Consider the following 72,089-nt stretch of genomic DNA (forward strand, 5'->3'; position numbering starts at 1 on the left):
ATTACCTAAGGCTGTTTGTGTTATTTATGGTCAGCACAATGAGGTATATTGACACTGAAAATGTGACATGAATCTGGTAGCTCAAGAATTTTGAGTCAATTTGACTCGAGCTTCACTCCTGCTTGTGACAATTTTGTAATTTATGAATGTCAAACATACATACATACATACATGTAGATTTATGTACTTTCAATTCAATTGAATACATTAAAATGTAGATTTGATAGAACTCAATAGGCTCCAGAATCAGAATCCAGGCTCCATACATACATGCATACATTACATTACATTACATTACATTACATTACATACACAAATTTCATGAAAGTACTTGCTTCATACAACCTACACCAAAACATCAGTATCACATGACTGATTTACAGCTCAATTGGTCAGAATTGATACAAAAATGTATTTAAAATATAGTATGTATCAATTTTTTTCAGTTCATTGAAGGCTAATTGGAGTTTAAAATATGTGCTGTACCATACTTAAGTCAGTTGGCTAAATGCTATTACAGTATAGTATATGCAGGTTGTTATTATTCTTAACCATTGTGCTAAGTTTGTATGCAAAATATTTTTATATTTGGTTATTTAATGAAAATAATTGTTCAGTCAATTTCAACAAAGATTTATTTAAATTATTTTTCAGTCATAAGTACCAAAGATATACAGTAATTGTTATTAATTCATGAAGATATAGAAATACAGTTCAATCAAACTAATTATATATACTTATAACAAGAAAGTGATTGTCTTTAATCCCTTGTTTAACCACATTTTATACTTTTTTATTCATATTGTGTATAAAATTAATATAAACTATTGTAAATTACTTAATTCTTAGACATGGAAGCAGTACTTTGCCACAAAATGAACTCGAAGTGCTCTGATACCCTTTGTGGAAATACTGTATAGACAATTGTGATCTAATTGCATCATCTCTTTACTTTGAGCACAACACAACAGCAAGTGTCTTTCAAGTATTCTTTTATGAAATTCTGTACTACTAAATTTGCTCTTGATTCCAGTATCTGACATTGATATTAGTCCAGTATCTGACATTGATATTAGTCCAGTATCTGACATTGATACTAGAAATTTGGAGAATAAAATAATCATTGAGAACTGTACTGTATCACTGTTCATTTGAGATGCAGATTTCATTTAAGAATATTTTTTTGTTGTATATATGGAAAGAAAGTTGTATACATTTCCCTGACTTGTATGACAGTGCCTGTAGAAGCCATGTGTTCAGTTGTTGCTCAATTATAGAAATATTTCCAAAAACTTTAGTTTTAACGCCATGTCTGATGAGTAGTCATATATTAGAATGATTTAACAAGGTTCCACTGTTACAGTATCAAATACTGAATGTGTTAGATGTTTTGCAAGATTGTTTATAACATTAAAGCTTCTGCTTTAAAATTGTTTAACTCTCCTAATGTTTTTTTATCATCAAATACTTAAAAATGTTCTTATAAAATTTTGTATACCAACAGTACCATAGCACCAATGCCATATACTGTACCATTACCAACTCCACATACTGTTTGCCACAAAACAATACCACCATCACAAATCTATATACAAATATATTTGTATACTTCACATAAATGAGACATTTCACAATGGTAAGACATACTGTACTAACAAAGATATATACAGTACTTAGGCACACCAATAACTTTCCCTCAGTATACAGGCAATGTGTCATACAGTATGTTTACTAGATTTAGTAACCTGCTAAATTTGTCATTCATTTTTCCTTATCTTATATGTTCTACATTTCTTATATCCGTTTTGAAAACATGTCGAAGCAGTACAATAGGATTGAACATGGAGTTGGTAATGTGTGTGTACCTGGGGAGTTGCAGGTTCAACTGCATCATATGGCCTCAATATACATCATATTTTTGTGATTTCATTGTAGTGTACTTGCTTAATTTATCATTGCTTGGTAATCTGTCTCATTCAATTAGTGTAAATCCAAAAGTCTTTGTGCATAAACGTCTTTAAAGTCTTTATGTGCTTTTTGAAAACTACTGCAATGTTTTCCTGAAATTATCTTGTTAAAATCGCCTTTATTTTATAGCAGATGTGCACAGACTACTAGAATAAGCTCAAACTAAACAATTAGCTTAGCTCCATACATACGCAGCTGCATTAGAAATAGCCACTAATACACTAAAATATATGAGTAATTATATGTGATTCAAAGTCAGCTCTTTACTCTTACATCACATCAGGTTTGGATACCCATGTGCATGGAAAATATGCTTACAGGTTCCAGAAGATGAGAGGAAATGTCAGCACTGGAGAAATGCCCGACAGACCACTGGAATATTATCTAACACAGTGCACAGTTACAAACCCATTAAGATTTCAACTTAGATTCATCAGAGCAGAAGAAGTTGTTAAACACACATGACAAAATCTTATTGAAGCGACCATACGAGTCATAAATACTCATACTCCACCTAAGTAAAACAGAAACAAGTAACACTTAGTGCGCCTGTGCAGGAATATCCCTGAAAAAAAGTAAGGTATTAAAAAGTAATACATCCAGGTGCAAATGGGAGAAGTACTAGGTGAAAGGGAAAGTGCCTAACCATTTCTGTCTCACCTGGGTATCAAACCCAGGATCTCTGAGTTGATAATGAAGCAGACTGTACTACAGTAGGAGACAAGGCAGCTAAAGGTGCATGTAACAAACCTGAAATTAAGCTAGACCTCGGTATCCTTAATGTTATTAACACTACTTAAAAAAAAAACAGGATTAATCCAACAATTACTGGCCTTTAAAGGGCATAAAGCTCTGGTTTAAAATACCAGGTAGGCCAAGGTGCATAGTGCTCCTGGCTGTCTAGGTTCGAATCCTTGATTGATTGATGAAGATTAAGCCACCCAAAAGGTGGCACGGGCATGAATAGCCCAACTTGTTCTCGCAAATTTAATAAGTCAATATTGACTTATTAGTTGCGTGCATAGGTGACATACTAAACATAATAGTTTCCCTTGAAAAGCTTCATAGAAAACACCGACCTTACCTAACCTACTTAGTATGTTAAAATAAGCATCTTATAGCTTCGTAATTACAATTGTTACTTAACCTATTATAGGTATAGGTTAGGTAATAATTGTAATTATGAAGCAATAAGATGCTTATCTTAACATACTAAGTAGGTTAGGTAAGGTCGGTGTTTTCTATGAAGCTTTTCAAGGGAAACTATTATGTTAAGTATGTCACCTATGCACATATTTAATAAGTTAATATTGACTTATTAAATTTGCGAGAACGGGTTGGAATAGCCCGTAAGTGGTGGCCCCTTTGAGCCATTACCAGTATCATTAGCTGATACTGGAGATATTTTTTTCTCTGTATCTATCTATACATACATACATTCATGTACAGCCACTAGTACGCGTAGCGTTTCGGGCAGGTCCCTGGAATACGATCCCCTGCCGCGAAGAATCGTTTTTTCATCCAAGTACACATTTTACTGTTGCGTTAAACAGAGGCTACAGTTAAGGAATTGCGCCCAGTAAATCCTCCCCGGCCAGGATACGAACCCATGACATAGCGCTCGCGGAACGCCAGGCGAGTGTCTTACCACTACACCACGGAGACTATCTATCTATCTATATCTATCTCTCTCTCAGTCTCTCTCTCTCTCTGTGTCTCTCTCTCTCTGTCTCTCTGTGTCTCTCTCTCTCTCTCTCTCTCTCTCTCTCTCTCTCTCTCTCTCTCTCTCTCTCTCTCTCTCTCTGTCTCTCTCTCTGTCTCTCTGTCTCTCTGTCTCTGTCTGTCTCTCTCTCTCTCTCTCTCTCTCTCTCTCTCTCTCTCTCTCTCTCTCTCTCTCTCTCTCTCTCTCTCTCTCTCTCTCTCTCTCTCTGTCTCTCTCTCTCTCTCTCTCTCTGTCTCTCTCTCTCTCTCTCTCTCTGTCTCTCTCTCTGTCTCTCTCTCTGTCTCTCTGTCTCTCTCTGTCTCTCTCTGTCTCTCTCTCTGTCTCTCTCTCTCTCTCTCTCTCTCTCTCTCTCTCTCTCTCTCTCTCTCTCTCTCTCTCTCTCTCTCTCTCTCTCTCTCTCTCTCTCTCTCTCTCTCTCTCATATATATATATATATATATATATATATATATATATATATATATATATATATATATATATATATATATATACTGTATATATATATTATATATATATATATATATATATATATATATATATATATATATATACTGTATATATATATTATATATATATATATATATATATATATATATATATATATATATATATATATATATATATATATATGTATATATATATATGTATATACATATATATAATATAATATAAAATTATAGTGGAGTTCATATATTTGAATGTTCATTACTTAGCGGCCCATACCCGTGTCGTGGGAGGTGGAGGAAAGGGCGACACAATGGACTCTCACAACCCAACAATTAAAAATATTAATAGAACATTCTACTAGTTAATATTACCTATTAAATTTGCGACGATTGGATCAGTATATAGAGAGGGCTAATATACCAGCCAATTAAATTATGAATAATTTGTTATTGGTATTGTGGTGGGTGTGTAAGGGGAGGTGTGGAGGAGTGCGCATGTGTTGGACAGCAGGTGTGGTGAGCCTCTATGGCAGTATGGCTGAGAGGCGGCCCTCGGCCTCCCCCACCACCACTACTACACACCTCGTGAGTTATAACACGTGTCTACCACATGTGTAACACAGTGTACCACACCTGGTGCCCACACCTGTGTGTGGTGGGGGTCAGGGGGTCCACTGCCCCGCCACACTAGTGACCCTTATAACTCACCATCTCCTCTCATAGTCCCTTAACTTTCTCATTATGTTTAATTCTCTGCAGGATAGATTCAGCTACTCGGAACAAGTTCCAAGTAACACGGGCTATGGTGAGCCCCTGACTTACCTGGCACAGGAGCGGGGCAAGAAGCACGGGCTATGGTTAGCCTCTAGATTTACACTAGAGTAATATCTTTATGGTACAGGTGTGTGGTGGGCACCTTGGCACAGACACAGACTTGAAGGAGTTGCACCTCGCTCTAGGCCTTGTAGTTCATGCCTTTCTACATTTTGTGTGTGTTTTACACTCAGCTTGGCCATGTTTGCTAATGTGTAAGTCATGTTAGGTTAGGGCACAGTCTAGGTTGTATCTGGATAAATTAAGTTAAATTAATTACTAAAAACTAAATTACTTTCCTGCCCGAAACGCTTTGCGTAATAGTGGCTTTAGGCATTGTATGTACTAGCTCTTATCTATAAATCCATCAAATTTTGGAAAATCTCTTGTATGTATGTACCTTACCTGAATAATCATTTTAAGTTATTAATTTTTTAATAAAATTTTCTTATTAAAGTAACAGTACATACATAGAAGATTGAGTTACAAACATAATGATGGATTTATATATAGAGCTAGTACATATAATACCTAAAACCGCTAATACGCATAGCGTTTCGGGCAAGGATAGGTTAGCTTAGGTTTTAAAATCCATTGGCAAACATTGTATCTAATATTGTAGATTAGGTTAGAATGTAGTGTGTCATTATTGGCGACAAGACCTCGGGTAGGGTTTATTGAGAGGACCTAACTCCTAGGTGCCAGATTTTATTTTTTAGGTGAAAAGTTGCATTAGGTGTAAGGAAACTTGACCAATTATCTTGTCTAGCTTGGGAATAGGAGTCCGGGCACAATTGATTCTGAGCCAAGTGTGCTGACCAATATACAAGTAGCACAACGTCCCACAAGACCTGTACTGTATATATATAACAATAGTGTTATATATATATAGTTTATGTTTAAAAGTTTAAGTTTTCAATAGTTTAAGATAAAAACAAAGCTGTACGTAATAAATTCCCTGTAACCTATCTTACCCTTCTATTGTCAACCAATGTCTGTTTTTTTTTAAAGAGCGCTGTTTGTCGACATAATTGTATTTGTGCTGCTTTTTCAGCTATGTTTTCATTTCTTGTTTTCATTCCACTCTTTATGCTCAATTAGTATTAAGCTTGTCATTTAAGTTTTTCATGCCCGAAACGCTTTGCGTAATAGTGGCTTTAGGCATTGTATGTACTAGCTCTACCTATAAGTCAACCAATCTTTTCAAAAATTTCTTGTATGTACCTTACCTAAATAAACATTTATTTATTTATTTATTTAGTGGGGTATATGCCATTTTCCTCTATGTCTGTTATGAACAGTAGGGTAAGGTCAAGTTGTACACAACAGTCAAGAAACGTCGTTTTCTGATTGTCAAAACCATATATAGTTATGAATTGTTTTGTCAAATTGTTATTGAGTGGCATTGGGGGGTTATAGATAGGAGCTGCCTCGTATGGGCCAATAGGCCTTCTGCAGTTGCCTTTGTTCTTATGGTCTTATGCTCTAAACCATATATAGTTAGGTTATGATGTTTTAGTTTAGGTTAGGCTATGTTAGGCTCGGTTGGGTTATCTTCTCCTATCTTGAGGTTATCTTGAGATGATTTCGGGGGTTTTAACGTCCCCGCGGCCCGCTCCTCGACCAGACCTCTTTTTGTGTTACACATCCCCAGGAAGCAGCCTGTAGCAGCTGTCTAACTCCCAGAACTTATTTACCGCTAGGTGAACAGGAGCATCAGGGTGAAAGAAACTGCCCATTTGTTTCTGCCGGGCCCCGGGAATCGACCCCGGTCCACATGACTACGTGTCAAGCATGCTGGCCACTCGGCCACCGGCGCTCTATATGTATGTTGATACACATGTAAGAATAGAAGGCAGCTCTTCAATAGGTTCAGATATTAAATACTAGTAGTACCATTACTATACAGTAATTAGTACCATTACTGTATAGATCTGTGCTTTGTTCATTGATAATTTTTGAAGAAAGATATTTCATGTAGTACAGTAAAGTAATCTGTTCCTTCCTGTTGCTTGAAGAATATAAATACTATATTACAGAGAAATCTGTATACTGTAGATGTAAAGGAAGAAGGATTTCATTCAGTACTGAAGTGCTTCATGTATGTAAATTTGAAAGGATTATTGTATATTTACAGTATTTCACGAAGGAAGTACAAGAGAAATCCTTGCGGGAGACTCACAGGGTACGAAATGCTTTAATACTATACTTTGTTGAGTGTAAAAGTACGTGCTTTGCAATTGTTGTCATATCAAGGTACATATTGCGTCACTCTTGATGGCAGTACATATGATTCATATACTGCACTGCATTTGTTTTATGTACGCAAAATATTATGTTTCGGATTTAATTTGTTTTATTTTAAAGTTCGATGAAGTTATTTACATATGGTGTAAACCCTGTTAAGTAGGAAAGCTGGAAACTGTTTAAGTAATAAAGACATTTTTATATTTGTATCTTCAGCAGATGTATAAAGGACCAGGGATCATCCTACGGAGGATCCTGTTGGGCGTGTGTCTTATCCAAGTTGTTATTACTGGCTACCTGGCCCTCTGCATATTCAATTCTGCATATTCCACAGTTAAAAATATTAAAAGTTTTCCACAACTGGAAAATAAAAGAAAAATTGGAGACAACCTTGAAGGTGAAGACAAAAAGACCCTCGGTAAGAACCATGTTCTAAGGAAAATAGAAAACCGTATTGCACAGTAATATTAATGTAATATTATGAGCTTCATGTGAGGCCCTGGTAATAAATATTTTGTTTGGTGCTGTACAGTAATTGGGGTTACCTTGAGGTGCTTCCGGGGCTTAGCGGCCCGGTCGTCGACCAGGCCTCCTGGTCTGGCTTAGGCTTAGTATTTTTTCTTTTAGTAAAACTGTTAACAAATTGTTCAATTTCAGATTTTGATATTGGAGAAAATCAAGCTGCCATTGTTTTGGCACAACAGGAAATGAAACCTCATGTAGTCCAAGGGATGGATGTGAAATGGGATGACGCACATGTCAGAAAAGCTGTAAGTTGAAAATCATGTACTAAAAATTAAATTTGCTATTATATCTTAACAATATTTTATGCAGTCATTTATTCTTGGGAACGCTTTTATATTTTGGGATACTATTATACAGTACTTTATATGCAGTACAGTACCTAATTATATGTATATGTATATGTATATGTATATGTATGTATGTATGTATGTAGAAGTATTATTAATGAAAACAGTATTTTATTAGCTTAAAAAAAAACATGAAGGTTCTACCTCAATCAGAAGGAAAGTTATGAATTTTTGTTGTTGTGCTTGTAAGTAAAAAGTTGTAATTTTTCACAATGGCAACCCTGCTATATGAATATCATGTATTACTGAGTATAAAGTAAGTTAAAGTATAAAGTGTTTTGAGTATCACTTTAAAAGTTTTTTATGGTACTGTATATGACATTAGAGCGCTTGGTCTATAATTTTTTCATCGGCTTAACACTTTCGCGCTTTAGATTAGAGATAACTCGTCGCCGTTTTCTCTTACGATTCCGCATAACAGCCGACTTTTCTCGTCCATCGAAAAAATATTTCTATAAATTCCATTTTTTAACCGAAATGGATGGGGATACTTTTGTTTTGTAGGGAATTTATTTGCGAATGTTTTGGTACCAGAATGAATATTATATCACATAAACCTCTATGAGTAAAAAAAAAAATACACAAAGTATGTTTGGGGGTGTGGCGAGCGTGTGGCAGTGGGTTCCCTTTAGCCGTTGATATATCCAACACGTGGGAAATATTTGTATGTGTTATGTATATGTCTGTGTAGGGAATTTTACTGCGATCACTGTCATACAAATTATGAAATGTTTCAACAAGTATAAAGATGACAAACATCAAACGAACGAAAACAATGCGTTCGTTTCTGCCGCGAACACATACTGAGCGACGTGGTTCTATATTTGGCGCTTCTCTTACACATGCTTTGTACAAATGTTATACAGTTCATCTTATAGAAAATTTTATTGCGAACACATTGGTATAAAAAAGAAATACGTACATAGAAAAGTAGGGTCAGGAAATGTATAAACTTTCCAAGCATGATTTCCCCGCTGTGTTTTCGCCAGTGCGCTCGCGGCTAACTACTCTCCACTTCACACACTCTTGCGGGTGGGCAATTACCTATATTAAACATTCATATGCATATGTCCGTGTAGAGAATTTTATTGCGATTCCAATGATATCAAAATTAGCGATGTAGGACAACTGTAGGCTTCGCAACCATTAAGAGAGTGGAAACATTTTGTTGCTGTTTGGCGCTCTCGGCGAGTGATCTGCATAGTTTTTTATTTGGTGTTGATACTCCTTATGCTTGGGCGGCATTTTATAGGTATGCACTTATAGACAATTTCATTGCGAACACAGTGATACCAAATTTAAATATGTGCGCCTTCAATTATTGTCAGAACAGTCAAAAGAGTGTACACTTTTCGGTCTTACCGCGTAGGCGCGCGAAGTGCCGAAAGCATCTGGGGTATTGTTTTTTTTTGAGCGCCGAGAGCGCGAAAGTGTTAACTGCCTCATTTGTGAAGTGGCATGATTTTTGCTGTTTTAAGTATGTCAGGGATAACACCTGTATCTAGGCTCTGTCTGCAATTTTTTTGCAGGGCCTGTGATAGTGGTTCTTTGCAATTCTTGATGAATGCAAAATTCCAGGCGTCTGGGCCTGGTGCAGAGTGCATGGGCATGCTGTCTATGGCTACTTCAAAGTCAGGGGTTCTTCACACTGAAGTTCAAACTTGTGAGTTCAGGGGCTCACTAAACTTCACTGAACAGGGGTTCAACGTACTGTAACATCCTGCCAAATTTCATGTAGATCCGAGATGGTCGTGTTGGCAGCTGTGATGATTTGGCATTAAATGACCCAATGGTCATCAGTGAGCTTGTATAAAAATACATGCCAAGGAGGAGAGGGGAAATTTAAATTTAAAAATACAAGCTCAACTTTAAGAAGAAATATCAATCCTCCAAGACTCACATAGAGTATGAGATATACAAAAAAGGCACTAAATGCAGAAATTCAGGAAATCAGGTCAGCCAAAAGGAACTTTGAACAAACAATTTGCTTGAAACATTGTGATTGAGTTTTGAAGACCTTGAATATCTTCCCTGTCGAATAATTTTATCCTTTATCGTTGAATGTTGACCATTAGATGCATAATTAGTTTATATAACAGTACAATTATCTATTATATAAATTCTAAACATAAGACAGTTGAGACATCTATATAGACACTCACATTTAGACCTTTGTCCCACATGTTGAAAATAATGCATTTCATGATCATCTCTGCTGGGAGACATTCATCTTGTCATTTTTCCAGCTGTTTCTCCTTTTTGAAGTTAATGGATGGATTGTTTTTAATGTAATTTTATTTGCAAAATTTTAACCTAATTTTATCAATGTCATTCATTCCCAAAAATAAATAGTGATTTTATGAGAATACTATATGTACGTAAATTCTAGATGAAATCCTGTGGTTAAACTAGTTAGGAATTTGGCATCCCTAAATTCAGCAAGATTCAATCAATGCGTAATATACAGCATTTATTTTTTTTCTTTTTACAGTCTGCCCTTATAAACTTGCCGGTGGTGGAGGTGTGGAGCAAAGCGGCTGTGGGTACATACCTGTGGCAGCACATTTTGGAGGGTCGAGAGAGCTTGGATGAGACTGTGCCAGGAGCTACCATTGGGGAGTTAAGGATGCCTGCATTTGTTCTCAGATATAGATCAGGTAAAATGAATGTACTAGTGGTGTATGGATTTCTCTCTCATTTTCAACAGCTTTTTTACAATTAGATATATCAGTATAATATTTATGCTAAAGTTACAGGGCACATTATATGATGCATTCAGTGCAAGTTACACAATTTCTTGGGTACACAAACGATGGTATGGTTTTCTAGGCTGGTTCCTAGAAAAGCACATTCACCAGGCACCGGTGCATGGGCTCTGATATCACAACAATACACTCAGTGTTATCAGGCCTCTGGACTTGTGCAGCATTGCAAAACACCACAACCAGAATCTGACGTGCTCATAGAGGACAGGGCAGCTTGGGGATTTAAAATTGACATAAAACTGGTCATAAAGTACAGAAGTAAAACAAACTGTATCTTGATTAGAGAAAAGATTAAAATCAGGCAAGCAGTTGGTTGGCCGAAATCAACAATCAATGTGTTAGTACCCAAGTGTATCACCAGGGAACAGCTTAGGCCACCTGAGACTTGAGCCAGCTTGCACCCTCACTTAGTGCCACCCTCAGAGATGTACTAAACTGCCACATTAAAGGAAAAGCAGGCATGTGGAGCGTCTGAGATTGGCCAGAGATGGGTGTTGTATTACACTCAACACATGGTGTCTGGGCTGGCTCCTCAGTAGCTCCCCTGTACATACTCCCACTTTAGCTTGGGAGATGAAACTGGCTTTTCTGAAAGAAATGGACAAACATGGTAACAAAAACAGAGGGCTGACTCGCAGGAAAAAGTGTTCGAGGCCAGGGATGATCTTATTGACCATTTAGCCACCCACACAGGTCCAGGGAGGATGATTGTGTAAAACTAAACCTTGCAATGTCAGTCTCGTCTTATTTGCTTCTTTAAATGTTAAAAATGATCATGCATACAACAACAATTTCATCACTCCAGTCTGTAAAAAATGTTCTTTTACAATTTGTAGAATGGAAATAAAATTGTATTCTGCAAGAACAGTTGATTGTAAATTAGTTATACTATATTGCATTCTTATTTATATTTCTAGTGCTGTTTATGGGTTGTCATCCTTTGCAGCTTTTGGAAAATTATACTTTACTTTTCAGGACCTGGAGTCATTCCAGACACTGTGCCTCATGATGTGAAGAATGTGGTTTTGGTCATAAATGGCCGCACTAATGACAAAGTGAAAGATGCACGTCAGTGGTTGGATCACATCCAGGCCTGGGAAACTCCTCCTGTGACTATATTGGTGATGCTGGGCAATGAGGTAAGACTCCTCTGATGGGGAAAGAAATGGGAGCCACTTGGAATGTTACTTGCATTACAGTGCAATCTGAATTTGGCAAATTTTTTTAGACCAATCCTGATTCGTTGCAACCAGAAATGCCTTCTGGAGGCATTTGTGAGATACAACATTGTTTTTTATACATTGCTTGACATGTTTCTTTCTTCTAATGTTGTGGCCATCAACAAAAATCGTTAAGAACATGATGGAGCCATATTATGAGATTGGAGCCGCATTAAGAGTGTTACCATTCATATCCTAACATTTCCAACAATATGAAATAATTTAATTATAGAGAAATTTTAGTTTCAACCTATTATATGATGGCCAGATACCAGGAGAACTTGTCTGTAAAGAGATTTCACCACGTCTTGTATGTACCCATGCCCCAGCCTCGAAATCTCATTTTTTAAAGAAAGAAGGATCTTTATTTAATTGAGCAAAGTCTGGCAACTGAAAATGAAAGCAAACCATAGAATTTGGTTTTTAAAATGCCAGTGGCTTTTTTGAAGCCCCAACTCTTTCTTCTGATATTGTGTCCGTCTGCTAAAATCATTAAAAATGTGATTGGAGCCATATGAAGAGTTGCCATTTCCCCACAATCTGTGAGAAATGTGGAAATCTGGGATTAATGATGTTGGAAGAGCATAAAAAACAGCAAATTGTGCATCAGCCAACAAATTATGAGGTGGATTATAAAAACCTTCAAACAAAGTGATACGTCTACAGTAACCATGCTTTTAAAATTACGAGTTGTGTTGAGCTGTTTTTGTTTTTTATATTTACTAGCCTGTGGTACATTTTATTTATCAGTGCCTTGATAAATCCATTTGCATTTATCAAGGCACACTGTTCTTGAGTCTGGGTTCTTCTCTATTGTATTTGTGCTTTACATTGTCTTTTCCAAGCTTCAGGGACTTCTCATTCAGTTCATGTTTTTCCATTTCTTTGTGTTTCAGTGTTCTAGGGGTACTCTCTTGCTCTAGGTTTGCAGTTTGGTTTCCTTGGGTAGTCTTTATTCATTTATTTATTCTACCTTATCCTTATTCAGATTCAAAGTATCAAACACAGTCATCTTATTTTGTACACTGAGTTTTTAGAATTACTAGGGATGCTGCCCTTAATCTTCTTAATAAGCTTTCAGGTATTATTAAATTGTATTACCATACTCACTGTACAGTAATACAATACATACAATAGTATAATATAATACATACTGTATTCTACTCACTTTGACACTTATAGATGGTTTTTATTGGGAGATTACTTGCATTTTGAACTGACATTGATACAAGGTTTTATGATTGTTTAAGATAAATGTAGAGACGTTAAGAAAGAGTGGCTAAGTTGAGGCACCACATAAAAGTAACACTGCATGGCCCTCCCTCCCTCTGTGGTAGAATTGGGCTCAGGTGTGCCAGAGTCACCAATGTTGTGTGCTACACTTGACAGGCAAGCTGGGTAAGCACTGTCTGCTTCTCACACTATCCTCTCTTGAACCAGCATAGAGAAACTGAGCCAGTGCATGGAAGCTTTCCTGAGCATTTGGCCAACAGGGAGGTGGTACATTAGCTAAAATGTATTGCTTGAATTAAAGGTCGATGATTAATTAAAATGATATTTTAAATTGATTGTTTCAAGGTATAAAAAATTTTATGTAAAGTTTGTTTTTAAAGATTTTTAATTCAGTTCTGTATTTTTTATCCTCTTTAGAAATGTGAAAATATGTGGATAGACAATTACTTAGTTCCTAAAGGTCCTGTGGTAGCTGTGGTGTTGACCTACGACGACCCTCGGGTAGATCAAGTCACCTTCCATCAGTGGCCTCTTGGTGTAGCCACGTAAGTCTCTCTCTTATGTACCGTCTTAACACAATATAGCCTTTTATTTGTTATTCTCTTCAATTCTTATTGTATTGTGAATTGTCTACACTGTGATAAAAAGCTTAAGAGAGACACCTGGGTGTAACTATTTTGATAGATGGATGTCGTAAGTAACCATTTTGTGACATCCATCCATCCATCCAAGTAACCAATTTGTGACCAATTCAGTTAGGTAACTGTTGTGATAGACAACTAGTAAGGTGACTGTCAAGACCCCTCTTAGTTTGTCTTAGTCATGCAGATAAAAGATGAATACAATTTGACAATATTGTTCAGTAATAATAATAAGAATATTGTCTTATATATGTCTATAAAAAAACTAGCATTTACCTGTTCTCACCAATGTCTTGTGGCAACTTGATTACGGTACTTTGCATTACAAGACGAAAAAAGGACCACAATCCGTCCTGGACCATTCTCAAGTCGATTGTCGACTTGACAATGGTCCAGGACGGACCGAAACGTCGTCGTCCCGTCACCTTCTAGTGTGTGGTCTGGTCAACATACTTCAGCCACGTTATTGTGACTCATCGCCTGCAAAAGCATCTCATTCCTAATTGTTTTCTTTTGCTTGCAGATATAGGCAGTTTCCAGTTATTGGTGATGATCAAATTTCTCCAGAGAGTCCTAGGAAGTTTGTCTGCAACCTTAGAGTAACCCTGCATGCAAATTCAAGCAGAATTGAGCTACATAATTTTATGAAAAATGATCCCTTTACATCTAGTCATTGTCTTATCAGCATAAGGGATAGGTAAGTCAAATGATACATAAATACATTAATGATTTGGAAGTGAAAATAAAAGTATCTTGTAATGAATTTTTATTAATGTAATTAAAAGTTATTTTCTAAAGTGTCATAATGTGAGCTTGAAGAATGAAAGGAATTGTATAAGATGGTATTTGTGTATATATAGGTTGGTTGAAATATTATGAACAGTTATGGATGGAATAGAGAAACAGTTCTGGTAAAGAGAGTTTTGTTGGTTTTTGAGGTAATGAAAATTATTTCTGTGAAATCCTTTTTTTGTATCTCCCTGAACTATAACATTGACTCCACCAAGCCTTAGGGATTTGCACTAGCCTTGGCAACCCCCCTCCCCAAAAGCCTACTGAGAATTGGGACCAGAATGTGGCACACTGTGAGAGGTGAGGGGTAGCTTGGTGATCAGAGATGTACCTAAATGTGAAAAAAATGCATATAAACTGTATAAGTGCATCTAGACAAGCAATTGCTTGAAATAAATTAGTAACCTGGAAGAAAACAATATGAACAATCATTGCCTCAAGGTAAACAACCCGGCTGTGATGTGCCTGATGTTACCAGATGGCAGCCCAGGTCAGCTGGGGTTCCTGCCAGCCACCCACCTCATTCATTGACAACTGGGACCACTTCTATGGACAATGACAAATATGCAAAGGATGGAGTGAATTTATGTAGGGCAGGAGTTGTTGCTTTTCACTCCTTGTTTGTGACTACTGTTGATGGGGTTTAGTGAGGTGTAAACTGTTGGATGATAGAGGCACAGCAGTGCATTTGGCAAGATAAGATACAAAGGAGGCATACTAGCAGGGGGAGGGGGGTATTGTAATTACTGTATATTAATCTTGCTGGCAACAATTACTGTATTTGCTTTGTTTTCCTCAGGACTGCTATTGTAGTAATTTCCTTGAAGCATTTGCTTTTTTGATGTGGCTATACTGTATATATTTTTCTTCTTGGTTTTGGGTTGATCTCTGATCCCCCCTGTCTCTGTTGGCTTTGTAGAGAGGGGCAAATTGTAGTTGTGGCTGCCGTTAGACATGGGTGGGTGTGAGAACCCTACTAGGATTCCTTAAGGCTTGACAGCCTCGGTGCTATAATTCGGTCACCTGTTGAGTCACAGTAGAAAAGGACCTCAGTTATTTCAGTATTGATACAAGATATGCTGATTTGTGTTTGGATTTAATGAAACCTATTTGCTTTGATGCTAAAAATAAATGACTTTTTAAATACATGTATAGAATAGCAAAGTGTTAAGAGTTGCAGAAAATTGTATTTGATTACCTTTGCAGTGTAATCGCTAGGTGAGCTGAATATGCTAACATCCTACATTTGTTGTGTCTATTGTGTTCTAATAATATAGGCTTTTGTTATGGATTGAGTTTGCTTTTAAAATATGAGATATTTTCAGTAATCCATTATATCCCCAATATTCATTATACTCCATATACCTATTACTGCTCCCTGTAACCATTACACCCTCTTTATCAGTTTACTTTCCTGTTCCAACCTGAGATATGTATCTAGCTGTATTTCTATTATTTGCTCACATCCCCTCTCCATAGCATCAGTTTCATGAGGTTTGGCTTATAAAGTGTGCATCCTGCGACCTTGCAGTATTATATGTAGCTGGGTAGTAATTTAATCCCATTGTGACAGTTGTGGTCAATTTTGAATAGATTATAAAAGTAAATAGTTTATAGCATGATTAGTATCAGGTTTTATGGGGGACTTTTGCTTGATTTTGGGTGCAATAGTTTTATGTAAATGATTAAAAGAATAATTATATATTAAACTACCTCCTTCATATTCAGATGGGTGCCCAATGAGACGATCGATTCTATGGATGATTACGTCAAGTCGCTTCTACAGTCAGATCTTACCCTGTGTCCTTCTGGAATGAACGCAGAAACATACAGGTATAAATATATGTTAAGGTTTTCTAATATATTTAATATTTCTTAATTTGTCTCATTGAGTTCTGAATTGGTTTTCTACATTTACAGTAACACTGATCTTACAACATAGTTCCCAGTCACAATGTATTTGGGACTACTTATTTGCCTTCATAGGTTTTTTATTTACTGTATATCCTTTTAGAGGGTACGTTATCACATTGTGAGTATGCACTACCTACGTGCAGAACTAGCCACTTCACTGTCAGCAGTTTCGAATAATCACTTCACAAGACTTGGTTTTTAATGTTCTATTAAACATGGTGAATATACACTATGTTTATTAATATATATGTCTATTAACACCCTACTATTAAGATATAACTTAATTTTACTGAAAAGATAATTTACACACGTTTTTTTTGTAAAACACTCCTACCTGTGAGGTTTGCTAGCATGGAGCTCTAAAAATCAGACATGCAGTACTTCTCAAGAAATTTAATTATACTATAACACAAATCAAACATGTCAGCTGGCAATGCCTGATTTTGCATAAATATTTACCAAAAGTTGTCCAAAACTTAACTGGTGTTTCCTTTCTGTATAAGTACTGTGCAATTTTTTGTTTTCAGAGTATATGAAGCACTGTCAGCAGGCAGCACTCCAATTATTGAAGATGTTTCAACTGAGGGACACTGTGACAGCAACCCTTGGAGGCTTCTTAAACGACATGGGCCTCCTGTTATCTGGATCAAGAGCTGGGACCAGCTACCCAAAATTCTGTCAAAAGAGCGCAGGTATAGTTTTCTGTAAATTATACAGTATTTCATAAGTAATTACTGTTCATCCACATTTGGTGTGCATTTTACCAAAACAAAATTCAATTCCTCACATAATCAAGATCCTGCTTTCCTATGTTTATGATCTAGTGCAGTCGGGGCAGACCAACATTCAATACCTGAGCAACAGTAATACACAGTCAATCTCATATTGCTGCCAGAAAGTCAATTTACATTAAAACTTAGATAACCCAACCCACTTTTTTTCTCTCTCCTTCTAATTTTATTTCTTCTTCTACACACATTAGTGTAACCCTTGACAGGATATTGTAAGTTTAATTAAGACTACAGTAATATTGGGTATCATGGACCACTACAAACATTTGACTGATTTGTTATTTACCAAGATGATGCACAGGGTTTTGTACAAATGTTATTAGGCGAGAGAGTTGGTAGGCACGTGTGGGTGGTGCGTAGTGGGCGAGACCAGGTTGGAGGAGTTAGTGTGTGTGTGTGAGAGTTGGTGGGTGTGATAAGAGTTATCACACCTAGTCATGGTTAACTTTCCTGAGACAGAAGGTGCGAGCACACCATAAGTGCAAGTATCATAATAACAATGTGCATAATTTTAATGATTGGTCACCAAATGAACAATCTATCATACAAATACTGTTGCATTTCGATCGTATGCATTAGATAAGGCCAAAAATTGTCATACTAGAAAATGGAAGACGCTCGCGAAAGTGACGTACTGTCTCGTTCTCTGTTTTGGGTCCTCTGGTAGGTTAGGAGAGGAGAATTTAATTTGAGCATTTTCTTACAGTTGGGGAAACCTTAGGAGGACGGGCTGAATTGAAAACATGCATTATAAAAATCATGTGCTGTATAAATGCTCTTTACTCAAGAGTTTTGTGTACTGTGCAAGTAATAAAAATCTTGAGTCTGTCTAGTGTGACAGTCTCATGAAGTGAATTGTATTGTAAAAGAGAGTGGCTACAATAGGCTGAGTAAATTGATAGAATAAGGTACATAATTCTTAGTTTAAGTAACATTTAACATAGTGCAGTTCATATTGCATTATAGATTTACTGCTGCTTTTTCTTTCAGATATAGTAAACAGTATAAAGCACTGCGTCGCTTGCGTGTGTCTCAGTGGTATGAATGGTTCAAGCTTAAGATGAGGGACAGGTTCATCTCTATTGTCACATCTTCATTACTTCAGCCAGACTGAAGAATATGAGAAGTGATGCTAGAGTTCAGCTCAGGATTTTGTAAAGTCATGAATTTCCAGTTACACTAGTCATGTTTTTCTGTAACAATAGACTACATAAGTTAGCTAATGGATGATATTTTCTGAAATGCAGTTGATGTTCAAGTCAAATGTCAAAGAATTAATGTGAATTTAAATGATAATGAAACTGATTGAAAAGGCACCTGAAAAGCATAACTGTTGTCAAGTCATCTCTTGCAAGGATTGATATAATATACCAAGTGTTTTATATGCAGTGTTGTTCTTTCTAAATGTTTATAATTTAAAATAAAGTACAGAACACATGCTGTGATAACATTACATGTATACATATACATATATATCAAATAACTCTAACAATAAATATAAAATGATATTACTGTATGTACATATATATGGTATTGTATCTTGTCATGATATATATTTCTCACAGTGAGAAGAGTTGACTTATAAATAAACATTTACTGTTTAAAATATATATTATAGGGTCTAATAGTACTATTGGCTTCGTTCTTGACTCTCGATCAGGGATCCTAAGTTCAATTTCAGGGCGGGACAGAAATAGTTGGGCACATTTCCTTTCACCTAATATATTCCTGTAGCAGTAAATAGGTACCTGGGGGGATAAGCCAACTGTTGTGGGGTTGCATCCTGGGAAGGGTCGGTCGTTGAACCTTGGGGAAACTTCGATACAAGCCTAAAGTGTATACTGTAAAGTGATACCTCGGGTACTCGAACTTGATTTGTTCGAGAAGGCTGTTCGAATGCTGATCTGTTAAAGTACCGAATAATTTTTTCCCATAAGGAATAATTAAATTGGATTAATGCATTCCAGACCTAAAAAAAAATACACTTATAAAAGCATTTGTACTTGAATTTAACTTGAAGTTTACAGTTCCCAAAACACAATAAATAGATGAAATACATGCAAGTTTATTCTCACTTTACCTGTACAGTGGTACCTCGGAATGCGATTGTCCCTGTATGCGAGATTTTCGGAAGGCGAGGTGTATTTACTCCAAAAATTTGTCTCAGAAGGCGAGGGTTACTTCGGGAGGCGAGTTTGGACGCGAGTTTGTTGATACGCGTACAGCCGACCTAGCGCGTTCGTCGCCCCTCCGCCCCGCCGCCCCTCAGTTTATTATTGTCTGGCGCTCAGTGACTACCCCCACATCAATTCTTCTCGCGGATTTTCAGTGTTTTGTTGGATTTTTGGTGATTTGTCTATACAATTTGTTATTATATATCTCACCATGGGTCCCAAGAAAGCCAGTGGTAAGGATAAAGGCCAGAAAGCTCCTGTGAGGATGACAATAGAGGAGAAACAAGAGATCATTCGGAAGCATGAGAACGGTACACGTGTTGTTGAACTTTGTAGGCAGTACAACAAAGCCACATCAACAATATGCACTATACTTAAGAAGAAAAATAAGATTATGGGTGCTAAAGTGGCAAAAGGAGTAAGAACATTAACGGCACAAATACTTGAAGAAGTGGAAAAGTTGTTATTAATTTGGATACACGACAAGGAGTTGAGGGGTGATAGTGTTTCGGAGGCCATTATTTGTGAGAAAGCCAGGGTGTTGCACGAAGACCTTCTAAAGAATACCCCTGCAACGAGTGATGCAGATAAGAAAGAGTTTAAGGCAAGCAGGGGCTGGTTTGAAAAATTTAGAAAGAGAAGTGGTATCCATAGTGTTACAAGGCATGGGGTTATGTGATGTGATTATGGAAGGGGACTCCCCTTCCAAACAGTAACTCCTCTCCTCCTCCCCCCTCCTCACCAGCTTCCATACGCCTACAGCACTCGACAGTAAGGTAAGTAATAACTGGAACACAGTTTTGTAGGTTTATTTAGATGAATTAGGTATAAAAATTTAGTTTGATGTGGGGTTTTTGGGGTAGTCAGGAACGGATTAATTCATTTCCCTTTATTTCTTATGGGGAAATTAACTTCGGAATGCGAGTTTTCGGAAGGCGAGGCGTCTCCAGGAACGGATTAAACTCTTATTCTGAGGTATGCCTGTACTTAAGAGAGTAGATGGTTCAGTATGAGAGTTCAATAACATCTCTCCTTCCCTTCCTCACTTTATGTGGAAAGTGGTGAGGAGAAATATTATTGTTTGGCAGGGAAGTCCCCTGTTTGATGATATTCCTTTTGTTTTGTTTTACCTTCATTTAAAATTTTTTTTAAAGTAAGACAGCACTGGCATTTAACCAGTTTATAATACAGTTTGCCACAGCTAGAACATCCTCCCTTCCCTCCTCCTCCTCTGAAGACCATGTCTCAGCTGCAGTATGTTATGAGATGTTTCTATAGTCGAGTGCCCACCAAACTGTCAACTACCGAGTTGTTTGTCTCAAATAAAGTGCTCAATTGCCGAACTTTTATAGTTCGGGGCCGTTCGAGTCCTGAAGTATCACTGTATGTTCACAGGCTTGCTGTCCCAGACAAAAATAATTATTATTTTTATTAAAGAATAAGGGCTTTTGAAACCTAGTTTGTTTTGTAAAATGGGTACAGTACATATAATAGCAAGATGTGATATAAAGTGTTGAGGATGATAATCATGTAGTGTATTACCAAATTATTGTGATAAATCTGTGTAACAATGGTGTGTTATAGTTATGCATATAATGCACTGTGTTTATAGACTTAAGGAGATGCTGCTGTGCTAACTTTGTCTAAAATGCCTTACCTCAGAAAATATGTAATATAGATATTGTGTATGCAAAGACAATTACTGTTAGCTTGAAGAGCATGATTTAAGGGTGACGGTGCTTATGACAGAGTAGTATAACTAGTTAACCATAGTATACAACAATAGGTGAAAGCTTACTTTGCGATGATTTTGGGGCTTAGCGTCCCCGCGGCCTGGTCCTCAACCAGGCCTCTAGTACGTCAAGCTGAGTACAGTATTTCAATGGATTTGTGTATGTTAACCTTTTTTTTTTCTGAGCTGTTACCCTCAGTAGTTTCCTGGTGTTTAAGGCCCCGAGATATCCACATGCTACCAGACCCCTGGACATGTACGTCCTACACAAGACCAGGATCACAATGTGGTTTGAGGATCAAATATCGATTCAAAGAAAATTGCCAATAAAATCGTAGGCAAATCAAAATGACCAACTGCTCTTAAGAAAATAAATTTAAGAGGGCCAGAAAATGATAGGGTGCAGCAGGTAAACAAACCCAGCTGTAATTCACCTGACTACATATCACCAAATGGTATCCCAGGCCTCCCGTGGTCCTGGTTCATGACCATCCTGGGAGACGGTGGCTGAGCGGACAGAACACTGGACGCGTGATCCTGTGTTCGATCCCGGGCGCCGGCGAGAAATAATGGGCAGAGTTTCTTTGACCCTGATGCCCCTGTTACCTAGCAGTAAATAGGTACCTGGGTGTTAGTCAGCTGTCACGGGCTGCTTCCTGGGGTGGAGGCCTGGTAGAGGACCGGGCCGCGGGGACAATAAGGCCCAAAATCATCTAAAGATGAAGAATCTTGGCTCAGATACTTGGTGGGAGTCACAGCATACCATTTCCTGCAGGACTGGTCAGTCCATCTTAAAGAAAAGTGGTGTTGGTGTTCCTTAGCATATTGTAATATGGAGGGCCATGCTTTTTATATTGTTTGTTATTTATACTTCATGCCACCCACCTTGTGGATACCTAGCTGACTATAACTTGGTTTCACATTCTCTTTCTTGGCACTGGTTTGCATTTACCTTTTTCCTAGAGATACCTTTTTTTCTTCGGTTGTTCCCATTTTGTTTTAATAAATGCCTTGGGTGCAATGCTGTCCGGGTGAAAACGATGGTGGTTGAAAACCACTGTGGTTGGCACTTTGCTTCCTTCCATGTCCATCTTCCTTTTAAATGCGTGTTTTTTTGAAAGTGGAGTATCAAAGGCTTTTCCTTTCTTAGTTTTCATTCGTCTGTGAATTTCTGGCAGTTTTGTGTCGATGTTTTATCCCCACGCCTCTTTGAGCACAAGCAATTGTGATCATGGTCTCCAGTTAGCCCATGGAAATTCGGGGATGTGGTGCTAGTCGTTGGCACTGTGGAACTGCTGAGGGACCACTTAAAAATAGGCATTTCATCATATTCAGATTTTATATATTTTTTAAAATGTGTATCACTTAAGTAGGATCAGTATTATTAAAGTACAGTGTAGATACATGTACATATTATCCTTGCACTCAGTGCCTACTCTAATATTAGTTTTGATAGCACTTGGTACATGCTTGTTATTAATGGTCATATATACATGATTTTTTCTTAAATGTTATTATATAAAATAATGGCATCTATATAATAAATATTAGTATAAAAGGCAATGCGATAAATTGTTATGATGTTGGTGATAATTGCTTGTATGGTATTGTGATAATACCTTTCCTCCACCTTGAGAAATCAGAAATTCCTATATGCAATTGACCAGTGTTTCAACTACACTGGTCACTGGCAGCTATTATGTTGATCTTGGTGTTTGTAATCTTGAGACTTGTAATTGCTGCTGGTTGTATTTTCAATTTTTCTTGGCCTTGAGTAGATTGCATACCTCTGAGATCCACCCTGGTGTACTGGGAGGCAGGACCAGACTTTTGCTCTCTCTACAAGGCAAGGGTAGCCTGTGAATCATAAGTCAACCCAAAATCAAGAAAACACTTGACAAAGGGTTTGTGCAACAAAACCAGTGATGGCGTGAAGGAAAATAATAGCCCTAATGTAACAAAAACAGTCAATTCTGTGGGAAAACTAGTTGCAGGTGCCATGTTTATGGCAGGGTACAGTGTGTTCAACGGTTTCGGTTATGAGGGTGGTGGTCTGTTCATTTCTGTTGGAGAACGGGCCTCTGTACTGTGTCAAGTCTCAATTTTCTGGCCCCTGTGGTCTGGTGGAATTTCCCTAGCTATGGGTCCTGGGTTTTCAGTCCCTACATGTGGTATTGTTGTGTGTTGGCCTCTTTGGGATGGTGGCATTTTTTAAAAATTATCCTCCTCTTCATAATGGTAATGAGCTTCACCTGTGTTGGGGCTGGCAATATGGACCTGGTCTTGGTGTGGATGTCCTCACTCGTTGATGTGCATTCATTTGTGGCTTCTTTGATTTTCCACTATTGTAGTCTTCTCTGTGCTGTTGACAGTGTATCTGCACATTTATTTCAAATCTGGGGTTTCACTTGATCTTGCTATACATGTGTTGCAGTTTAGTGTTTGGCACAGATAGCTTCTAGTGTACCAATGGGACACCTCATCAATCAAGGCGTCATTGTGAGCAAGCTCGGGAAGCTACTAAACGGTCCCTCCTAGAAGTCAAGTAGTGAATTTATGAAACTCACATTTTTTGGCGGTCCCCAGTAGCTCACCGTCTTCTTCCACCCTGTCATCTTCTTCCTCGTAGGGATTTGAGAGTTCAACACGAGTGGCTTATGAGTAAGGTGGCAGGGTGAGTGAGAATCTAGGTGACTGGGGCTGCCATCTTGGATATCGGGCACATCACTCGTCTTCCAGTGTCGGCTCGGTTGCGACCGAGCTCTGCTCCGTCCGGTGGCGATGGTCTCGTATTTACGTAGTGGTATTTGAAACATTTGTGCATCATCCAGAATGTTGCTTGCATAGTTTATGCTCGGGGTCGAGTTTTACTGAAAGTAGCATTGAGGAAAGTTTTGCGGCATATTGAATGTGCTTGCATAAGGTCTCATTTCCATTCAGTTTTAATGGATTAGTTTGTAAATGATTTGTCCTTCTGTTATTTGTACGAGGCGTTTGGCCGATGGACCCGTTGCCCTCCAAGTTAGAATTAAAAGCTTTTGGTGTATTTTGCACTATTTCCAGATTATAAAGGGTTTGAGGCGAATGCTTTGCTTGGACTGGAGTCTAAGTTTGTTCATTGTTTTCATCTAGTCCAGCTCCTCGTTTTTATCTTGGCCAAGCTGGAAACATGCTGACAGGGGTGTTCTTTTGACTCCTCGGTGGTTGATCCAGCAATGGTTTCTAGACCTTTGTGTTGTCTTTGTCTATCGCAGCAAATGTGTGGGGTGATAGTGTATATCTCATTGGTTTGAGAAATGTTGCAAGTGGAGTTTCTAGACTTAATGGTCTCATCACATGTATGATAAACAGGTGATAGATGTCCTTTTGTTGCATTTGTAGCTATTATCTTGGCAGTAGTATCAGGTGACTCGATAGTCCTTCTGCCTCTGTCATTGTACCTCTGTGTTGCAGCGGTCCTGTTCTTTGTGTCTTGGCTTTTTGGATTGCTTTGGAGGAGTCCCTATTGGTGATGCATGGGGCCGACGTGTGATCCTTCCCTTTCGTGAAGTTGTCTCAATGTTCTTTCATCTGCATGGGTTGGCAATGTGGCAAGCTGTATGCTTTGGAGGGTGAGGTTTCTGCATGTTTTGGTTGGGTTACTGATTCCTTCTGTTTGAACGGTGTTTTTCTGGTATAAATGAGGTGTGTGGAGTTGAGAGATCGTGATTGCCTGCAATGTGGAAGTGATGGTATACTATTGTAATTGTCAAGAGCTCTTTTGTCTATAAATTTAGAAGTAATGTCAAAGTTTTGAATAAACAAATTGTGAAGTGTTACTATATAGAAATGTATAATTTATGTTGTTGCTTTGATAAATAAAATTTTATTGTTATATTTGTATGCTTAACCTTTGCTCTAACAATATGAAGTCACTGGCCATATATTGTTTGTTAGAGGTAAAACAGCTGGCAATTACAATGAACTAATCATATTGAAATTATTATATTAAATTGCACAATAAATAAAAGTTCTCTTAGAGCAAGTGTGTGCATTCACTAGAGGCAACAATCAGAAATAAAATAATTTCAAAGTTGGAAAAAAGGGCATTTAATTATTTATGTATAAGTGTGGTTTGTCTTGAGTATGAGTAAAAATATTTATTTTTGGCTTAAAATAGTAAATTTCAGTTGCAACAGAATTCAATGCATAGCAAGTGCTGTATGTCCAGTGTTTCATTTGAGCAAAATGTTATTTTACAGAATTATTTCATACCAAGCAGAAAAAAAAAAAAAACTCCAAGGACAACACGAGAAGAAAGGACCAGAGGAGATTTGATGACAGTGTACAAGGTACTGTTGAGAACAGGTACAATGTTCCTACTGGATAGAAATGGAATGAAGGAACACACAAATTTGATCATTATCAAATTAGAAGAACAAAAAAATAAAGTACTGTAATAGCAACAGTCGATTGGTGGGCCGAAAGAGCAGAGCTCAATCCCTGCAAGCACAACTAGGTGAATACACACCTTGTCACGCACAAGACAAAGCTGGAAAATTTCATAGGTATGCTGCTAGGCTAGTGCCAGAATTAAGAGGCACGAGTTACGAGGAAAGGCTGCTCGAGATGCACTTGACGACAAGAGTAAGGAGAGATGTGATCGCTACCTACAAAAATCTCAGGAATTGAGAGGGTAGATAAACTTTGTAACAAGGGTGGTACACAAACAAGGGAACACAGGTGGAGACTGAATACCCAAATGAGCCACAGACGGTGAATTGTTTCCATTAGACAATGAAAAAGTAGTTCTTCCCGAGTAGTTAAGAGGTGGAATGCATTAGGCACTGATGTGGTGGAGGCAGACTCCATATATTGTTTCAAATGTAGATATGATAAGAACCCAGTGGTCTCTGGAAGCTGTACACCTGTTGATTGACAGTCGAGAGGCGGGACTAAAGAGTTGGAGCATTAGAGCGGCAAGCACAAATAGGCGAGTACACAAGTGAGAACATGCAAAACACAAGTGAGGAACATGCAAAAGTCGACTCAGGGCACTGAAAGCTATGACCTGGAATGGACATGGAGCCTCTATTGCCGTGCTCAAAATGATGTACACAGGCTATGTGCGCTCCGTCATAGACTATGCCGCACCAGTACTGTGTACCTACTCCCAAAGCGATATGAAAAGGCTTGAAAACATTCAAAATGAAGCCATGACAATCATTCTTGGAGTCCCAAGAACTGCCAAAACGTCTAATCTACAAGAGGAGTTGTCCCTTCCCAGTATTAAAAGCAGAATTCAGGAGCTGAATGCTAAGCTTGCAATTAGGATAGCCAGAGATCCCCATTACAATGATATTGCCAAGAAAAAACTGAGCTCTGTGCTACTTTCAGGGGGAAACAGGAGAAGCAAAAAATGGCATCACAGAGCAGTCTGCTACCTTGAAGAGCTTCACCTGCTTGATCACCCAGCCATTTTGAATTTCAAACGTCCAGGGACGCTGCAGCCTACTCGCCCAGATTTTCGTTGGTGCTCCCTAGCTACTGTTATCGCCGCCGAGTGTCAACTCCAGCGCCTTTTGAAGTGTACTGCTCACTGGATGGAGTATTTTCTACATTACAACATTCATCTGTACTCTTCGTTTCTGTAATCGTCGCCCTCGTCCTCCCATGACGTCACGGCAGCCCATGACGTCGCAGCAGTCCATGACGTCAGCCCAGGTTCAGGAAACCGACGCCAGGATCGCCTCCGGATGTAAACAACGCCGCCACTCACCTCCCCCCCTCTCCACACGACTCCTCATGGATTGTTTTTCAATCCATTTTGTTTTTAAGCGAATTTCGCCGCTAGCGGCCAAAAATCGTGCGATTTTCGCCGCTAGCGGCCAGAAACTATGCGATTTTTGCAGCTGGCGGGCAAAAATAGCGCGATTTTCGCCGCTAGCGGCCCAAAACCGTGCAATTTTCGCCGCTAGCGGCCAAAAATCGGGCGATTTTTGCCGCTAACCGCACTATTTTCGACGCTAGCGGCCAGAAACCATGCGATTTTTGCAGCTGGCGGGCAAAAATCGCGCGAATTTCGCCGCTACCTGCCAAAAATCGCGATTTTCGCCGCTACCGGCCAAAAATAGCGCGATTTTCGCCGCTAGCGGCCAAAAACCGTGCGATTTTTGCCGCTAACGGCCGAAAACCGCGCTATTTTCGACGCTAGCGCCCAGAAACCATGCGATTTTTGCAGCTGGCGGCCAAAAACCGCGCGAATTTCGCCGCTACCTGGCAAAAATCGACCTATTTTCGCCACTAGCGGTCAAAAAAGGGGCTATTTTCGCCGCTAGCGGCTAAAAATGGGGCGATTTTCGCCGCTAGCGGCCAAAAATCGTGCAAATTTCGCCGCTAGCGGCCAAAAATCGTGCGAATTTCGCCGCTAGCTGCCAAAAATCGCGCGATTTTCACCATTAGCGGCCAGAAACTATGCGATTTTTGCAGCTGGCGGGCAAAAATAGCGCGAATTTCGCCGCTACCTGCCAAAAATCGCGATTTTCGCCGATACCGGCCAAAAACCGCGCGATTTTCGCCGCTAGCGGCCAAAAACCATGCGATTTTCGCAGCTGGCGGGCAAAAATCGCGATTTTCGCCGCTAGCGGCCAAAAATCGGGCGATTTTTGCTGCTAACGGCCGAAAACCGCGCTATTTTCGCCGCTAGCTGCCAAAAACCATGCGAATTTCGCCGCTACCTGCCAAAAATCCGGATTTTCGCCGCTACCGGCCAAAAATAGCGCGATTTTCGCCGCTAGCGGCCAAAAACCGTGCGATTTTCGCCGCTAGCGGCCAAAAATCGTGCGTATTTCGCCGCTAGCGGCCAAAAATCGTGGGAATTTCGCCGCTACCGGCCAAAATCGCGCGATTTTGGCCGCTAACGGCCAAAAACCGCGCAATTTTCGCCGCTAGCGGCAAAAACAGCCCGATTTTTGGCCGCTAGCGGCCAAAATCGCGCGATTTTCGCCGCTACCGTCCAAAAACCGTGCGATTTTCGCAGCTGGCGGGTCAAAAATAGCGCGATTTTCGCCGCTAGCGGCCGAAAACCGTGCGATTTTCGCCGCTACCGGTCAAAATCGCGCGATTTTCGCCGCTAGCGGCCAAAAATCGTGGGAATTTCGCCGCTACCGGCCAAAATCGCGCGATTTTGGCCGCTAACGGCCAAAAATCGCGCAATTTTCGCCGCTATCGGCAAAAATAGCCCGATTTTTGGCCGTCAGCGGCCCAAATCGCGCGATTTTCGCCGCTACCGGCCAAAAACCGTGCGATTTTCGCAGCTGGCGGGCGAAAATTGCGCGATTTTTGCCCACCAGCTGCGAAAATCGCGCCGAATTTCGCCGCTACCGGCCAAAATCGCGCGATTTTCGCCGCTACCAGCCAAAAACTGCGCAATTTTCGCCGCTAGCGGCCAAAAATCGTGCGAAATTCGCCGCTAGCGGCCAAAAATCGTGCGAAATTCGCCGCTACCGGCCAAAATCGCGCGATTTTGGTCGCTACCGGCCAAAAACCGCGCAATTTTCGCCGCTATCGGCAGAAATAGCCCGATTTTTGGCCGTCAGCGGCCCAAATCGCGCGATTTTCGCCGCTACCGGCCAAAAACCGTGCGATTTTCGTAGCTGTCGGGCAAAAATCGACGATTTTCGCCCCTAGCGGCCAAAAATCGTGCGAAATTCGCCGCTACCGGCCAAAATCGCGCGATTTTGGCCGCTACCGGCCAAAAACCGCGCAATTTTCGCCGCTAGCGGCAAAAATAGCCCGATTTTTGGCCGTCAGCGGCCAAAATCGCGCGATTTTCGCCGCTAGCGGCAAAAAATCGGGCTATTTTCGCCGCTAGTGGCCAAAAATTCGGCGATTTTCGCCCCTAGCGGCCAAAAATCGTGCGTATTTCGCCGCTAGCGGCCAAAAATCGTGGGAATTTCGCCGCTACCGGCCAAAATCGCGCGATTTTGGCCGCTAACGGCCAAAAATCGCGCAATTTTCGCCGCTATCGGCAAAAATAGCCCGATTTTTGGCCGTCAGCGGCCCAAATCGCGCGATTTTCGCCGCTACCGGCCAAAAACTGCGCAATTTTCGCCGCTAGCGGCCAAAAATCGTGCGAAATTCGCCGCTACGGCCAAAATCGCGCGATTTTGGCCGCTACCGGCCAAAAGTAGCCCAATTTTGGGCTGAAAAGTAGCCCAATTTTGGGCTAAAAAGTAGCGAAAAAAGTAGCGAAATTTTGGGCAAAAAAGTAGCGAAAGTAGCGAAATTTTGGGCTAAAAAGTAGCAAAAGTAGCTAAATTTTGGGCTAAAAAGTAGCGAAATTTTGGGCTAAAAAGTAGCGAAATTTTGGGCTAAAAAGTAGCGAAATTTTGGGCTAAAAAGTAGCGAAAGTAGTAGAGATGATTCCTCTTACACTTTGTAGGGAAGGAAGTTCCATCATTGCCTTGTTGGTGTCTCATTCGCCATCATGGGTAATGCAGTGACGAAACTAATGGTAGTGGAAAGACAGGACTGCTAAAAAAAAATTTGGTCAAGTGATGGTTTGGGAGAAGAGATTAGCAATATATTGAATTTGAAATAAGCCATCACAAAGGAAAAGTTTAAAATTTACATAGCATTGAAGATATGTATAAAGACATATGAAAAATCTACCAACAGTTTAACCAGAACAAATAAAAAAAAGGCTTGAACGAAATAAATTGGTGGTGGCGAGTGAAAGAATGCAAGGGACAATTCAGTTTATCACAAGCATATATTTAAACAATACTGTAGTGGTATTTCCCTTACTACTTTGAGGGTTCTATAAGTGGAGTGCCTCAAGGCTCTGTCCTGGGACCTCTTATTCATGATATATAAATTATTTAGATTAAAGTTTGAGCAGCAACATTTGCAAGTTTGGCGATGATACAAAGATGAGGGAAATAAAGACGGAAGAAGATTATGTATCACTTCAAGTTGATTAAATGGGGTTTTGAAATGGTCAAAAGATTGGCAGATGCAGTTTAATGCGAAGTTTTGAGGGTAGGTAATGATACGAGGTGCAAAATATGCTTTAGATTGTGTTGTGCTATAGTGACAAGTAGCATTATACACACTCATCCTAACGTTTGAATCGTGAATGCAAATTTGAAATAATGGTAGTTTTCCCCATACACTTTACTAGTTTTTGTAACTAGAGGGAGACGGAACAAGGGGAAATTTAAGGTATTCTCCACACACTGCTAAACTTGTAAAGACGAACCAGGTGAAACTGGATATGAAAAAGTGGAAAAAACACTAAAATGTTTTGTTGTAGTTTGAGGTACTCTGAACGAAATGTCCATTTATCCACTAATAGCTGGTATTTGGGATCCGTTAAGAAATTTGATTGATTAAGATGAAGGCAGGCAAAAAGTAGCATGGGCATGAATAGGCCGTAAGTGGTGGCCCTTTGAGTCATTAAGAGTCTCAAGAGGTGATAGTGGAGATGTGTGGAGGTATTACTGCACCCTACGTGACGGGAGATGTCTCCCCTGTACGAATGTTGTGATGTCGGTTTTATAAGCAGCAGGTAACTAAAGCCGGCCGCTGATTGGTTGACATTGGTTAACCTTTTGCTAGTGTGAAGTGGCAATTATCAAATGGGCAACAAGCATTCCTTCACTTTGCCAAATGCGAACTAGTGTCAAGGAAGCAATAATGAGCTGCAGCTTGAGTATTTCAAGTTGTTAATTTCAAAATGTAATTGACACACCAAATACAAGAATGTATTGTAAATGTTGCAAGAAAACAAGCGAGCAACATTGGCAATAGAATGGGCAGCGAGTTTATTTAATATAATATTGACATGCCTAGGCATGGTACATAAATAGAAGTAAAGAAAGGGCACCAAAGTACCACCACTACACAAAAGTACAAAACAAGAGCCATAATACCGAACACGAAGGAAAATGACATGAAAATACGGGTATACAATATATAGAAAGAAAACCCCGACATAGTTAATGGTGAAAGATGTAAGGTTTTGAGAGTAGGTAAAGATTATAAAGTTACAAGATATATGGTGATGAGATTGCAAAGTGGGATTGTGAAAGGGATGTGGGAGTAATGATTAGTAAGAATTTAAAAGCAAAGGATCAATGCATGAATGTTGGTAATAAGGCAAATAGGATAGTTGGATTGATTAATGGAAGCGTTAGTAACCAAACACGTGTGTTGTTGTTGAATTATATTTTGGTGTGGTTTAAGATTATGGAGTTGCGTTTTTGTGGCAGTACTATAGAATGGATATTTTCTGAGGTTGGAAGAAAACGTGCTCAGATTGGGGACTTGTTTATTTTATAATGGTAAATAATAAATTGATTTATAATAAATTAATATATAACAAATTAATTTATTATATAAATTAATAAATAATAAATTAATAATTAATAAAATTATTAGTATATAATAAATAATAATAACATAGTATAATGATAAGCAATTATTTTTAATGAATCAAATAGCTAATTAGGATGAATGATAATTATTGACTAGTGCATAACAATAAAGTATTAAGGAATAATTATAATGAATAATCCTTAATGATAAAGGAGAGATCAATTACAATTAATAACTACATCCATAGGTAGTAAATGAAAGTTGCATTAATTAGACTAATTACAATTCATGGGAATATTTCTTAGCTATCTGCAGGCTTATCACTTTGGGGGTTCCGGCGGAGCACCCCCGATCCCGCGATGGCCAGCGGGAGAAGGGGGTCCTTACTCTTACTAGCATGTAGACTGGGCAAAGGATTAGCTGCGGACAGCGGGACACTTGGGGACCGGCGCTGCACCCCCACCGCAGGCCAGCTGGCCGGACCCCCCCCCCCCCCCCGAAGGGCGAGGCCCGCTGGTCGCAAGGAGGCCTCAGAGTGGCAGTGCAACAACGTCCCGGACGTAGTCAGCTGGGTGTTCCAGCTGGTTGCTGGACCCGCCGTTAACTCCGATGGCTAGCCCGTCAAGAGAGCCGAGTGGCCCTGTCAATTCTAAAGGCAAGAGGGCGTGGTCGGCTGAAGGCGAGCCTAGCTCTGCGAGGGCGGCGCGAATTAATCGCCCTGAAGTGTTGCCTGTTCACTGGGCACGGGCCGGGTAGAACTTGCCGGGGGGGGGCGCTCGTTGGGTTAGGGTATGCGTGCGTCCTGCACTGCGCTTGCAGGATCCGAAGAGTGTCGATTCCTGACCATGTAAGCGATACCTGGTCCAGTCGGAGCGTGCGTCGATTTTTTGTCGCGTAGATCACCTCCCCCGGGCTGAAAGATATAAGGCAGTAAGGGTGGGCAGAAGCGGCATGCAGTGTTATCGTGACAGGCAAGGGCACAGACGAGAGGGAAACCCTAGCTGAATCAATACGGAGACGAAAACGGGGGGGGGGGGAGGGAGCCCGGCACAGGAATTAAGAGATTCCTTAATTAACAATCCTGGATGAATAAAGAGTTTTCCGAATAATTATACTGTAGCAATGAAGGGGGCTAACAATTCTAAGAATCTTCCAGCAAACGGAAGGGGGAAGTACAGCCAGTAGGAGAGCAGCAAAGAAGCACAAAGCAACTATAAACAGGGATAATACGAAATTATAAATCTTGAATATAACAATACATATACCAAGAACGGGTATATACAATAAAGCAATATATACATAAACCATAAAATGGAATAAGAACCAATTCTTAAAGCCAAATCTATAACATGCTTGTGTCCTAAGCGGATGTAGAATGTGAGCGGGGAACATTACCCTTGGTCTCCATCCCATCTCTGCCTCCAGACGGGTGATAGGGCTGGATAGAAGCCAAGGAGTCTGCCTTAAGTGGCCGCTGAGTGTAGTCTTGTGTTGTCAATGAGCGTCCGCAAGCCGCAGCTAGTGCGCCGTGAACTTCGGCTACATCTTTTAGAACAGGAGCAAAGTGAAATCGACGGCAGGGAACCGTCATCCAGTAACTGTAATAAGGAATAATATTAAGAATACAATGTCGTAAATAATCGTACAATGTAGGAATACAATGTAATATCGTAAATAACCGATGACGGCAAGTGCCGCAGAATGGAAGAAAAATAAATTGCTGGGCACAACGCTTCAGCTGGAGGTTCCTGACTGAAGCATCGGCTGCCGGGAAGCCTAAGATGGAACTGGGGTGTTAGCAGCTGTAACATCGTCTGCTGAAACTAGCCGAGTCTGTGAGGGCGCCCGCTGCAACAGCTACGGCCGAGCCACCAGCTGGCCCATCCTCTGCAGGAACACCGGCTGGGACGACGTCGTTGTAAAAGCCTAACAATGTAATAAATTATATTACATGAATAATCTTAAATAAAATGGTGTAAATAATAAACCAATTATAACTAATTAATTATAAATTGCAAAACAAAGTATGCTCAAAATGAAGCTGGACTATAACTCGTTAGAGAAACGGGATTAACACTGAGCCGAGGTAAATACAACCAAATACAATAACGAAAAGGAGTGAAAAAAGACGTCAGCTGGAACTTCGCGACCAGCGGCCTAGGAGGCCGCTGTGACATCCGGGCTACACCGGGCAGACAACACGTCTGGGTAAACCAGCGGCCTGGGAGGCCGCCTAGCTATATGACCAAATAAATATAAAACTGAAACATCACCGGCTTAACTCGTCACAGAAAGGACGTCAGCTGGGAAGCAGCAGTACCTTCCGACTAAATTGAGGAATAAACTGAAAGTTTAATCGTGGTAGAAAAGTTGAATAAAACGTGGAGCAAACGCAATGCATAAATTGCAGTAACAAATTGCTGAGGGAAATGACTCTTAAAACAAGTGCAGGAATAATCTAAAGTCAGAGGCTTGCTCCATGCTAAATTGAGGAAGACTTTAATCTTAATACACGTCATGACTGGGAGACTAAGGATATAACAAGTTATTTTAGTAAGCGTTTGGTTAATGATGGAGGAACGTAAATCACCAAAACAGGAGCGGGCTCCCGTTTACTAAATTGACATGGAAATACGAATTCTTTTACGAATAGATTTTTTTTTAAGGCAAGAGGTGTAAGCAATGCTATAAATTTCCTAAATTTGCCGCGTAATGAAACTAATCAAGCTGAAAGTCTAAATAAAGGAATGTAATAAAATTGAACAGAATTAATTAAAAATGACCGCAATAATTAGAATTAAATCCATTACTCGTAAACCTTCTTGTATATATGTACCTTACCTAAATAAACATTTGATTTGAAGTAGCTCAAGCGGCAGACCGCACGGCCAGGCGTTATGCTGGACGCTGAAAACTTGGGATGAGGAAGGGGCCCGCGTAACCGGGCACTCCAGGCAGACCAACATCTGGTACACGCGACCAAGGAAAACACGGGAATATTGTGCTACAGCATTCGAACGAAACGTGGTGGAATTGACGTACCGGGCTACACCGGCCAGACGAAAACGTCTGGGTATGAACGTGCCGGCTATACCAGCCGGACGAAAAGTCTGGGAACAAATGTACCGGGCTACACCGGACTTACGACAACGTCTGGGACAAACGTGCGGGCTAAACCGGCCCGACGAGACGTCTGGAGACGCCTACAACACATCCTGGTTGACTTTACATAATCACATAAAAGCAGAGCAAAGCAGAGGTTAAACAAACAAATGTAAAACCAGCAAAGGAACACGCAGCTTGACACCGCATAAAATTCATTAATACTGTAAATTAAGGAAATTTATGGAAAAACAAATCCATAAAACAAAGCTAGGGGCCAGAGGCCTGTGACACTGCAGCTAGCCTAACCTAGCTAACTTTACCTACTAACATATAGGCAATGACCAAAAGTTAAAACAAACCAGCTAAAGAAACATGCAGCTTAACACTGCATAAATTTCAGTAGTAAATTAAGGAAACTTGTGGGAAAACAAGTCCATGAAAACAAAGCTAGGGGCCAGAGGCGTGTGACACAGCAGCTAGCCTAACCTAGCTGACTTTCCCTAATAACTTAAATGCAATAAGCAAAAGTTAAATAAACCTAAATGTACAACCTGCAAAAGAAACATGGGGCTTGACACTGCATTAAATTCATTAATAAGTTAAGGAAACTTGTGGGAAAACAAGTCCATGAAAACAAAGCTAGGGGCCAGAGGCCTGTGACTCGGCAGCTAGCCTAACCTAGCTGACTTTACCTAATAACTTATAGGCAATAAGCAAAAGTTAAAACAAACCTGAATGTAAAGCCTCACGTCGACTGGGTGAGGGTGGGGTGTTCAGGCCTCCTTCCGAGTGTGCTCCAAATTACAGCCACCTACTGGAGAAAAACCAGTGCCCCATAACACCGAGGGGCACCACCCCCCTCTAGGACCACTGCACCTGCATTTGGTCACCAAAGGCTGAACCAGCAGGCGTGCATCAGAGCGCGCGCGCCAACACAGAGACAAACACTGGTCCGACGCGCCAACAAAACACAAACACTACCTTAAATGTTGAGAAGGGCAGGACGCCCCTGACGGGACGCTCCTCGTCGTTGTCGAGAGGAACTGGTGTAGGGTCCATGTTGGGAGAACAGTTGAGCGGGCTAAACTTCTGTGTTTACGACTCGCTGAGCAGCAGTGAGTCGTTATGTAAGAGCAGCTGCTGTCTTGTGAAAGGGGCCCACGCCGTCTCCGTCCCGGTTTATATAACCTCGGGTCAATGGGCGCTCAGCTTGGGCGCGGATAAAGTCAGCTTCCAGACATACGTTTTCTTCCACTCAGAAAACCCACCGTTTTGGGGAAACAGTGTTCTTTAAATTGACTTGAACGTGTCCAGTGTAGAATGACAAAGTTTAATCCCCCAAATTAGAAATATGTCAGCTGAAGAAAGATTAACAAAGGTTAAATTGGATTGAGTGTAAAGGCGAAGAGTATTGGGTGACATGCTAAAGATTTACAAGTGGATGAATGGACATAACAAAGGAGATATTAAAAGTATCAACACAAGACGAAACAATGGGTACTGAATTGGATAAGTTTAGGGAATAGATAGGTAAATAGTGGTTGGATAACATGGTTGTTGATTTGTGGAAGCAATTAGCGCGTAACATATAGAAGTAGGAATGGTTGATTTGCAGCATAGCTTATAAATATGAATGAGTGAATATAAATAGAGGCTGCCTCGTATGGGTCCATCAATGATAACATGGTGTTCATTTACAGTAAGAATGTTGTCAAATGTAAAAGAATAATGTTATATTTAGATGGCCAATTTTAGCCTAATGTGTATATTTAGGTAGTGGTTGTGTTGACGTGGTCGAAGCATTGGAAGGAAAGTGGTGAGGAAGGAGTTGTTTGGAAATCATGAGGTGTGAGTCGAATGTGAAAGATTGATTTGTATTTAAGGGTGTTGTCCTTAATGTATCGGATGGTTAGCAACGCCACTAGAATTGTTTAGCAAGCAGCAGGGATAGTTTTAGCCGTAAACATAGTCAATGACCAAATTAAAGTTATTGTCTTTACACGGAAAAGCGGGTACTGTATATGTTTGATTTGTAATAAAGAATTATCATGAATTAGTAGGGTGTCCAATTAGGGGGAGCCGACCAATAACAATGCAGGTAGCGAGAAAGTGACGTCACGTGAAAATATGAAAGGTGATTGGGTGTTGAGTTGACCTGCTCGTTGAGGATTGGCTGGTGAGTGGACGTGGTGGGCGAGGAGCGACGGAACGTTATTTTGGCCCTAGAATTAGCTCATGACGGTGTATAAGGTGATAGTGTTAGGAGTCTGTTGATCTTTGTGTTGACCCCGTTGTGGGTTTAGGGGTCACTGGGGGCTAACAGACCCCTAGTGTACACTCAATCAAATTATACACCGTCAAAATGCTAATACATAGGGGGCCAAAAAAAAAAATAAAGGTGTATACCCCCATTTGGGGGTATATACGGTGAGAATATTTTAGTTCTGACCCAGAATCAGTACTAAAATAATAATAAAAAAAAAAAAAAAAAAAAAAAAAATGAAGGGGGTGGTAGGAGAAAAGCAGACACTGTGTTAGAGGGAAGGTTAAGATTCCCTGTAATGTGTTGTGTGGTTTGCTCCGAGGCTAAGGGTCCCTTCCAACCAGAGGTGGTACTCCCTTCCTTGTTAAAAATATTTAGTTATATAGTGTATTTAATTTGTAACGTTTTCGTTACTATTTTTAGGACTGGTGATAAGAGGAGTTTGAGAAGACTGGTGAGGTAAGCAACGGCAGGGGGCCATTCCCTTGCGCCATGACGCGTGGTGGAGAACGGGTAACAATTGGATCACCGGTGATTGCAGTGTGGAGGTGGCCAGCAGGCGAGATGGTGTTGTAGTAGCCTTGTGCTGGAGACCATCATACCTTGGTAAGTGATGTAGCTAATATAAAGGTTAACGTATATTTTGTATAAATAAGGTTTTTGGTTGTAAATAAATTGTAGGAAGTTGGGGGCACGCTAGATTTAAAATGTCAGTTTGAAAGGCGATACGCATAGAGGTGTCAATGGAAGTATTGTTTTTTGTGTAAGGAAGGAGTTTAGTACATGATGTATAGGCGTGATTGATTGAGTTAGGGCGCAGCCGTTAACTTTGATGTTCGTGGAGGTAATAGCGGAGTGATTGGGAGACGAGCGGCCAATTAACATGCCTCCCGTCAAGTCAGTGAAGTTGAGCAGAAAATGGTGTTGGTTACGACAGGAAAATGGTGTTCAGTAGTGACGACGGGTGGGATAGGTTTGCCCCTTGGTACAGACTTAAAGGTGAGGGTGTTAATTGTTGATATTTTAGAATGTGACGTTGATAGTTAAAATGGCAGTTAGAGGTTTGAATGGGGGCGAAAGTTTGATGTGAAGAGGTGTAGGCACAGTCAATGTAAACAATGAAATGAATACGTACATTAGCTTGTATGTTTTCGATACGTAATAGGTTGTTAGAAGACGTGTGGGAAGGTAAAATAAAAATATAGGATTGTGTTGGACGTTGTCAAAAGGCATTTTTGGAATGGAGGGTTTGAGGTGCAGTAGAGTATGGTAATACTATAGGCGAAAGAGTTAGTTTTTAGCCTGTGTTGGCTAAACATGGCTAGTTAATATGTACATTGAGGGGCAAAATAGTGAATCGCGTGGTAGCGTAGAAGTTCATTTGTGCGCGTTGTCGTTGTTATAATTTAAAGGGAGTGATAGGTATGTTGAGCCGGGTGCTTAGTGTAAGATGGTGATAGGTGTAAAGTGGGTGAGGCATGAGATTGTCATGATCCATGGCTTCCGTACGTAGCGGGATAGACGTTGAATGTATATAGTTTACTAGTAGTGAGTGAATAGTAGTAGTTTACTGGACGAATTAGAAGGGTGTTAAGATGGACGCCTCAATCATCTCATTCCTTAAGAGTCTGGTTTCCCTATATATAATGTTTCTACAAACATGTATATGACATAGGTCAAGAAATAACATGCAGTTTTGTATACATGTAAAAAAAAAGTTGTTACATTGTTGTACAGCCACTAGTACGCGTAGCGTTTCGGGCAAGTTGTATGGTCCGTGGAATACGATCCCCTGGCGCGAAATGGTCACTGGTTGCATCACAAGCGGGGATGTTTCTGGCGGGGGAGAAAGAAACAATTGCGCAGCGCGTCCCGCGGGCAGTTTGGGGCCGTATAAATACGGGCGCACAACGGGGCTCCGCCTGCCCTTGCAACCACTCCCCGGCCGGCCGACTTCGCACGAGATGGACACCACGCCAGCTGCCTCGGTACCTGACCTCTCTCTCACGGACATCCTGGGGCCCTCCTGCCCTACACTTTTAAACCCAAGGTGAGGTTTTCTGTTCAATTCTAGTCAGGTCCTCCCCCAGTGCGGCGTGTGCCTAGCGCCATCCCCTCGCGGTACGTGTGTGCCGCCTTAGTTAGTCCTTTGGGCTCTCTGCTGTTGTTCCCGGAGAGCTGGGGCGCCCTCCTTGGGCCTGTGCCGTGCTGGTCGCGTGGCTGGCTTAGGGTCGGTGTGCCCCGTCCCTAGTGGCCTGCGTTTGGTCTCCTTTCATGTGGGGCCCCGTCCGTGTCCAAGGGGCCCCGCAGCGCGGCGTGCCCAGGCGTGCCCTTGCCGGCGTCGCCATGTGGCCTGGCGGGCCCTACGCCCTTTGTGCCCTTCCCTCGCCGCCATCGACCACGTGTCTGGTCGTGCTTCGGCGTCCTTTCCGCCTTCCCTTCGGGGCTCCCTGTTGCCGGCCCGCCGGGTTTCCCTGGGGGGCCAGGATTCGCCTTGTCCGAGGACACGTGTAGCCGTCGGATTGTGGCCAGGTTCGGTCCTACGCCCGGGGCGCATGTTCTCGGCGGCGGTCCTATGGCGGGCCCCGCGCATGCCTTGCCGGGTCGTCACGTGCCTGGCCGGCAGGGCGTGCTTCTGCGTCTTTCCTGTTTTCCCTCGGGTGTTCCCTGTTGCCGGCTTCCCTGGGATGTCCCCAGGGGTCGGGTCTCCCTGAGCGGACAAGCGTCGCGCCTGGCGACGACCCGTGGCCAGGTCCAGCCCTCCGCCCGGGCCTGCTACGGGGCACACGCCTGGTCGTGCTGCCACGTGACACGGCGTTCCGTGGCGCGCTCGGTTGGGCTGTGTCCCGCCCTTCCTGTTCCCTTTTGGGTGGTAATCCACGTGGCTTTGCGCCACGGCTTCCCACGACGGGGCTCGGGCTGCTTTGCACCCGTTCGGCCGCCCCTGTGTGCGGGCGAACGTTTTACACTCGTTTCCCTCATTATATATTGTATTCTGAATTTTGTGCATTATATCTGACCACCCATTCTTCATCGTATCGACAGTGCATTAAGTTACATTTGGATGCTACCGAGAAGTTTAGCATGGCCTCGCGCACGGTGTCATGCAAAAATCTGGCCATTCGGCCTTCCTTTCGGCAAGCTGAAGCCAGTCAGTTAGCATGACGTCGGCCAGCGCAGCCAGCATGCTGTTGGCCATAGGTCGCTAACGTTCTTTGGCCATCCGGCCTATTTTACTCTTCTTGTTCCTTCGCCATTGTTGTTTCCTACTACGTAATAGTATTCTATTTAATTTTACCTCATCTATCATTAGGTTAGGGGCCCCTTACCTGCACCCGCTATTCCTTCCACTGCGCTCTGCCCGCAATGCCGGTTTCTTCTGTTCCCTTTATTCGCAGCCACGACAAGCCGGAACCCCCCCCCCCCCCCCCCCCTCTTCACACCCTACTGCGGCGATGAAGAGAACGCGAGCCGGATATTCCTCTGATCACCATCAACGCACGCAGCGGTGCAGCCGCCCAGGGCCTACGTTAATAGTATTATCTTTTTATTTGCTGGGCTATATGGCAGTATTAATATTATTGCGTACCGTTACTGTCATTCCAGTAGTATTTTATTAAAATATAAATTGTTATTATGGTTTGGCGTTGCTTTCTTAATTTCTTCCATTCTGCGGCACTTGCCGTCATCTGTTATTTACGATATTACATTGTATTCTTCATTGTACGATTATTTACGACATTGTACTCTTATTACAGTTACTGAATGGCAGCTCCCTGCCGTCGATTTCACTTTGCTCCTGTTGTAAAGATGTTGCCGAAGTTCACGGCGTACTAGCTGCGGCTCGCAGAGAACACTCAGCGGCCACTCAAGGCAGACTCCTTGGCTTCTATCCAGCCCAATCACCCGTCTGGAGGCAGAGACCAAGGGTAATGTTCCCCGCTCACATTCTACATCCGATTAGGACACAAGCATGTTATATATTTGGCTTTAAGAATTGGTTCTTATTCCATTTTATTGTTTATGTTGCTTAGTTGTTATACCCTTTCTTGGTATATGTATTGTTTATATTCAAGATTTATAGTGTTTCGTCTTACCCTGTTATAGTTGCTTTGTGCCTCCTTGCTGTTCTCCCACCTTTGCTCTTAGCAAAGGTACTTCCCCCTTCCGTTTGCTGGAAGATTCTTAGATTTGTTAGGCCCCCTTCATTGCTACAGTATAATTATTCGGATGCTCTTTATTCATCCAGGATTGTTAATTAAGGTTTCTCTTAATTCCTGCTGCCGGGCTCTCTCCCCCGTATTGATTCAGCTAGGGTTTCCCCTCTCGTCCGTGCTCTTGGCTGTCACGATAACACTGCACGCCGCTTCTGCCCACCCTTATATCTTTCAGCCCGGGGGAGGTGAGGTACGCGACAAAAAATCGACGCACGCTCCGACTGGACCAGGTATCGCTTACATGGTGAGGAATCAACACTGTTCGGATCCTACAAGCGCTCCTGTCACCAGGCGAGATTTCTCCAGGATCCTACGCTGCCCTCTCGGCTTGATTTCAGATGACTACGCTCCGCACCCAGCTGTCTCTGGACGGGCTCGCCACATCAGAAATAATGGCAAACGGCAGGCGGAAGAGTAGTGCTGACATCCTACGTCAGACGGGACGTTGTTGCTCTGCTACATTGAGTGCCTCACGCGGCCAGCTGGCACTCGCCCTTCGGGGGGTGAGGCCGGTCCCCAAGTGTCCCGCTGTCCGCAGCTAATACTTTGCCCAGTCTAGGTGCTAGTAAGCCCTACTTGTAGTCACACCCCCTTCTCCATTAGGTCTTTTACGGCCTCTTTGCCGGGTACATTACGTGTTATGTGGTCTCTCACTTATTAGTTATTCTTTGTGTCCTGGCTGTTATATCCTAGTGTTATATAATTACTACACATTTGCACTCGGCCTTAATTCTAGTACCAATTAACCTTTAGGTTTCTGCAGAATTAGTTTCCATGTCACTATAGGCTAAGGTCTCATACTTACTACGGGTGTACCTTTTAAGTTAAATGTAGTCCTTGGAATTGTTACTGTTAATTCTTACTTTAATATAAACGTTATATATTCCTTAAATTATATTTGAAACTTTATATATTTACATGTTCTGCAGAATTTAATCTTCAATAAACTTTAACGCCCCATACTGCCAGTATCTTTCTCCCCCTGGACAGAAAGAATGGTTTTTTCGTCCAAGTACACATTTTACTGTTGCATTAAACAGAGGCTAGAGTTAAGGAATTGCGCCCAGTAAATCCTCCCCGGGCAGGATACGAACCCATGACATAGCGCCGGCGGAACGCTAGGCGAGTGTTTTACCACGGAGACTGCTGAAAGATACCAGTATGTAAGTATGGCGTTGATTAGGGAGAAGAATGGTAAATTTAGTATTGCGGATGAGTAGGCATTGAGAGGACGAAGGTTAGTCCTAAGTTAAAAAAAATGAAGTATACGAGAGTCGTGTATATTTAAGCGGCAGGCACATAAGTGTATTTAGAAGGATAGAGTAGGGTGGACGTGAATTTACCAGATAGCTTGAAGTATATATAGGTTGGATTAAAAATAGTGAAATGTTATTGTAAAAAACGGTGAGTTAGGAACAGGGGGCTGTTAAAAAGATGTTATATTTCACTAACGTTAGCGCAAAGGTTTAGGTTGAGTAGTTTGCACTTGAGACGTGACAGTTTTTGATTAGTGTGTAGCGTACATAGAAGCAACACGTCCGGGGTTGTTAGTTCTTTCTTCCACCATGAGTATAAAGATAGTCACCCAAAAGGTGTGAGGGTTAGCAATATCAGAGCTGTGAGTGGACCCTGCTTGACGGGAGATGTATGAGGAAGTATATGGTTAGTTTATTTGTTATAGGTTGACTTTTCGTCAATGTAGTAAAGTTGGCAGAAAGATATGGAGACGAGTAAAGTCGAAAGAAGTGAATTGACATAGTTTAGCTTTGTGTGTTAGACTTGCATGGTAGGGATATATGGGGTTTGATGGCGTATTGTATTTAGAGAAAAAAATGTTGCGTTCGTCAGAGTTGGAAGAGATTTTGTTTTCAATGTATTGTAGTTTTATTCATATAAAGGGTGTTAGAGATATGAGTGTAATTGACAAAGAATGTTAGGTGGGTTTATAGTTTTGCACTAGTAGTTGTTAAGTAGGAAATAGTTTAGTAATTGATAATGACACATCCTCTTAACCTTGACAATTATGTATGTAGGGGCTGGGTGGCAGATGTGTTTGGGTATGTTCCATGAAGAATGCGTAATGAGGAAAAATGTTTGGTTGATTAAGTGTTGTGTACAATAAGATAATGTTTGGGATTTAGTGAGCATGTAGCACGGTGTAAATAGTTAGAAAATGATCATGTATAACGAGTGATAAGTATGTAATTTGTATAAAAGGAGTGCAGTAAATATTATTATTAACATTACTGATCATCCGGTACGAAGACAGAGTCCCGTTCTTTAAGCGTTGTTGTAATCATTGTAGTAGCGGTTGAATGTGCATGTAATTGCGTTTGATGCGCAGGGGTTGACAGTGCTGCAATAAGTATTTGGTTCATTAGCTGTTGAAACAGTGTGTATGGCTAATGTTGATATTTAATTATGGTTGAACGAGTGGGGGGGGGGGGAGTTGAGAGTATTGTGTTGTTGACCTGTGGTAAACAATGAGGTATTTGAGGCTGTAGAGATATTGGAATATTTGTTATTGAGGGTGCGGTTGTATGTAAATAAGGGATGTATTATGGGTTGGTTTAGTATACGTGTGAGGAGTTATGTCTGGTGACGGGATAAGAATGCCTGGGGGAAGCGTTAGTGTGTATGACGTCATGACTAGTGAATGAGAGGGGAAAAATAGGATAAGGCTGTATGGTAAATGATATAAAGGGAGACATTTGTGATGTAAATGAAAAAAAGTGGCAGTTAAGATAGGAATGTTAAATAGTATGGGAGATTGAAAAATGTAGTTCCTACTCTCCTATTACCACTATTTACAAATGAGAAATGTTTTTGTTTCAGATAAGGCTACTAAGCATGATGGTGAAATGGCGTAGTATATGAAAAGAAACCTGGTTGAGGATGACGCAAGACTATTGTCGACGAGGTGGTTGATTGAAGAGTTTTTGGAACATAGCGGTTACAGCTATGTGTTACTATTAATAAGGGAAATACTGGCGTTTGGTTGAGAAACGAATAATAAGGTAATAGGCAGTTAACAATATAGTTGTATACATGTGATTATTAGGATTGTTCATTATGACTGTTTTGAGGATTATAATAAGATACATATGAATGTAGCTTAGTGTATTGACCTTTATTAGGCATGGAATATTTTGTGAATAATAAGACATGTTGTATTAAGAACGTGCGTACTAGTGTATATACATATCCGTGTAGCAAAGGTTGAAGATGGTAATGATGCTGCAAAGTCACTTGTGGTTGGTATAAGTCAGCGTATCGTAATGTATAAATTAAACAAGTAGCAGATAAAGGGAAGCAAGAGACGTGTGGAAATTGCCATATAGTTTGGTTAACAATTAAAGAGTATTGCATGTAAATTGGGATATAGACAATGAATACAGAGATAGTTGTATTGAGAAGAATTTGTTAGTGCTCGGTGAATAATAAAGCGTCGAGGTAGGGTTGATGATACGTTCCTGAAATACATGACAAGTTGTAGATGACGTTTGAAGTATAATAAGAGCACGTATGAGATTTAATATTGAATAATTGGTAGTATGTATCATATGCAGTAGTTACAAATGTCAGGAATAAGGGTTGTCAGCAATGAAGTTGCATATAGGTAATTAACAGCAATGTTAAAATACGAAGAGGGGTATATATATGATGAAACCCTTATCGGTAGGACAAATAGTTTGAAAACATTACACGGTCTGGGAGAAGGAGGGTGTTTGAGTTGCGGAGTACACTTGTGCAACTGCAGAATGTCCAATAGTGAGCGTTGAGGCAGGCGCATAGTAAGTATCCTTTTAGCGATATTTTCATAACGCCTCGTGGTTATGCGCATTTACAAGTTGTCAGCGTACTAAGGTCCCTTATGAACATGTGACGTTCACACATCCAGTTAATAACTGTAAGACAGCCCATGTGTCATTGTAAATGGGGTAGCTTTCAGTACACAGGAATAGGTGAGTACGTTTAACATCCTCATAAATATAATGTTCCTCAAACACGTCGCACCTATGAGTCATAAATGAAGGTGTCAAGTAATTCGAAGATGAGTAGAGATATACATGACAGGAGTTGGATGTTTATCGCAGGCTGATGAAAGGTTGTTTAGTGCAATAAAGGGAATAATTATTAAAGGTAGGCTTTGCATAGTATTTAAAAGTGTGTAGAAATGGTACATAGAATAATAAATGAAGGGTGTAAAATACATTGCACACTGATGTGTAGTTTTAGACATTGACAACAGGAATGTATATATATTACGGCAGATACTAGACGTTTCACCACTTGCAGGCCATTCATATATTGAAGAACACTGATGCAAGATAGTATGAAGAAGACAAACTAGATTGTAGGAATACCTCTGAAGTCAGCGTAATCAAACGGAACCACGTATTGTAGCGTCTGCTGTTGATACGGCCGAAGGAGACATGCTGGTAACAGTTGTTAGTCTGAGGACGCTCCTGCCGCACGCTTGTAATGGACAAGATGTAGGATATAAACACGGTTGAATACATCATTACGAAATGAATGATTGATGCTGGCAGGAGCACAACACTAGAAAATGCATCTCAGGAATGTTGTCCGTGTGCATTCCTATAATGAAAACCGGCGGACAATTAAGAGAAGAGCCACGAACACTGCTACTAAGTAATTATAATCATTCCGATATGTACATACGTGAAAATAATTACTGTCATGGTCACCTATGCACGTCGTGTTTATTTCGGCTCGAGTGCCTTCAGCACATTACAAAAAGGACAACACGTACTTACAAGAAATCAGGGGCCTGTTTGCTCCACACCTCCTGTAGACAAATCATAACTCGCACTGTTGTATGTAAAACATGCCAGTAAACAATACATAACATTTGCGCTCAGAGCATAAGTCAATATCAACGACAGCTGTAGTATGATCACAGGCATACTGGAGAGCCGCCACAGAATACAATTATAACGGCACTCTACATTCAGCAAGGTTCTGCTCGAGTACCATAGTTAGAAATGGACTCAACATGGCATACCAAACCTGCGTTCAATGTATTGAAAAGCCATTGTCTCGGTGAGACCCCCCTTACCGGCAAATGTCAGATTTTGGCATCAGTCATGTGTATGAGTTTCTAGGGGCCTATAGAAACTCCCGTCTGGGAACATTATATCGACCGGCTCAACCCCCTATTCTCGTGAAAATTACTACCTAAAGCAAACTTTGTGATTTCAACACGTAACTAGTATGACAACCACCCATCACTTCTGAAGCTGCATGTCAGAAAACCCCGACCAAAGGTCGTGTCATTACATGCAACGCTGGTTTTTAGGGGAGGCGACACGAGCACCAATATTCCATGGCCGGGAAGAACAGCGGCCACTAACCACAACCACGCCACAAAAGATGGACACTGCTACAACCAAAACCCAAGGAGCAAGAAAACGCAGCCACTCGACGGAAAATAAAACCGGAACCAAAGGGGCACGCTGACCAGGTACAAGAGAGCTGACTAATAGCCGACCGTATGTGGCAAGACGACGGCTCCAACTGGAAAACCAAGCGAACAAGAGTAACCACCTAAGAAGGGACAGGACAAGCAGGTGGAGCCGCGACGAGATGGAACGTCTGCCGAACACAAAAACACCCAAAAGTATGCAAGTCCGCCACGAGTTCACAAACCGGCAGGCCAAGCTAGGAAACCAAACAAAGCGCAAGGGTCGCCGCCACTACCCGAACCAAGGGATACGAACAACTGCAATACACCGAGACAAAGAAGCACAACATCCCTGCCGCAGAGGAAGTAAGTAATTATCAAAAGAAGGCACCAAACCGGGAAGGCTATGTAGCACCATCAAATACGCAAAATAATCAGAGGGCGCTAAATATCACCAAGGATGCCAATACGAGAACAAAAACGCATAAGGCGAACGTGCTGCAGAGGAAGAAACAGCAGAAGCACAAAAACCCCAGGGGTGGACAATCAGGCAGGGACAGAACACCAGAGAACGCACCAGACGGAGACACGACAAAACCCTGCACCAGGCGACCAACGGCGGAGAAACCCCAGTCGATACCTGCTGGATCAGGTACTGGGAGCTCTTTTACACCTCAAGGCCAGGCTACGAGCCGTAACTGCCATACGAAAACAGGCTAGTGCACCCTGCAAGTCCACGGACAAACCGGCAAGTAGGTCCTGTAACAAGCACAGACCTCTGATGGTAATACCACCAATGCACTCCACTGCTACTATCCCGCAAGTTCTACCAGATAGCCGTGACCCAAGAGCTCAAATCCTGCAAGCACAGCCAGGAGCCTTACCAGGTGAGTACACAACATTAAAAAAGGAGGGTCCTCCCCTGAATGACTCCAGCATGGGTTGGACACTCACTGGTGTGCGAACGGTCTCAGTCGTACAAAAATATAAACAACACCGCATCCAGCGCCTGGCCAAACCGCAGAAACTCACCTGGCGAATGGTGACACGCCTCAACCGTGCCCAGAACAACCTGGGAGCACCGCCAGGTGAAGACGCCACAGCCGGACTCGCAGGGAGAGGCGGAACACCGCAGTGTCCTCCCCACAACTCGGAACCAGGACACCCCCGGCGCAAAGGGGCACATACAGCACCCAGGAAGAACGAGAGGCGAAGCACTGTAGCAAAAAAGACCGCAAAACACCAGCACTGAAACAAACTCCACGGCGCATAACATGCTGCCCGAACCGCACACCCTCCCTGCGGGAAGCCGCCAGCCACGACTACTGCATGAGAAAACTAGCCAAAAGAGGAAGCAGGAATAACAAAACCAAGCAAAGAGCCCAGAAAGGAACCCAACCGGGCAACAAGTACAGGAGCCGACAGACGTTCCAATAATGCGGGAAGTAGCGAAAAACCTTCCCCTACCCTCGAGAACACACTAGTCCCGAAGGCACACAGAACCCCATTGAATGGAGAAACATGACGAAAACACTGTCCCAAAAAGGGGTGGGACGAAACCAACCGACTCAAAGGCCAAGGAGCCGACGCCCAACAGCACGTACGGCGAGTGAGGAGGATAAAAACCCACACGACAGGGCCGAGACGGGGCAGCCGTGAAAACACTAATCAAGGGAGCCCACTGGAGGAACAGGCTCAAATGCCCCCGTCACTACCCCGGAAGGGGAATTGCCCGAGTCTCAACACCATCAAAAACCCCGCCCTGAACCTACAGACGGTAAGGAACCGGATGCAGGAAGGGTGATCCAGGGGAAAGACAAGGGGGCATGGATGGAATCGAAGCAACCAAGTCCCAAAACGAACTACAACGGGGCTCCCGGGGAGGAAACCACGAGAACGTTCCCACCACCAACGCTCAAGTGCAACGCCCCTGCTGCCCGCACCCGCTTTGTTAGCACAACAGGGTAACCAAACTCGCAGGACTCCGGGTCGCGACCCCACAGGCAGCAGACGGAGCCAAAACAGAGAGTCACCCAGAGACAAACGGTGAGAGCAACCCTCAAACTCGCTGGAAGCGAGGGGGGGACTCTGGTGTCACATCCATCGGACCCGCGCGCCCCCAGGGGTTTCCCAGGGTCCCGAGCATTTACTTTAAGAGGACTCGCGCTCAGGTAATCCCAGGCAGGCTACTGCTAACCGGCTACCAAACAACTTTCTAAGAGCTGAACCCCCGGGACGTGTACACTCACAGCGACCTAGCAGGGGTACCACCAGAAAATACTCAGAACACAAGGGACAAGAACGAAGGCAGATAAAGAAAACCCCGCAAGAGGACAGCCGGCCGCTATGATTGGTAAAGACAAGCTGCAAAGTACCCTACGCCCCACCAGTGCAAAAACTCCCCCTTACTCTAAGGCGAACAAGGGACACACAACACCCGAGCACACAAAGAGCGGCAGTAAACAGGACCAAGGAAATTGTGGAATGTGGCCCCAAGCCCAGTACTTACAGGGCACCTAGGGAAGGGAACCCTAGGCGCATGCAGCCCGAGTACCGAACAATCACTCCCGGCTCACACACCACACTCTAGGTACAGTGCTGAAACAACCACTGGAGCCGGAGCACATAACCATTGCCTATAGCATCAGCCGAAGAACTGATGGGTGGCTAGCCGGCGTGGGAGGTCTGGGGCCTCCCGGGGAGCTGCGCGGTGACGTATGACGTCATACTAGTTTTCTGTTAAAGAGTTCTATCCACTAGTTCGGCTTTAGGTAGCAATTTTCACAAGAATAGGGGTTTGTTTTGCAATGATTACCTTTCTGGATGCTTGACCCGGTCGATGGCAGACATAGAATGCTTCCAACCACACGGGGTTTCTATAGGCCATTGCTCCCCTTGCCTCTCTGAGGGGGCCAGGTTCTGGCTCGTGGTCCCCGGTAGGCCCTACAACTCCATACACATGACTGATGCCAAAGTCTGACATTAGCATATCAGCCGGTAAAGCTCCGGGGAGCCCCCAGAAAAGTCCACAAATCGTGAGCAACCTTTCCCCCCCATCATCCTCCTGTCAATGGGACAAACCACGAAAGGCCCGACACCCCTTGTGACCATCTAACTTACACACAAAGTCATGACTGCACCGACCACACAAACATGATTCTGAAGCCACCGCTGGCTCGCAAACTTCCACCAGTGCCCTACTACAACAAGAGGAACCCAAAAGTTTGACAACTACAACATGCTGCCTCACCACAGACTTTGCAAGGGACAAAACAGCAATGAAAACTTAACAGCCAGGCCCCTAACACATTCCAACGAGGAAGTGAGCACCATCTGCTGACCTGCAAAGAAAAAAAACAGCGACACCGCATCCCACAGGATCGGCCCAAACACCTTCAACACTGCAGATGACTCACGTCACGCTCAGCAATGGTCCCAAGCGCTTCCACATCCTCGGCAAGCAAATCGGAATACAGCTCCAGGAGGCAGGAAAACTGCAAAACCCAACCAACCAGGCAACTTCTCAACAACCACTGAAAGGGAGTGAAGCTGCACCACGCCAACATCCCTCTGAAGGGCACGAGCGAACAAACACACTTTCAGGTGCTCAAACTCACCCACACAGTTCAATCTGAACCACTTCACACCACTCAAGAGTGCAACTACAACACAAAGTACCCCAACGATTCCAAGAAAACACAGGGCAGTCCACTAGCCACGACAACTTTCAAACCTCATAACTAACCCAGTAAAGATATGAACACCCAAGCCACAATTAAGACACATTCATAATACAGGTGTAATCCACGTCTCGCACGAGGTAAGCCGCAATGGCTTCCATCACCTCATGAGGTGGGAGGCAAAAAACCTCCGGAAGGACGGAACCGACGAACCTGCAGGCACACAGAGCCGACACCAATTCCATCTTCTACCAGGAAGGAGGGAAGAAAACTCCCACTCCTTGCAACAGTAAGCCCCGCTTGGAGAATACAACAACCCAGGCGGGGCCCGAGTCAACCCGTCCCCAGCAACCTCCACACCAGGACCCAGGGCAGAGTCATCCTCCAAAGCAGCAGGAAGGAAGGGCAACACTGGTCAGTACGTTGCAACAACCTAAATCAACCATGTAATGCCAGCACCCGTATCAAGTCACCGAGTCGCTACAAAACTCCCGGGACTCTGGATCGAAGGTGTCACCGACCCAACAGGCAAACAGATGAAGGTAAAAACGATGAGATTCACCCTGAGACAGGGGGACACAGCAACCCTCAAACTCCCACAAGGCGAGAGGGGATCCAGGGGTCGCATCCATTGCACCTTGTGCACCTCCAGGGGATTTCCCAGGGACCCTTAAGACTGGCAGAACCAGCGCCCAAACTTCTATAAATCCTGAACCCCTGGGACGTGTCCACTCACAGGGGTGGGGGGGGGGCCTAGCAGGGGACACCACCAAGAAACAGATTTGCAAATATTACCTTATATATTTATATGGGGAACCAACCAAAGGCAGAAAAGCAAATGAAAAAACCCTCAAGAGGACCACGTACCCAGGTGGAACACAGCCAGTCGCTATAATAGGTGTTAACTACCCCTTACCCCAAGCTAAACAAAGGAGGAAGAAACCCCCAGCATGCTCAGGGCGGTCAATCACCGAGCTGCAAAACACCAGAGCTAGCCCCCAAGGTGACTTGTGGAAGAGGGCACCAAGCCTTAAGGGCACTACTTACAGGGCACTTACGGAACACAACCCTAAACTCGTGCACCAACTATAAAACAACACAAAGCACACCATTGAACACAAGATTCACAAGCTGCAGTCACACGACCAATGCCTAGACCAAAAAACTGAAGTTGTGGGTAGCCGGTGTGAGGGGATCTCGGGCTACCTCCTGGGGGAGCAGCACGCCACGTGGTGACGTAATGTTCGTTTTTCATTTGAAGAGTTTTGTCTGCTTGTTTGACTTTCAGTAGTAGTTTCAACCAGAATAGGGGTTTCTTTTGGGATGCTTACCTTTCTACATGCCAGACCCGGTCAATGGCAAACACACAATGCTCCATAACCACATGTGCAATTCTATAGGCCATTGCTCCTGGTGCCTCTCTGAGGGGGTCAGGTTCTGCTCACCAAACTATACACTAGAGAGTGAAGGGACGACGTTCCGGTCCGTCCTGGACCATTCTCAAGTCCATTGAGAATGCCCCATTCTCAATCGACTTGAGAGTGGTCCAGAACGGACTGAAACGTCGTCGTCCATTCACTTTCTAGTGTGTAGTTTGGTCAACACATTTCAGCCACTTTATTGTGACTCCTCGTCTGCGGTCAGGTTCTGGCTCGTGGTCTCCCCTAAAATTATGAACTCCATTCACACTGACTGATGCCAAAGTCTAATATATCCGTATCAGTCTGGAAAGCTGAAGGGACTTCCCTCCCCAGAAATTTGCCAAATTTGTTCACTTGTCGACTTCCCTGATAAAACTTCTGCTTCTTTGTATGCTGGGCTTATCCAGGAAAGGGGACGGGGGGTGGTTTCGCCAAATGTTTTCATATTTCCCACCACACCACTCTGGCCTCCCAGCTGAGTGAAAAGCAATCTGGTATCATAGTCATAAAAGCCCAGCTTTGATCCCCGGCAGAGACAAAATCAAATGGCCAGAACTTCTTTCATCCTGGTGCTCTGTTCACCTAGCAGTGAATAGGTAGTTGTCAGTTAGACAGCTGCTACAGGCTGCCTCTTGGGGATGTGCACACGTGCTGCCTGTGTAAGAGAAATATATGTAGTACACATATTAGAGGCAAATATACTTGTTACAGAGGTGGGATCCATGAGCTAATAGCGTGTTTTTGCAGATACATATAGTAAATATAAATACATCAAGGAATACAGGATATTCTTTGATAATGTCGTCAAACACAAAAACATTTGGATTTTTCGTTTCATATATATATATATAGAGCTATATCTATATCACTAACAACTCTTTGACCCGTCCAGGAAAACCTCTAAATGTACACAGTACTGTGACCACCGCACCAATAATCGTCGTGTGTGTTTACGTATATTATATACATACGTGCATGCATATATACTTCTTTTAAAGGGCTACAGAAAACAATATTGTGAAGTGTTTAACAACCATTTTATTAAGAACTGACTGGCAGAACAGACTTCAGTACATATGGCACACAACATGGTGACATCATAGTAGTTTTCCTAATGTTTTGACTCATCTCATTTCTGGCTTTCATATCTTTTCTCTCCTTTTCAAATACATATAGTTCACCATCACACAGCATACTTAAAAGGTTTTAGGTGCTTAGATACATATCAATGGCAAAGCCTGTGTATGGTCTGCCATAAACAGTCACAGACTTAAGCAATATGGTCTTGGGTCAATAGTAAGCTTTGGTGACTTATCTGCTGTAAGCAAACCGAGCCGGGGAAAAAACAATAAAATAAATATATATATGTATATACATTATAGTGTCATGTGTCATTGGCTAAGCTTGAAAAAGGCTTGTGCTGCAAGAATGTCTATGTACCCCTTGCCTCCTACAACCTTACTTTCATGTGTGATGGTTAGAAATGCTCCTATGAGTTCGTAGAAAGACAGAGTGTAAGGTAAGCAATTTATATTGAGGAGGCAGTTCTAAAAAAAAAATATTGCATGACTTACCTGCAGTGCATTATTTTGTTTTAAACTATCAACTCTTAAAATTTGGTGTTGTGCAATTGCAAAAGTCCGCTGTGTGTGACCTTACACTCTCTCTTACATATAAGACACAGTTTCCAGATGATATATGAAAGTGATTTATTCACAGGTTGACAACAATTTGTATACATTTTGTTTGGTTTACGTATAAACATTGACTTTGGTTGCTTTTGTAATGTGATCACCAAATACAAGACCCCCCATGGGATTTATGTACAGCTTCTTTGTATTTTCTACATGAGGAAATTTAGCCTTGTCATGACAACTGCTCATATAATCACAGATAATGGAACAAAAGTCAATATTCAGGAATCACAAAGCAGCTACCTCTTTTTGTCTTCAATTAAATGATTTGCAAGTGTAGAAATAACCAAACTGCCATCATGTTATATGTTCACTTTTTCACATATAATTTTGACCAATAACTTTAATGATGAGTTGGAATATCAAGGCAATTTTATTTGCTTTCCTCGCAGAGTAAGGAAATGTACATCCATAGATATACCAAGTAGATCTTAAAATATTTGGCCAAGTCACAAATAATGAAGCGAGCAGAGAATATCTCCACTTAAGAGTGTGATATATATATATCTTTTTAAAGAATTAGTGATATATTTCAAGTCATAAGGAACAGTTTCCACATCAAAAGCACTGAGCTAGCAGCTTAAGTACTCAAAATGCAAGAATTATTCGCAATAACTTGACGAAAAACTACATACAGAACACAATGTGGACATTATAAATATTGAACGTGGGTAAGGCTACTTACTCCTGTCTGGCCTAGTTATAATAAAAATAAGACAAACCTGATAGCACTATATATATTTATATATATATATATACTGTACAGAGGTTTCCCTACCATCACAAATTTATTGTTACGAGACTCACATATACACTGTACACTTGACTTGCTCTTCCGTATCAGGCACAAAGGCAACACAGTACACAACGCCATGGGTCACTGGAACATAATGGCAACCTGCATATCAGAGCTTTTATGCTTGCTGCACTACACAAGTCTCCACTTTAAGGATTATTTGCATGTGTCACATCATTTACTTTTAACAAGCATAAACTTACTTAAATTACAATTTCAACTTTACATTTTTGAGGGTTCTTTCATTGGATCAAAATCTTCTTCCGACCATTATAGAAAGACTTTCAAAGCATAAATGGTTATAGAGTATATGTAAATAAGCATGAAGGCAAATGTGGCTCATCAATATCTTCCAGTGGTCCACTGAACTCTTTATTATAATGACGAGCTCAAGGGCAAATAAGGTACGAGTCCTGCAAGGGTTTATAACTCTTTAATGATATGCTCCTCTATATAAACTTAAGGTTTATTAGTAAATAGAGGGAATTATATGAGGAAGTTTCTTGTCATTACCTTCAACTGATGGCAAAGTAAAATCAGTTGCAATAATATACATTTATATGCTCTGGTGACATTTTCACACACTACTATGCCAGTTCTTCTGAGTATTCCCTGGATTGAAGCAAAGTCACACTTTGAACTAAAATATACTTGTGCAGTGACTGTGAAAATATGACTAACTTTAACTTACATATTTGAGGATTATGGAATTCATTAGCAAATACGAGTCCTGTATATTATCTCCACAAGGCTCATATAATGACTATTTTCAGAGATTAACAGCGAGCCACGTGAACATAATATTGCTCGCTCATAACTGCGGAGACTGCCAATTTAATTAGCAGTAACGAGGATTACCTTCCGTCATCTGGGATCAAGATAAATTTGACACTTCTTTAACTTTAATCAATCTTCAACATGTTAAGATTTATCTTGCAGCGTCACGGCCTTCAACATGTGCGATCTGCTCGGTTATCTCTTGACTGGCAAGAATCCACATGGCTGATAAATCTCTTAAACCCACATGTATAAATGAAAGGGGGTACCATATATATTGTAGTAGCTAGTCCTAACTATGATACCATAGTAATTCATCTGAAGGCATTTCAATTACATAATATCTAGTCTATGCAAGTGGAAAACCAGTTACACATTTAAATGTACTTCTAAAGCCTAAATGCACTTCAAATCACAATGTTATTGAAAAGATCATGCCATTTTGTTTGCCATGTAATCAAAGCACAGCCAGAAGCTTCAATAGTCATTTTAGTACATAATATGTATCTTGACATGGCTCCTTGCCTTGTGTTATGCTATATTGTCCATGAACAGTAATTCCCCCATTTGAAAACAAAATTGATTATGTATTTAATGCACATTTATTAGGTTTTGTCACAATTTTTTGCCCAGAACTATAAAACATTGCAAAAGAATAAAGGTTAACAAAATTCATTTGGAAAGCAATGAGCACTACATATTTGTTCGCCTGACGTGTTGCCCAGAGATCACTGTCAAAATTATTTACCTTCATAATAATCAAAGTAACACTTTACTTATACTGATATATAAAATGTAATATCTTACCTCCATACATTCAGGACAAGAAACAATGCCTTAATCCAAACATGCTGATATATAATGTATGACTAATATTTCATCTCATTCATTTATACAGTACTCCACTTCCAGACCAACAACATGTTTCACATTTGACATTGTTAAAAAAGTTGAGAATGTCTGCCACTCATTTATCACCAGGGTAGAATGAGACTTTATCATTTGCAGTTCTTTGAGCTAGGAGAGAAAGGTCAAAGTAGCATTCTCTGCCAAAGTATATTTGTTCAGGAAGGCTGTTTACACTGAGGTCTCCAATTTTGATAGAAGCAATAAATGGGTAACAGCAGAACTTACACTCCCTGGGTTCACCCATACACTTTACAGTAGCTGTGGTACTTACAATTTTAACAGCTGCACAGATTAAAAAGCACTATATATACTGCGGAGTTTCTTGGCCAGTTAAAAGGCGGAAAATTGAAGTAGGCATCGTCTTCATTCGTATCTGTAAAATGGGCAACAGATCAATTTACAGTACTGTACAATACTTCTTGTAACTAACACACATACAGCTACCATTATAGGGTTTATTAAAAAAGGATGTTCTGTATGAAATTTTGTTTTATAAACCAGGGTTAATCATAGTGTGTTTTCAACAAAGAGAGGCAGTTACAATGGGAATAACAAAGAAATCATTGTCAACTTTATGTCAAGTACAGAAGGTAAGGCAACCTGGGTATATTATTTATAATATACTTCAAACTTGTTTGAATCGAGTTTGAGTTTTTATACTAACACAGTCTGGCCTGTAGCCCACCTACCCTGACACTTGCCTAGTAAGTTAAGATATTCAGGGCTTCATATTCATCACATCTCTGCCGACCCAGTAATTCCTGGTTTACTTGTCACTCCTCTTCTTAAATGCTTCAACATTTGTTCCGCCCATATTACTAATATTTGAAGAATCATGACCCTTTCATGTTTGTTGGTCTCTAATTGTGTTTATGACAATTTTCGTTGCCTTTGAAACCTGACCTTCCACTATATTCCATATGTGCTTTGAGGAAGTCCCAATAGATTTAATGCTCGACTATGAGGGTTTGAAAAGGATCTGGAAATGTTTTCTAGCTCATATATATTTACATGTCTTGAAAAGGAACGTCTGCACAAATATTCCATATTAGCTATATTAAATTGCTATTTTTTATTTAAATATTTATCTGTCATATTAAACAGCACCTGTGCATCAGCATAGAAGACCCCTTCCACCAAAACCATTGGCATAACAGGCCACCAAACGTGCCCCTCAAATCTACTCAAAAAAGAATCAGTACACAGAGCTTGTGTTATTATTTTGCTTTCACCATGAGAGTTTGCTTGTGTCACTGACTCACTGTTTTCTGTGCTTTACATTTCCAAATTTAAATTCATTAAATGGCTTAAATATCAAAACACTACAAACAAATAATAATGTCAAATGAATAAAAAATAAATCTCTCGTGTCTAGCTCAAGATACAAGTGCAAATCTGAAGATGAAAGAGCACAGAAACATACCTCACCAACTGAAGTAGCTAAAAGGTTTACTATCTTCTCATGTGGAACAGCAACCACCGACTGACTGTTGATATCAATAATGCGATGACCAACTCGAACACCACCACGTTCTGCTATGCCACCTCTTAATAAACTGCAAATCTGTAAAGGTAAATTAAGGATACTTTTATCACATTCTAACATGTCAATGAAAAAATTCTTTTAAAGTTAATTAGATATTTTATTTACTTGAATAAATTCCTCATTCACTTTATGATAGCTATGAATATGACTTTTGACACAGTGTAGTAATTCAGCTGTATGTATTTGGTATAATTGTGTTATCAATCTCCTTATCTCATCATCATTAAATGGCCTGGAAGAACTTCAATGTACACTATCAGCAATAATGCTTTTAATTCTAAAAATACCTTATCAAAAACTACATAAAACTTAACCTTTGAAATTAGCAGTAATATTAATAAATCAAAACAATTTTGGTTTTGAAATGATGTAAGCTTATATATAAAACTTTGAATTAGTTGAAAGTCACCCATTTCTGGCAGCTCTTGGTATCTTACACATTGGTGCAGCCATGCCTTAACATACACACACACAACGCTGACCAGACCATACACCAGAAGGTGAAGGGATGACGACGTTTCGGTCCGTCCTGGACCATTCTCAAGTCGTTTGACAATCAACTTGAGAATGGTCCAGGACGGACCGAAACGTCGTCGTCACTTCACCTTCTAGTGTGTGGTCTGGTCAACATACTTCAGCCACGTTATTGTGACTCATCGCCTGCATACACACACAACCTCTGAGACCAACACTGGCAGCTGGAACCTGAATCTGGCTCTGTATGAGGCAGCTTCAAGCTCAAGAGATCCACTTAAAACGAAGGAAAACCCACCACAAAAGTTAGGCAAAACAAAATAAATTACTGCTTGAATAAAGAAATAAAGATATAAGGAAAATGTAATGCCACAGGTGAACAACCCTAACCTTGATGTGCCTGACCACCACCTGATGGTGACCCAAGTTACCTGCTGCCCCTGCCACCTACTCACTTCATTTATGAGCTGTCAGAATTCAACTTCCAAACAGAAGAAATACACAAAAAACAGATCTATGAAAGAGGATAATTACTAAATACTGTATATGACTAATAAAATAAGACTTCCATTAACTGAAAACACACATACCAAATCATAAGACAGTTAATACTTACTACACCATTTTGTACAGAGAATCCTAGTTGGTATTTTGTGTCGGGTCTTCGGATCTTCACCTCAACCACAGGCGGGCAAGGAACTACAGTCAGCTTCACTGCAGTATTATATTTGGTATTCTGAAATATAAAAGTGAGTTTTGCCTAAGGAATGTGATTTAATTTCTATCTACTGGATAATACAATGCTTCCTAGGGTCATTTATTACATCAGTAGGCCCTCCTTTGATACCAAGTTACAGTGTACTTGTGTGTCAGTTCAGTAAAGCAGTATGATTGTCAACTTGGTATCTTTGCACTGACACTGTTAATTTGATACTAAATTGAATGCCCATCAAAATTTAATGTCAGGCCATGTGGTGTGACATCCATGTGTTTAAATACAGTACTGGTAAGTAGTGTATTAACAAATACAACACACGTACAGTGGTACCTTCGTTTATAAATTTAATCTGTTCCCAGAAATGGCTCGTAACCCCGAAACAAATTTTCCCATAAGAAATACTGAAAATTGAAAAAGGTCATTAAAAAGGTCAATGCAATGGTCTGCTACAGCTTTATCTGGGCAAGTCTTTTCAACAAAACTTTGCAGTTCTTCACACATTTTCTTAATGAGGAAGGTACTGCCTCTACTCACCACTATTTTCTTAGTTTGAACTTTATCACTGACTTTCTTGGGACCCATGGCATGATATATAATAATTACTTTTATGTTTAGAAACCCAAAAAGCTGAAAAACAATTAAATTCTTTACAAAGAATTCAAGCACGATCGGTCACTATGTGCGAGGTTAAATTGAGGTGCGGTCGCCCATTCCACCAGGAACCACGCGGTCGGTCGACCCACACGTGTATCGACAAACTCCCAACTCAAGCAAAAGCTCGTAAACCAAATCAAATTTTACAAAGAAACTGAGCTCGTAATCTGAAAAATTCATAACTATTGTAGGAGGCATTCCTAAGCCGACGTTCCACTGTACTAGTCAATAGTGTGCTGCTAAGTAATATTACAGATAAAATTGGTGTTATCTTTTGTAAGTACAAATGTGTTAATGTGAGAAAGTAAAAATTTTAAGCAAGATTATTAGTTTGTCCTCAACTGATATCCCGGATCACAACATTTGAGGCAACAGGTAGGAAGCGGTACCAGACAAATAAAACCAACAGACTATGAAAACAGCCACAACTGTATTTACCACGATGAAGAGGAGAAGAATGGCTAAAAATAACCAGACACCAACTCGGTCAAATGCCAAAGAGGACACAAACACAGTGGCCTTCCTACCAGAGCCTCAGATATTAACACCAAGTAAAGCATCTAGCACTTCCACAAACACGATAACATCATTTTTATTTGCCAACATCCAGGGTATAAAAATACGCAAATCTAACAAAGTTCATTTTATAGCTGGCCGCCTACATGAGACAAATGCAGTGTTTGCAGCCCTAACAGAAACCCACACAAAGGACTACTATGATGGTTAAGTATGGATTTCCGAGTACAATCTTTTCAGATGTGACAGGAAACACAGGCTACAGGATGGGGGTCAGCCTGTACATCAAAGACACCCTCCTCTGCACTGAGTTGCTAAACACCACAAACTATATGGTAGAAGTGCAGATAATCAAAATAGACATACTAAATGTAGTTATTATCCTTGTATATAAGTCACCGGAGGTAAATCCTCAGCAGATTAAAAAGACCAACTAATGAAAATAAAACACTGCTTAGAATACCTCACAAATCCTCAAATAGAGTAAAAATATTGTATAAATTACTGTACAGTATTTTCCAGGAGGAAGCATTATTACAACATTCAGTTCAAGCTCGAGGTGGCAGTATAGGCAAAAAGAACATGGTAATAGGAAAGCTGTGCTTTAAAATCACATCCAACTTATAAAGAACACCCCCAATGTTTAGAAAGAAACATACTATTAGTATTTTTTCACACAAAATATCCTTTGTATAATAGGGGTGCATCTTGAGTGTGAGTGCATGTTTAATGCAGGAAAAATGTGCTCTCTATGTCAGTAGTCGTGTTATATTGTGTGGGTGCACACTGCCAGCATGCACTGGGAGAGCGGAAGGCCATGTGTGGGGGAAAGCAGCAAGAATAACAATAATGATATATAATTAGCATACTTTTTACATGTCTTGAATACAGACACCTTAAACAACAGCATTTTCTTTTCTTCTGCAAAGTAGATGAGCATTTTTGCTTTAGTGCATAATATAGTGTGATGAGAAGCTGTGTACCTTAAAGAAAACATCTGAAATAAACATAGTATTAAATCACAAAACCCACAATGAAATCACAAGAACATTATATATGAGAACATATTGAGGCTGTACAATGGGATTAAACCCACAACTCTGGACATCCACAACTGGTAGTGTGTATACCTGGGGAGTCGAAGGATGCGAGTTCGACTGCATCGTGCGACCTCAATATTTTCTCATTTAACAGTTTATTCTCACCTTTATATAATTCTGGCAGGTTGAAAGTGGAAGACCCACTAGTGACACACCATTAATAGCAATTATTTGGTCGCCAATATTGAGCTGGCCACACTTGGCGGCAGCACCGGTCGGGGAGAGGTTAGCTATTACCACGGTCGGGACCATAGATCCCCATCCTGATTCCACAACAACAACACCCAGGATCTCACTCTTCATCTTTGGTACCACCACCTGAAATAAACAGTTATCTATTTAGCAAAGCAACATATAGAACAAATCAAATCTACTCTAAAAAAAAATCTGTGGGTGCACAACTACAGCCTTACACAAAAGCCTCACCATAAGCAGGTGTACTAATGGTGTCAAACAGGTGGCAACGCATAAAAAGCAACTCAAGAGCTTCGTGATACATACACATATCTGGCAAGAACTGGCATTCTACCACCATCACTTCAGTCTCTACTGATCGTGACGGTGCATAGTCACAGAAACCGCTCACTATACAAAATCTAAAAAAAAATTGTTTCATCAGGTATACCTCTAATCATTTTTTTTTGTATATTTCTGAGACATGAAGGTTTGATATTAGGTTACTAAATTAGTGTACCTAAGCACAGTAGCTTTGCACAAGTTTAAAATATTTAAATGAATGAAATTCATTTACCAAACGTGCAAATTCAAATCTTATTCTTTCCTCTCAAAAGGATTGTTTTATTACTTACCGTTTTTGAGACATATAGCTCCTGTGTACGACGTGGGCATGTGGACGGTGTGGGTGGGGCGGCAGAAAAGATTTAAAATGCCCATTAGAATACACTTCTCATGGATGACTAATGACCACATTTTGAAAATGATTGGTCAAAGGATTGGGCATGTGGGCACGGTGGGCGGTCAAGTTTTAATTTTCATTTGATGAAACATGTGCTAAGTTCTGAAGTTTCAAGTAAATGGCTCATTCATTCTTGACAAATATAATGGACAAAACCTCGTGCACAAAACCGATAGTGAACTTAAATAAGCTCTGCATCAACGAAATTTACTATCTTACAACTTCACTGCCTCCATTATCCATATTTGAAGTTTACTTGAGCACAATCTTGCTGCATTCATAACTAAATACTTAACAAAATAATAAGAAAAAAGTGGGCCGAGACTAGTGAAACACACTTTTCAGCTGGTCTCTCAGATGCTCCTTACGCCGGAGCCATTATGGTGCATCTACAATTCGTACTGTGCCGTGCTAAGCTCTTGTTGATCTTGTTCCCCATTTTGATAGGGATATCAAAGTCTAGTCTAGAAAATTAAAGGAGCAACAGCAGCAAGTCTTAACTCCAACAACAACCTAGGGACCAGCTCACTGAAATATAAAGAGAGTAAGCAATACCCTTAACACCCCCTGCAGGCTACAGTCAAAAACACAGGGACTGTCAGTTATTGGTCTTAAATTCTAGGTCAAAATAATCTAGTGTCAATGACAAGCGTGTACTAGGGCTTATTGAGGTCCTAGGCCAGCTACTGACCTTCCCCAGGATGCCATCTGCTGGCTCAGTGGTAACACACTCGCCCTAATACCAAAGCCTCGTCAGCGATGTGTCTAGGTTGCTTTCTGTTCACACAGTAGTAATTGTGTACCTGGTTGTTTCCAACTGGCAGGTCATGCTGCAGGGGAAACTAATGGGTTGTTGCACACCAACAGCCCCATTTAGAGCCAGAGAAACTGCTGACCGTCCAAAGATCCTTTACCGCTAGAATCCACTCTAAGTCATCTTAATCATTGGGACCGATTAAAAGCTCTAAATGTCTTTTCTCTAGAGCACAGGCGAGAGATACATACATAATAATTTACACATGGAAAATATTAAAGGAACTGGTTCCAAATCTGAACATGGAGATCACATCACATGAAACCAGCAGGCATGGCAGGAAGTACAAAATAGTCCACACTTTTGCCACCACATATCGGTGGGTAGCTAGAACTAGGGCGTTTGACGTCACTGCTGGGTGGATTGTTTGGTGGCTCTTTTTGTTACTTTGCTTTCTGTGAATCTTGTAGTAATTTGTTTTGTTTACTTTCTGGATGTTTCCTTGGTGAGGGTGACGGTAACAACGCTCCTCTGTGAGGAGGCCAAGGTTCTGGCTCTAGTAGGCCGTTAAAGACTCCTATGGCTGATGTGACTCGCGTGTGTAAAGGTATCCCAGCGCGTTTCCTGTAGGAAGCCACCATTCAGTCTCTCTAAAATATTACACTGAAGTGAATAATGAAGCATGCAAATCCCCTGAATTGAAAAGAAGAGTCCACAGAAAAAACTGGAGAGAAACTTATCTTAATGGTGGCTGCAGAGTCAATCATAGGACATGGCAGATGCTTGGCATAAAGTGGGGGTTGGCAGCTCAGACTACTTTGTTAAACTAAGGAGGTGGGTGTTGCTGCCAAACTTTTGTGTTTGAATTAGTATTCAGCAAAGCAATAATTGCCATTCCCAAGGTTCCTGATTATTGCTTGCAGGGGGGGGGGGGGCATTATGAATATGGCTTGTGCTTTTGTATTACAGTGAGCTGGTCCCTCTGTGGTGGCTTGACATAGATTTGCCACTATCTCACTTTCCTAATTGTTATGTTTTGACAGGTCAATTTGCAAAACGCCTCATAAAGCTTCAGTAGAAAGTCAACAAAAGCCTAGTGGGGCACACGAGTCCCAGGTGGATCCTAATGGCTCTGGTTCAGGAAGAATCTGAGAGATCTTTGCTCAGAAATATGTACACACTATTCTGTATTTCTGGTGCATTAACAAATAATTTGGAATGTTCTGAATATTCTATTAATCAAAGTGTTTAAAACACAATTTGTAATGTGAACATAAATATTTAAAGCATGATCTACTTTTATTTAAATATTATTTATTCATAAACACAATATCCACTTTCATGTGGTAGGGAGACATCAGCGCAGAAAAGATAGGAGAGAAACACCTTCACTGACTCTTACATACCACATACTGCTGCATCATGCAAGATGAACACCGTCTCACTCTAGCAAAACATTCACCGCTTGCACAACAGAGTAGATGTAAGTGCTTTCCCATAGGTTGTCATTCATAAATGTTTTAAATACTTTACAGTATTTATTTCTTAGCAAACTAATTCCAACTAACCTTAACCCTTAAATTGTGGTTATTACCTCACATTGATCCCCGGGGTAATGCTATTATCATTATATGTTGTCTTTAGTTACCATTAGGAGGCCTGGTCGACGACCGGGCCGCGGGGAAGCTAAGCCCCCAAAAACACCTCAAGGCAAGATGACCATCACCATGTTTTTATATAAATGGTGTAAATATGATTATTATACATCTGTATGGATGTAATGGAGTCAACCTAGTTCAATGAAAACAAATCTGCTATTCTTTTATTTGCTTAACATAGATGAAGTTATCGTGTCCCAGCAGCAAGGCAATTGTCAAATCACTGTGGCATTTCCTTTTTAGTCTCCGAGTCTCTCTCCCACTTGTAATCTTTGGATTTTATCTTTCAATGGCAATTTTCTTTTTATGATTTTATAGCACAGACCAGGCTGTTTTACATTTGTCTGTATTTTCCTTCTCAGTTTCTTTTTGTCTCACTTCTCACTGCTGTATAATTGTGGATGGGCATGTGTAGGTTTAAGTTTTAGCTGCATTTAACTGACCAACCACTTTTAGGACTTGGCTTTTACTGTTATTTCAGACACGGTTTCATTTTACTCCATCTTTACACATTCTACATTCACTTTCAGCAGTCTTCTCTCAAACTTTCAGTATCTTGAGGTGGTTCAAGAGTCAATGTTCCCAGCCCATTGCTCTCTGACCACGACTCAACTACTATGTATCTCTTAAAAATTTTTGCAACAAAAACGGCATCATTTGCATATATCAAATACGATATACAGTACAGTACTCCATTTATCATACATGTATTCTAATTGATTTTTTTTTTACCTTACTTCACTCATGTTCCATCCATATATCTTGAGGGTATCTGGAGATAATTTCAGGGCTTAGCGTCCCTGCAGCCCGATCCTCGACCAGGCCTCCTTTTTGTTACACATCCCCAGGAAGCAGCCCGTAACAGCTGTCTAACTCCCAGGTACCTATTTACTGCTAGGTTTACAGTGGGCATCAGGGTAAAGAAACTCTGCCCATTTGTTTCTGCCTCCACCGGGGATCGAACCCGGAACCTTAGGACTACGAATCCCGAGCACTGTCCCACTCGGCTGTCAGGCCCCTTTCTATATATTGCATACAGTGAACAACCATGGGGCTAATTCACAACCCCGGTATACTCCTACATTAATGTCACTCAAAACATCATTACCTTTCATGCATGCATCAAAACTCATCACCATGTTTAATAACATTCCATCAACTCCATACATGCTCATTGCTCTCCACGAAATATATGATGATCATTAACAATGCAGCCAGAATAACTACAAATATATATATCTTTTCAAATTCTTATAAACATTCCAGTCAACAACAATGAAAAAAAAAAGGTGCTTCAATATTCTATACTGTACTAGCTTTTGGTATAAACAGCAAAAAATAAATAAAACTTGCTACAATTTTGTTTGTTTATGAGAGCATGAGGCAAGGTTAGTGGATAACGGAGGCGGTGTTGGCATTACCTTGCTACCTACCCCACACGAGTCTCCACCTGCTCACTATCAGTCTGCATGTGCTAGTATCTCAGGGCTGGCATTTAGCGGGTTCATATCTCCATTATACATAACATCAGATTTGCAAGACGCGGTTTTTTTAATCTAACTATAAAACCAATATATTTTAATCCTTATATATACAGAGTATATACATATATACAGTATGTGAAATGGCAATAAAAAAAATTTGTTTTAATAAAATTATAATTATCTGATATTATGCATAGTTAAGATTTTAGTGGGAGGAGAGCCAAATAATTCAAATATTGGTGCAATTTAATCATTCATTTCTACAAGTCATGTGTGACATAATCAGTCAATTTGAGCATAAGATGAATAATGTATTATTTATACAATTCCAGAAAAAAACAGGCTATAACAACATTTAACCTTATGTCTCAAAGCTGATGACAGTGTCACACACAAAAATTTAGTACAAATATAATGGTTTATAACAAGCGTACCTCCTTCTGTAGTTCTTTCTTGGCAAACATCTGAAGCTCGTCACCAAAAATTTCTTGAGAGTTAAGGACTTCTTGATAGTCCATCTCTTTGACAAAGCTATGATCTTCAATTCCATTAGCCTTCAAAAATTCTAGGTATGCAACTTGGAAAGCCTGACCAATGCTCTGTGCTATAAATTGTGCCTGCAAAGACAATATTTTTTTCTATATATCTATTAACAAATATGAATTCCAGATGAAAATAAATTAATTAAAATTAGCCAGATGATAAATGCCACAACAAATTTTGATCGTAAAATTACAGGTGAATGGAAAAGGAAATTGTCTATCCCATCATAATTATATAAACATAATTGCTTTGTATAATAAAAATCCTCTTTCCAGGCAGTTATAAGTAAGTAGCTTCCCTCTGCTTACGGCACTGATCCAACTGGGTAACCTTACACATACAGTATTATGTTACTGTGACCATCTCTCCTCACTGGCAATGAATACAATTCCAGTGATTCTGTATTCTCTCTTCAAAGGAGAAGCAAAATGGGATAAAAACCAGGACAGTGACCAAACAGACTCTTGGAAATGATATAACATTTCCAGCAGCATAGAATCCATCAACCCTAGTGAAAAGACATGAATCGAACTACTCGAGCAAAACGTCCAATACTGGCTTGGCTAACAACACGGCAGGGGGCACCATCAACAGCCAGAACAGTCAGCTCCAACTGCAACTGTAGGGCAAGGAGTTCCAGAGCAAAAAGTGTATGCATGCCTCATGCTTGATCGAGACAAATGCTGCAGGAACATGGGCGTATACCTGCCATGCCCCAACCTCACAGAACAGGGCAGGCACAAACAACACCCTGTATCATGGAATGAGGACCTCACTAGAGCACACTAAACACTGTGGAGGCCCAATTCTGATCCCAGATATGGAAACAAAAGAGTAACCACTTTTTCCAAGGGAAACAATTGTGTGTCTGTTAGTAAGGAGAATACTAGAATCTTATACTGCAACCAGGATGATGCATCAGACTCATAATCAAAGACATCAGGGGGGTCTAGTTCAGAAACATAGTTACAACCTTGTAGTAAATAGAGCAGAAAGTCTCATCTAGCACTGTAAGTAAATGCATTATCTTGAGATAATTTCGGGGCTTAGTGTCCCCGCGGCCTGGTCCTCGACCAGGCCTCCACCCCCAAGAAGCAGCTCATGACAGCTGACTAACACCCAGGTACCTATTTTACTGCTAGGTAACAGGGGCATAGGGTGAAAGAAACTCTGCCCATTGTTTCTCGCTGGCGCCCGATATCGAACCCAGGATCACAACTCCAGCGTGCTGTCCGCTCGGCCGACCGGCTCCCTGATATTCTTAAAAAGCTAAAGTGTACCAAGTCCATGAAAGTGGTGGGCTTCACTGACAACAACTTTAGATCAATATCAATTCTGCTCACCGTGTCCAAATTACTTAAGAAGCTAATTTACATATTTTGTTACTACCTAGAGAAAGACAGTACTAGTACACTGAATTCTTGTCATCATGGCTTCACACCCTAAATAAGCACTAATGATGCTTTAAGTAATATGCTTGACATGCTACTTTACAAAGAGAGAGTACCCCATAGGTCTATTTGTTAACCTGCTTAAGACAGTTGACACAGTTAACCACAATAACCTTCTTCTCAAACTGCACCACTATGGAATCGGGGCTCACTCCCTACAATACTTTCAATCTTACCTCAGTGACAGGCATCAGTGTGTTTCTGCGAATGATCCTATTTAGGTGCCCCAAATCAGTCCCAACCATAGATGTGAATTTGAAAGCATCAACTGGGACTTTGAAAAGTATACAAGAAAGTCAAATAAACGACTGGGTGTCCAGGCGTTGCTTAGGTAGGATGGCAGAGAGTTGCTAACAGTGAAAGACCAGCTCTGAGACACCAGAAGTGAAATGCTAGTTGTGAGAGGCCAGCATTGAGAGGTTAGCAAAGATGGACAAGCACTGGAAGACAAAAAGAGGGCTTATAGAACACAAAACAAAATGAGTCTCAAACTATAGTACCTTACTGCAGTACTTATGTACATGAAAACTGCCGATTAAAAAATCTAATGTAAAATGATGGCTATTTAACTTTAGTAAACTTTGATGTAAACATCAGGAGAAAATACTATTTTGGCAATGGCCTGGGATATCACACTGCCGTCATAAAACATACCTCGTCACTTTCAAATACATGGCAGATCATCTTGGGAGTCTTCTGAATGTTGTTACCAGCATCATCAGTCGGCAAGACTCTCCTTCGTGCCATAAGAACAACCAGGTCACCAATGTCGGCAATGTAGGAGATGGTACGAAGCGCATGGTCCATCATTATCTCCTGCAATGAAACATATCGATGATCTCTGTCAAAAAGTTCAGACAGTGGGATAAAGGTTACTGCATTACTAAGATCCTGCTCAGGTCAGAAACAGCAGATACTTGTCTAGCCCGCAGTGTAAGTTACATGCTTAACAGTGTGGTAATAAATGCCTGTGTAGTCAAGCCATACTATTAGTAAACTGTTTAACTAAGAGCCAAGAGGAGTTTGTTCCGCCAAGTATAATAGTTATGTCTTTAACCGAGATAAAGTTTGCTTGCTTAAGCATCAGTATAATCTATTTATTTTAGTATAATAGTTATTTGACTTACTATACTAAAAAAAATTGCTACCGGTATGTATATGCTTAGCTGAACAAAATACACATACTGTAGCTATATGATTAACTTCACCATTAGCTGCTTGTTTAGCTGAGAAAAAAAACATTTGCTCGTTTGAATCTTTGGATGCAAGGGCCGACACATCCACTTTCATAGAAAACTTCCTCTGTATACTGCGGTGGCCAACTAATGTATTGTGGCCTTCAAAATTACAAATAAACGTGACAGTGCACACTGCAACTTGCGCGTCACTGCCCAAATCACTGGGTTCGAATCTACGTCTGAGAGGATCTCGGATGCGTCTTAATCGACTGTGCCACGACTGTGTCGTGGCACAGTCGATTAAGGCGCATCTGGGATCCTCTCAGATGTAGGTTTGAACCCTCATCACAGCCCTTGTATATTTGTTCAGCCCTTTGGTTTCCGCCTCCACCGGGGATCGAACAAGGACTACGAATCCTGAGCGCTGTCCACTCAGCTGTCAGGCCATCGCTATACTGTAGACGGTTGATGATGATGCTGCTGCTGCTTTCGTATTTATTCTAACTTTTACTCTCCCCTCTCTAGATTCTTGTCCTTATAACAATATATAACATATTACACACTTCTTGGGAGGCACATGATATTGTTCCTACAGTATTTTTGTTTGGTACACACAATGATAGAAATAAAAATTTAACAAAGGGTTATTTGGCTGTGTTTTCACCTACAACTGTACACTAAATTCATCGATGATGTCTCTATGATGATATTTTATGGTTTGGTAACACTTTCAGCTTGGCACAGTCGAGTTAGCTGGGTCATCCTTACATCATAGAAAGGAGACAAATTCTTTTAAATTTCATTATTTTTTGTTATAAAGTATGACACATTATTGTAAAGGAACTTTAATGCTAGATATGAAGAAACATTTTTCTCTTATTAGATATGTAGTACAAAAAAGAGGAAAAAATAATTTTGAGCTCGAAGGGATTAAATGAAAAGCAAAAGTTGCCTGTTGAATCTGTTAACATTTGTTATTTGTTTTACTCAAGATAATACAGTAATTATAATTTGAACTGAGAAACAAAAGTTACTGGTTTAGCCATGTACAATATATTGGTTAATTGTTAAACTGAAAACAACAAACAAGAACAGATGTATTAGAAGTGTGTGTGGATTAGATTAGAATAGCATCAGAGTGGATCAAGAAGTATAGCAACATTTATTTTAAATAGAGAACATTTTATCTAAGATTATATATAGGCTTCCTAATTTCTATGATATTTTAATGTTTGTGTATATGAACATCTACATTAAGTGTGTGGACAAAAAATAAAACAAGGCGGGAAGTACTTACTTTTAGATCTGTATTGAGCACCATAATCTTTTCTGTTGAGATAAAGAGGTCCACTTCTGTGCTAGGCTGTGACTCACCATCTGGGGCCTGAACCATGAAACTTGTGTCATTAACATCATATGCACCTAGTCAAACATATACTGTACGGAATCATTGGATATTTTATAAATTCATTACTGTTTATACTTTTAGTAAGGTCAGCCAGTATGTATTTGATTTCACACTATTGAAGACAGGAAGCCTATTAGACTTATCAACGTGCCCTTCAGCCAATGGCCGACCTTCCCCGGGATGGAACCACGAATCACTTGTGTGACATCCGTGTGATCACAGGCATCACATGTTAGGATGTGTGCCCAAATGTTTACTCCTGCTTGCAAATTAAAACAGGGACTATTTAAATGTGAACCCACTATGCTGTTAATGATAATGTTTATATATACTGTACAGTACATATATTACCTAATATATTACCAAATAATACATTACCAAAACTAAAAATTGTGCTCAAAACATTCAATTACATGAAGGGACGCTAAAGAAACTACACTTTACTGTATCATGTAATAATTCTACATATACAAGTACAGTAAACCTAAAAAATACAGAATAGATTATATTATATATATAATATCATATTATATGTGGTAGATTTGGTGGAGATGTGCATAAGGATAAGCTACAGAGGTGTAAGTGATGCAGAGTTCTGAGAGTAGGGAAGCACCAGATAATACAGTATATATGACTGTAAGGATACAACTAGTGGAAGTGCATCCTTCACTGATAGTGTGACAATGGGAGCCAGGCAAGGCAAATACACCATACCAGTTACGAGAATAACTTGGCTCATACACTGCTACTTAAATGAATTAAACAAACAAACACGAGACAGAGATACGGACAAAAAAATTTTCCTATGGAAAATCTTAAGAGCAACTCTTAAGAGACATGCACACAAAAACAAAACAAAACAAAAAACTTTAAATTATAACCATCACTAATGTGGTGCATTATGCTGTTCTGCTTACCATCACTCTCTACAAATAAAATAACAAAGCATTTACATACAGTATTTAACAAATAAAATTCTTATACATATTAAATATGTTAACCATCAATGCTAAAAAATATAAATAAATAAAAAACAATATGGTACCAAAGTACCGTCACCTCCATGCAACCGGTGCTCCAGCGTGTTCTAAACACAACAACGATACACTAAAAAGCTTACAATATTGCACCAGTATATTGTGCAGTGCATAAGTTGCCAGCTTCTTATGCACCCACAACTTAATACAACATATGAAATTGTCTAACCAAATGTTCCTTTGTACTTTTAAGAGCACTACCGTAAACATGGTCAATGATCGGTAGATGTGCTCTCTCAGAATGAAGACAATTATTAAGTCTACTATGGGTTCACCATAGACATATGAAATTGTCTAACCAAATGTTCTTTATACTTTTAAGAACACTACCGTTAACATGGTCAAAGATCGGTACTTGTGCTCTCTCAAAATGAAGACAATTATTAAGTCTACTATGGGTTCACCGTAGCCCGTGCTACTTGCAACTTTTGTTCGGAGTAGCCGAATTTTAAGCAACAGAAAATTATTAGATAAATAGAAGAATTACATGGGATGAATTGCTTATTTAATAATATTTTTTTTTCAAGTGTCAATTGTTATAAAATAGGAACACTATGGGTAGTTAATCCAATGTTGAATAGATCTCATTGCAACTCTAAAAAGGCATTCAAAATGCAACTCTAACAGCCACTTACCAATGCCTACACCGCAGCAGCCAAGGGAAGAACAGAT

At 40.8% G+C, this 72,089-nt stretch overlaps 2 protein-coding genes and 2 long non-coding RNA genes across 15 annotated transcripts in view; 1 reads left to right on the top strand and 3 right to left on the bottom strand.

Moving 5' to 3' along the window:
• Positions 1-4,556: 4,556 nt before the first annotated feature.
• Positions 4,557-42,237, top strand: LOC123762342 (ribitol-5-phosphate xylosyltransferase 1). Of its 10 annotated transcripts, XR_011228948.1 has the most exons (13): positions 4,559-4,722; positions 7,088-7,135; positions 7,414-7,615; positions 7,855-7,967; positions 10,561-10,726; positions 11,810-11,973; positions 13,705-13,832; positions 14,452-14,625; positions 16,449-16,553; positions 17,162-17,326; positions 37,482-37,664; positions 40,817-40,987; positions 41,451-42,237. XR_011228948.1 is itself a non-coding variant. In XM_069326042.1 (11 exons), exons 1-11 carry the CDS (start codon positions 4,573-4,575, stop codon positions 37,519-37,521), a joined length of 1,455 nt encoding a protein of 484 aa, XP_069182143.1. In that variant the 5' UTR covers positions 4,557-4,572; the 3' UTR covers positions 37,522-37,651. The 10 variants fall into 10 exon arrangements, 9 of the variants coding, with proteins under 9 accessions (XP_069182143.1, XP_045604780.2, XP_045604781.2 ...); XM_069326042.1 differs by lacking the exons at positions 40,817-40,987; positions 41,451-42,237 and having other exon boundaries at positions 4,557-4,722; positions 37,482-37,651; XM_045748824.2 differs by lacking the exons at positions 37,482-37,664; positions 40,817-40,987; positions 41,451-42,237 and adding an exon at positions 18,416-25,205 and having other exon boundaries at positions 4,561-4,722.
• On the bottom strand, positions 15,580-27,223 carry LOC123762343 (uncharacterized). 2 transcript variants are annotated; one of them, XR_011228952.1, is made up of 3 exons: positions 26,770-27,223; positions 16,434-17,309; positions 15,580-15,743 (listed from the first exon to the last, which is right to left on the bottom strand). It is a non-coding gene; the product is annotated as an uncharacterized lncRNA (long non-coding RNA). The 2 variants fall into 2 exon arrangements; XR_011228951.1 differs by having other exon boundaries at positions 26,755-27,223.
• On the bottom strand, positions 31,885-36,568 carry LOC138365594 (uncharacterized). Its single transcript, XR_011228950.1, has 3 exons — positions 35,777-36,568; positions 33,086-33,288; positions 31,885-32,603 (listed from the first exon to the last, which is right to left on the bottom strand). It is a non-coding gene; the product is annotated as an uncharacterized lncRNA (long non-coding RNA).
• Positions 42,238-52,819: 10,582 nt separating the features above from the next.
• Positions 52,820-72,089, bottom strand: part of LOC123762344 (uncharacterized) — a 360,436-nt gene continuing 341,166 nt past the window's right edge. For both annotated transcript variants that reach the window (XM_069326012.1, XM_069326022.1), the window contains 8 exons: positions 70,270-70,356; positions 68,449-68,610; positions 66,235-66,417; positions 61,798-61,818; positions 61,094-61,306; positions 58,617-58,736; positions 57,404-57,544; positions 52,820-56,353 (listed from right to left, as the gene is read on the bottom strand). In XM_069326012.1, coding sequence (XP_069182113.1) covers positions 56,282-56,353; positions 57,404-57,544; positions 58,617-58,736; positions 61,094-61,306; positions 61,798-61,818; positions 66,235-66,417; positions 68,449-68,610; positions 70,270-70,356 — 999 coding nt within the window. In that variant the 3' untranslated portion in view covers positions 52,820-56,281. The remainder of the gene's footprint in view (positions 56,354-57,403; positions 57,545-58,616; positions 58,737-61,093; positions 61,307-61,797; positions 61,819-66,234; positions 66,418-68,448; positions 68,611-70,269; positions 70,357-72,089) is intronic.

Source organism: Procambarus clarkii, chromosome 2 (assembly GCF_040958095.1).
Source record: "Procambarus clarkii isolate CNS0578487 chromosome 2, FALCON_Pclarkii_2.0, whole genome shotgun sequence".
NCBI classification, from domain to species: domain Eukaryota; kingdom Metazoa; phylum Arthropoda; class Malacostraca; order Decapoda; family Cambaridae; genus Procambarus; species Procambarus clarkii.

Excerpts from the sequence above, each read along its gene's own strand:
- LOC123762342 (XM_045748824.2), top strand. The coding sequence starts at position 4,573 with ATGAATAATTTGTTATTGGTATTGTGGTGGGTGTGTAAGGGGAGGTGT. Across the intron at positions 7,968-10,560 it reads ACGCACATGTCAGAAAAGCT|TCTGCCCTTATAAACTTGCC; the intron begins GTAAGTTGAAAA and ends TTCTTTTTACAG. Across the intron at positions 11,974-13,704 it reads TGGTGATGCTGGGCAATGAG|AAATGTGAAAATATGTGGAT; the intron begins GTAAGACTCCTC and ends TATCCTCTTTAG.